At 36.1% G+C, this 72,089-nt stretch overlaps 2 protein-coding genes across 2 annotated transcripts; both read left to right on the top strand.

Moving 5' to 3' along the window:
* The first annotated feature begins 15,082 nt into the window (after positions 1-15,082).
* Positions 15,083-49,982, top strand: LOC137400796 (uncharacterized). Its single transcript, XM_068087133.1, has 5 exons — positions 15,083-15,170; positions 16,471-16,673; positions 16,974-17,247; positions 48,448-49,110; positions 49,267-49,982. The coding sequence occupies exons 1-5, from the start codon at positions 15,083-15,085 to the stop codon at positions 49,398-49,400; spliced, it is 1,362 nt and encodes a 453-aa protein (XP_067943234.1). The 3' UTR covers positions 49,401-49,982.
* A 6,797-nt stretch (positions 49,983-56,779) lies between these two features.
* LOC137400797 (uncharacterized) lies at positions 56,780-57,397 on the top strand. The gene has a single exon (XM_068087135.1). It carries the CDS (start codon positions 56,780-56,782, stop codon positions 57,395-57,397), a length of 618 nt encoding a protein of 205 aa, XP_067943236.1.
* Positions 57,398-72,089: the final 14,692 nt, after the last annotated feature.

Here is a 72,089-nt window from a genome sequence, read left to right on the forward strand (position 1 = left end):
GTGGAGCTCGTGACTTACTCCTGATATCTAGGTCCTCTCAGGCAGAAGATGGCGAATTTTTTATGCGCATAATCATCTAACTCATTTTCAATGTCTTTTTGGTGATTTTCTGGCAGGGTAATTGACTCATTTTTTTATGAGTGATTCCTTTCACTTTTGAAGTTTCCAATTTGCTTCTTTGACGTTTTCTAATAATTGGATCTTTTGATGTCTTGGGCGTCTTGCTGCTTGTACGTATGATATGCTTATCTTGTGGTCTGGTTTCACTTTCTTTTTGTATTTTGTTATAGCGATACTTCCATACATTTCCATAGACATATCAAAATTGGAGCATTTAGATAAAGCAACTGGTAAACTGTTTTCAACAAAGAAGGACCATCGCCTTCACACAGGTTGTTTTGGTAAAATACCTAATGAGATTTAACACTTTGCCAGCACGTTTACATAGTACTTAAACATTATGTAGCCAGTAAAGCTAATATCTTAAGGTAAAGCGGTAGTGCTAGCATAGATTCCAAAGAAAAGTACAATTCATTTGTGATTTCTTCAAAATGGGTTGTTTAAAAAAGTAACGGTTTGCAGGTTTTGGGGGGGGGTCATGTATGAAAATGTAGGTACCCGGCACCTTCACCAAAAATGTTTTCTAGGAGAAATTACATTATAAACACCTAATCCGAATCCACACATTCATCAGTGTTGAATTTACTTTTTCATCTTATTCTATTTTGATTGTTTCATTTGTGTACTTTTACTTAGGTTCTGGCAATGGGTTTCATTATTACTGTTTTTATGCATGAGGGAAGGTGTTAAGCTATTATAAGCAATACTGACATTTACCAGTAAAAGATACTTCTTTATTCCATAAATCAAACAATTAAAATATACAACTAAAAAAATTCTAAAACAATAATAATAATAATGACAAAAGGATAAGAATAGCCTATAAATGTTAGACCTGTACTCAAATGTTCGTCCATTCTTGTTTTCTCAGTCTCCTATGGCTGTGAGTTTCATCAGTTGATTGAAAGTCATGACAGTCCATAGGTAGGAAGGCTCTGAAGTTGAAATAGGAGCATTGGAATTGAATAATAAGAGGCTCCGCAGATGGAATGAAAAGAGGCTGAGTCATTGATGCTGTTCTTTTTCATAGATGTCTTTGTTAGCTAGTGAGAAGGTGTTTAGGTGCTCAGGCTCTGTTCTTTATGTTGCAGAGGGTCAGTAATTAAGTGAGCTTGTCTTAAAGATTGTCTTGCCTCAAAGTTCAAATTACAGTTATTTAGTATCAGATGGTTCACCATGTCTTACTCTGCTGTGTTGTATGTGCAAAATATGCGGAAATGTGATTACAAGCTATCAAAAGCAAGCAGTTTATCACAGCCATCATGAGAATTTCGTAGATTGGAATCCCTTTCTAAAACGGCTCAAATGGGATGTAGTTGAACACGATGGCTTCTGTTTACACTTTCATGCAACGTCATTCGTCGAAACATTTTCATAAATATACTTTTCTCATTCAATGAAACTATGTCTATTTTCCTTATACGTCTATTTTACCATCATTGTAATGCTGTCACTTTGAGCGCTGACATCTCAAAACCTACCATAAAAGTTCAGTTAATTTTTTAACCTTAGCTCGAAGGAGTGCATATCATCCTCCGATAAACATGACAAGCTTGTCGATCACCTGTGATAGCCCATAAATGCTGCAGAAATTGTTTGTGCTTTTTCGCAAGAAGTTTGGGTCATATGATCAGATTACGACTAGATGATTAGACCAGGCTGAATTGAAACTGCAAAGCAGCGAGCATCAATATTTAATACGGGCTCTCTGGTAGAACCCGAAGTGTTTGTCATGAACTAATGTTACGAGAGGTATTATACTGAGTCTTTTATTGGCCTTTATTTTCACGTTATACTATCACGTGTCAAAGCAATAACCACGTTGTTTGAGTACGTCATCGAAATAAAGAAATTCCAAACTACAGCGTTTTTGTTAAGGGATGCGATTAACTGTTAGCTTTTAAGAGCTTGTAATCACATTTCCAACTATTTTGCACTTACAACACAGCAAAGTAGAACATGGTAAACCTTTTGATACCAAATAACTGTAATGTGGACTTTGTTGCAAGTAAACCATTACGTACGTCATGGAAAAATATGACTAACTCCCGTTATTTTGGTCATGTTTTTTAGAGGTCTAACTTCTTTTGGTGGTTTTTATGGAAAGCTAATTAACTCCTCTTTTTTAGTGATTTACTTCCACGGAATGTTTCTAATCTGTTTAGGGATGGGTGTAAGATGATCATTTTCCTCGGTGGTCCTCTGATGCACCAGGGGTCAATTTCATTGCAATATTACTTATATCTTTAGTGGATTAGACGCTGCTTCTTTCTGGCATTTGTATTGGCTAATATCTCTATACAAAAGGGGATCCTAGTTGCTATATTTTTACTATGCAATTATGTTAGTTCTGCTATAAATGTAGGGCAAACCCTGTCCAATTGTTATCTGCTAGTATAACATTAACCTGGGAGTACTTTATTAGGTGCAGAGCATCAAAAAATGGCTGATTTCAAATTGACTGAGGATTACAGATGTGGATATTGTTACCAACAGTTCAATTCTATGACTGACCCTAAAGAACTCCCGTGTAACCATGTCTTTTGTAAAACATGTTTAGAAGATGACTACTCTGAACATAGTAATATCATATGTAAATCATGTCTGTAAGTAAAATATTATCTTATATTCTTAAGCCTAGTTGATTCTTTTATCTCTTTACTTCACTGAGCTTATTTTTTAGATATTACTTTGGTTTTACGATAGAAAAATTGAGCAGAAATGGTTGTTATCTACTCTAGAGCAATATTGTTTTAACTGACCAGAAATTACTAAGCAATTGATCAGCGAGCCGCAGCTCCTTAAACCATAACTGTCACGAACAACTTTTATCGTATTTACTAGGTAAATCAGACACGCTGATTCCGGTTTTGTACTCAAAATAAAGATTAGTCCACTAACCTTCAAAGTCATTTAGGCTTTTTTAAAGCGTTTCAATGTCCGTTTCGAAAACAACACAATCAGCATTACAAGCTCCGCCCATAAATATGTGACGAAACCTAGCTTTTTCAGAAACGGAAGTTCGGAATGTTTAGTCCGATTTAGAATAATAGAGATGGGTGTCTTAAAACCCATTATTATCTAAATCCAGCCTGTAAAATAATTTCAGTTTTTTATGAAAGGGATATAAACTATTTAAAATTGCTCACAGCTTGCTACATGACGTTTAAATGGGCTGGACGCCGAGAAAAATGAGCTTAAAAAGCGCGGTTTTATCACAAGCTAGCGTTGTTATCGCGCTTTTTAAATATGCAATGCTAAATAGCTTATCTACCTTTCTGAAAAGACTGATATTATTTTAAAGGCTGAATTTAGATATTAATGAATTTTAAAACACTCATCTCTATTATTCTAAATCGGTCTAAACCTACCTTCATAACTTCTGTTCCTAAAAAGCTAGGTTACGTCATGTATTTATGGGCGGAGCTTGTTATGCCGATCTTGCTGTTTTCGAGACCGATATTAAAACGCTATAAAAAATCCTTCATTACTCTGAAAGTTAGTGGCCTAATCTTTATTTTGATTACAAAATCAGAATCAGCGTGTCTGATTTACCTAGTAAATACGATATAAAAGTTGTTCGTGACAGTTATGGTTTAAATAGCCATTACCATAAACCATGGTATCTGTTGACACACTTGCATTGTCACTATATTAGCCAATAATTTTAAGTTGTTTTATTTTGGTTGTCTGAAGCTGTTACATTTATTAAATATGTGCTCAAATCTAATTTATTATACAAATTTTCCAACATATGATGAGAACCAAAGCAAATATCTGTCTTTCCACCTAAAATAACTTCCATTGATTGAAAAGCATTGCAATTATAATAAAGGAAAGTAGAATTAAAAATGAAAATTGTTCATGGAGTAGAATAAACAATTAATTTGATAACAACTTCTCCCTTTGATCATATGCATGGCTGAATCTGTTCCAAGATTCATGTGTCGCTAATGTAAATTATAAGTAACAATAAGCTTTTATTAATTAACATTATTGCACTTTGGTTTGTTATATATAACTAGATGCAATGTTCATTGCATGTAATCGAGTTGCTCTGGTAATAAAGTAATTACCCAATGAATTTGAGTAACTTAGCTAGCAACATATAATAACGGCTGTGAAACCAGCTTGACATTACGGCGAGCCATGACCTTACAGCGCGTCATGACATTATGGCGCATCATGACATTACGACATGTCATGACGTTACGATGTGTTACGACGTGCGATGGTGTTCCGGCACATCATGATATTACGGCATGTCATGGCGCAACATGACGTTATGGCGGGTCATGACGTTACAACGCGTGCTGACATTGCGGCGCGTCATGACGTTACAGCGCATTATGATGTCATGGCGCGTCATGACGCGTCATGACGCGTCGCGACGTTGCGGTGCATCATTTTGTTACACATCAGTGAGGCTAGTATTTTGCAATTGTTGCATAAATTTGCCCAATTATTCCTTAGTCAAGACAAATGGACATGTAGTGCAGTGGGTAATACACCCATCTGGAGAATCTGAGTTCAAATCCTCTGTCAAGAACATATTTAGTTCCTAAAGCATAATCGCTATAACTGGACATCCGGATGACAAACATGATTAATATATATCCAGTATATATAGATTTATCTCTCCATAGTGTTTTGTATCGTGTTAAATAACCCAACAATCTCTTCACTACATAATTTTGGCTACTAAAAACTTTATTAAAAACCTTGATGTTGCGCATAATCACAAGATTTGAACTCATCCATGCATCATATAAGCACGTTAAAAATAGAAGGGCAAATAGAATAATATATTTTAAAACCGGAAGATCCTTGCAATGAAAATACATTAAATATTGTTGAATTAAAATAGGAAACACTAAAATCATAACTGATACTTAGCACCTTACTGATGATAGTGACTAATATTTCTGCTGTCTGTATGGTGAGATAATCCAGTCGAGAGAACTTGTGTCTTCATATTCTATTATAGAGCTGAGTATGATTTGGATACATTTGATGAGTTGCCCTCAGCACAACTGACTACTAAAGATGATACATCACCTGCATCACTTGTCTGTGACTGTCACAACTGTGATGCACAAGTTGCTGTGTGTTACTGTATTGAATGTGCGCGGAAGATGTGTGACACCCATAAACAGGTGGGTGTGCTGATTTTAAAAAAAAGTTTAAGCATTATGAAGCATAGCTTTGAAGGCTTTGCTTGTAGAATCTAAATGTTTTATAGACAAGTCCCTATTGGCTTGCACATGCTAGGTAATATCTAGTCTACATATATGTTGCAGCTGTCACAGTAGAAGTAGCTGTTGGTGTTTCAAGTCATGTAGTGGCACACAAACACCTAACATTTCACAAATTATTTAACCACAATGCAACAATTGTTTGATTTGAATAACAACTGTCAGACACATCAGCCTTTTCAATAATGATTTATTACTTGTAGGCTCACAGCTCCTTTTTTGGTAGTCAGCATCAAATCATATCAATCTCTACATATCAGTTGCATCCTGGGACATACAAAAAGGTCCTGTGTCAGCAGCATGGTAGAGATGTGTTAGAAGTCTGTGATAAATGCAACCACACAGCCTGTATTAGATGTGACAGAAACGAGGGAAGATGTCAGGGTAGGCAACTTTTATCTCTATTGTGGTAATTCTAGTTTTAATAAACATTTGTAGATGGACAAATGTTTGTCTGCATTGCTTCTGTATAGACAGGAGCGATTGGTGACATACTTGGTGACATGAACAAACCTTTTTTGCTCCTTTTGTACTGAAATCTTAGAGTTTGTCTGACAACTTTTTCCCACTATCAAACTGATTAAAAGCATTTTAAGATTTGTTTCAAGACTGGTGTGCAGATTATTTTAGCAAAAAATTCCATCCTACCTACATGTAGATGAGTGAGTACATCCAAACTTTGTCTAAACTTTATTTTCAGACTACTGCTTCAAGAAGGCTGGTTTCTTAAATTAATTTGGGATCAATTTCATGAAGGAATATTTTGGACAAAACCCGAATGGTGAAAAACATGAAAATCTTGCATAAAAAATCTTGAGCATGTTTGATAATTGCATTTTGTGGATATAGGGCTTTTGTAAATATTGCTGGGTACTTCTGTGTAACTATCTATAACTGCTATATTCCCTAACAAATATATTATTATGTTACACCCTACATTAATTTATTTTTGCACAATTTCTTTTCGTTATTTTGCTAACATTCTAAATTTTGTATTTTCCCGGAAACTTGTGTAATTTTAAATGGATGGATTATAAATAAACGGTTAAATGGATAACCTGCTAATAATCTTACACTCATATAGAGACTAAAGACAGTAATGATAATTTTTATGAGTGCTTATATTGGTTATTCTAAAACCTTTAATTGAACGCTGTGGCACTCTACTTTTTAACCTATCTTCTTAGTCGCAATCAATTGGAGGTGGTGTTCACGTAGAGGTTGACGTTATATTTTTTATGGCTCATCAGGATTTTGGGAAGATAAATTCAACACTTTTTCGGGTGAAGCGAATGTTGCCTATATTTTGCCCTCTTCTTCCGGTGGAGCGGTATTAAACTTTTTGAATGCAATAAATCTGCTAACGTGCCTGTAACTTGACGTTGCTGAAAATATCTAAATAAAACATGATTTGGGACATACTAATGAATTATGCATTGGGAAGCCAGGAAATGTCTCTGCCAGTTATCTATTGCTTGCAATTAATCTGTGATGATATTATAGCCTGTGCCTTGCAATTTGTTAGAGCTTTGAACTTTTTGTTTCGTTCTAAATTTGAAGGCATATTTTTATTTTATATCTCCATTTACCAATATTTAATAAAAGCTCATTGCACTCGTTGATATGTTTCCTACAGCCGCGACCAAAACTAGCTTTTCCTGTGCAAGAGAAGAAGAGTTATGATTGTCGATCCATTGTAAGCCGTGTTATATGATGCTATTTAATAATATGCTATAAGTCTGCAAATTTATAAGTTATATAATGATAATGGATCAAATACTACAAATTTAAATATTTTGTAACAAGATACATAAACGAACCATACGTATCTTATATGCAGAAACAAAAATTAACGATTTTAAAACAAAGCTATTTACTTTGTTTGCTCAGATAGCTTTGTTCTGATTGTGTCTTTTGATGGAACGAGCTTTTTCTGATTTTCCAATACCTTCCACAATGTCTTCTGACCTCAATTTGTTTTCTGAACTAGTCGATATTAGCGTCTAAACAACTTTTTAGCAGAACAATACTATTACGCGTTGCAGTCAGCACAAATGCAACACGGAAAGGCTTTGCTCGCTAAACGCAACCCTTACAGTAAAACTAGTCGTTCATCTACCATCGTAAATTTAAACCGTTTTTTATGTACATTTACTTTGACGTATCAAGACCGCATTAAACAAGGCACTACTATTAGCCTGAGACAGTTATTAATTATTTCTGTGGTTTTGCTTTCAAAAATTAAAAACGAAAAAAACAAAAAGTACTGGAATTGAACAATGAGACAATTAATTGTTATTGATGTAAATGATCCATTATTAATACGATTTTGTGGACACTTTTTTTAATCATCCCTTAATATTATGGGTTAATAAGGATCAAAGAAAGTCAAAGTCACAGTCAAATGGAGGAGGCATTCAAATAGAGGGTGGCGCTATATTTTTCAACCATTCTCTTTTGTTCTCAAGAAAGAAGGGTTGAAAATACAGCGCATAATATATAACCTATAATATCAATTGATATTATGGGTTCATAAAGATCAAATTTCAAAATGGTGGTCTCATAGAAGTGGCATGCTATAAGAGATTGGTGCTCAATTTTTCAACCTTTCTCTATGGGTGGTGGTCAACTAGAGGTGGCGCTCAATTTCAGGTTTTACGGTACAGTGCACCCTCAGATAAGATTTGAATCCGTTCCAGGGTTGGCAGCGTATGGTGAAAATGTTGTATGGAGGAGTGCAGAAACCATAGTAATTATATAATGCAAACATGCCCTGGTAAAAATCATCAAAATTGTATGCAAGTACTGTACATATTTAAAATTAGTAACAATATAGAATGTTAACCTTAGTAACTATAGGGATATCATGGCCACAAACTCCACTACAAAACGTCTTTCCCTGGTTACCGTGTTTCTAACATCCCAGATTAAACAGTGAGGTTTTCTACTACCTCTTTGTAATGGCTCGTTGGCTTGAATGGCTCACTGAAACGATACTGCTTTCACAATGAACTGGAATTTTGTGAGCAGGTTAACAGAAGTTTGACCACTGACTTTTGTTTAAAGAGATCACAGCTCCAAGTTTGCCACTTGTTATGTAAGGGAAAATATCTTCGATGTACACTCGAAAAATGCTGAACTGAAAAAATCAGTCATTGTGTCTCTTTCAGGTGTTGCGAAAATGTTTTCGGCGAACAGATTTTTGGTGCTTTGGTTATTTTGACGTAGGTAATAAGCACACCGACTGCCAAATTTGAACTCGGGCACAAATTTTGATAAATTCTTTTGGTGAAATAAGTTTTGTTTGGTGACATGAAAAAAATCATTATGTTCCACTTCGTAAGGTCAAAAAATTGTATGTCGGAGTAATCGTGTTCTGAAAGTGCATTGCATTTTAAAACTGCTAAAAAATACATTACTGAATAAAAAAGATTGTTTTTGCTGAATGCACAGATAATAAGTTTTACAGAAAACAGTTTTGCAAAATTATGCGAACAATCTACTATATAAACGGCAATCGTTGTCTATCTGTGTATCCACCTTATAGAGTGGTCTTTCCTTTTTTCATCATACGAATTTCGGTCGTACGAAGCCAACTGAATTAATATGAGTAGTAAATACCGTACTTTCGGACTATTAGCCGCTAATTTTTATATAAAGGCTTATATAAAGGTGCAGCGATTCTGTGGTTTTTTCTCACCACTAGGGCGCATTAACCAAAATCTCCGGTTAGTACACCTCTTTTAAACAGCAAAGTTGCTGCCGTGTTAAAAAGCCCCATCCTGAGTTCTGCGGCCTACACAAAGGGGCCTATACAGCTATACAAATGCATTACTCACTAAATAAAATAAATTAATTAGTAGTAATCTACATGTAATTTATATTTACTGCTAACATGTACCGAGAAGATCATGTGAACGTTTGTTTCTTGGGGCCACTGGAAACTACACTGTTCTCACCTACTAAATTTATACATCAAAAAGGTGAGTACTTCTCATTCAATGTTGTATTGTCTATGAGTTGCCACGCCTCCACTACATAACCTTTTCACTTGCGTCCATGTACAAATTTGGCTATCCGCCTACTGCCAGCCATTTTGCCGATATTGCCGATGTATACGATATTTTTTCAATTTCAAACTCCATCTAGAACGTTTGTTTTGGTTATATATTTTATTTTGCCAACATGTTAACAAGCACTGCTATACAAAAAATTCGTTGTATTTATACTTTGTGCATTGATAAAGCGATGTGAAACTACAAGGCAAAACGACCCTCTACAATGTTCCTTATTCTTACAAAACCATTACTTTCACCACCATCAGAATCAGTGCTGCTTTTGCTATTTTAATTATCTGTGTAATCACAAAAATCTGAATTAGCTAAAATGTCATCAACAAAAATAGCTATTTGTTTTCTAACTCAAACACGTTTGATGAAATTACACAAAAATATTCGTTTTCAAGTTGGAAATCCCCAAACAAAGATTAAAATATTAAACTTTAGGCTGATTTCATAGAGAAATCTTAGGAAAACACTGTCACTACCATAAAATTCCTAAAGACCGTTGGTTATGTTATCAATGAACAATAAAATTCAGTTACTAGCAATTGCTGGTAAAGTCGCAAAAATGTGTCTATGTGGTCGACCATTAAAAACATAAATGAGTCTACTTCAGTGAAAGGGTTAAAAACGTTGGATTTGCCACTGTTTGTAATAGTAAACATGTTCATTTCCTTTTGCAGCCGAGTTACTTTTACTTTTTTCCGGCTACGAGTATACCGAACTACAGCTACTACAGAACTTGCACGGGTACAGCTACTGCGTTTTACCTACTGAATTTCTACTTCAAAAAGGTAAGTACTTCTCATTCAATGATGTTGTGCATTGTATATGAATTGCCACACCTCAAATACTTAATAACGTTGGATTTGCCACTGTTCGTGATAGTAGGACAAGCTTATTTCCTTCAGCGGCTGAGTTACTAATTTTTTTTTCAGCTATGAGTAGGCCTACTGTAATTTACTACTACAGAACTTGCACGAGTACTCCGAGAGTTGCAACAGGCGATGATGGAAAGAGAGAGAGCAGCTGGTATCGACTTATTGTCACCCTGCTTTAGCCATGACCAGCTGTACGTCACCTGCTCAAAAGTAGGCACAAGCCGAAAACTGTTTGTTCATACATGCGACAGAAAAACAAAAAATGTTGTCTATCTGCAAGTGTTGCGTTGAACTAACATTGTGGTATTGTTATGTCATGCTATGATATTCATGTTCTACTATACCACATGCAGCATTTTCTAATATATTTTTCAGTATATATATATTTTCATGCATTCGTTTTCCTTATTGTATCTCATAAAAAGGCCATCATGTTGGCGTTATGTTTTGTTATTATAAGGTGCTAATTCTGTATCTGCCTTGACATCATACTGTCTGTGCTGTTATACATATAAATTTTATCGACACAACCTCATTACTGTTTGTATATACTATGTCAAAACACAGGTTATAGACAAAAAAAACTGGTGAGCCATGATTAGTGTTTTAAGCATGTAGAAGTCTCCATTTAATTAATGCTGGCGATAACAAAATATTTTGTAAAATTTTTAAGATGCAAAACTTTTCAATACTGCCAGTTTGAAGAACTTCAGTCTGCATAGCAATGTCAATTTCATTATCAGTTCTCTGCACACAAATAGGACAACACCGATTTGAGTGGTTTGAGACTGATGCATTGTAGATTAGCTGTAAAATGTATTGCAAATTTTAATTGTTCTCCCCAACATTATTGACATATATGACTGCATATGTGTATGCATAGCGTGATCAGGGCAAAAAATTTCAGTGAACTGCATATTCGGAGTTGTTTTACAGTATAAAAGACAACTCTCAATAAACGTTTTGCTGTTCATGAATCTGTTCCCATGGATGAGTAATGCAGCTAGCAGTTTGGGGCCGTGGCGTCACTCGGGGATGTGCGGGAGACGTCTTTTTGCCCTGAGTGCAGCAAGAGTATCCAGGCGCGACTTTCCAGATGAGTGAGTTGGCGAGTGCGAGGCGATTGATTGCCAAGCAATTGAGTGCTAGGTGATTGATTGCGAGGTGATTGATTGTGAGTGCGAGGCTATTGGTTGCGAGGCGATTGGTTGCTAGTGCGAGGTGATTGATTGCCAAGCGATTGAGTGCTAGGCGATTGATTGTGAGGTGATTGATTGTGAGTGCGAGGCTATTGGTTGCGAAACGATTGGTTGCGAGTGCGAGGCGATTGATTGCAGGGTGAGTGCAAGGTAATTGATTGCGAGGCGAGTGCAAGGCGACTGATTGCGAGGCGACGTATTGCGAGGTGATTAATTGCGAGGTGATTAATTGCAAGGCGATTGATTGCGAGGCGATTTATTGCAAGGCGATTGATTGCGAGGCGATTGATTGTGAGGCGAGTGCAAGGCGATTGATTGCGAGGCGGGTGTGGGCTAATTGATTGCAAGTTCGAAGGGATTGATTGCGAGGCGAGTGCAAGAGCGCTATTGTCAAATGCTCGGCGGGTAAAGACTGGTCAGCCAAGGCGGGGGCTCGGCGACAGAAGTGCGCAATCATCAACTGCAAATATAGGCGGGTATGAATGAATGCATGAATCTAGACACATTAATCTAGAATATTTACTAGATTTTACACGCATCTAGCTGTAAAAACATTGCAGATTTCCATTTTTCTCTCCAACACTATTGACATGTATATGTGTATGCATATTCAGGGCAACATTTTCAGTAGACAGTTAACATAATAATACATCAGAGCAACAATTTCAGTAGACTGCATATTTGGAGTTGTCATACAGTATAAAAGACAATACTCAATAAACCTTATGCTGTACGTGAATCTGTTCCTGTAGGCGAGTAATGCAACTAGTGTAACCCTAAAAGAGCTTACGTGCAAGCCAGGCTCCAAAATAAATTAGCCCAAATCAGCTGGGAAGAGGTAGCTTTTCCTTTCATTTGTGGTGCTTGTTTCGGTACAAAATTATTTTTTGACACAAATATATTTATGTTTGAGTTAGCTCCTCTAAATACTGAAGTATAAATGAGGCTTCTAGATTATACAATACAATAAAGAGTGTGTGAGTGTGTGAGGAAAAGAAGAAGAGAATGAGAAAAAATGAGAGAGTGAGAGAAAATGAGAGAGTGAGGGCTAATGAGAAAGAGTGAGAAAGAAGAAAAGGCCAGCATGGCAAAGAAAGTGTTGTGCATCACACTGAACAATCCCTGTCTGCCACAGCTTTTGCTGGCAGTGCCGACCCCCATGTGGATTAGCGTGGTACGAGCTATCCTGAGTTCCTCCAGATGGTGGAATGCCAGATGGTGACTGTTAGGTTCATGGATGGAGAGTTGACTTTACTGGCAGCGAAGGTACATGGCGAATCCGTTTGATAATTTTCACTTTCTGTTCAACAGCTAACGAAGCAGCTTCAGCAGCTGCTGGCTGAGCACTGCAGCTCTAAATAAGTGGTTTTGGCCACAACCTTTCTGCCCTAAAACCTCGAGGGCCAAAGGTACATCCGATGGGACTGGCAGAGTAAGAAGCACCCAAACAGGAGAAACGATGTGTAAGCCGCAACTGTCATGCCCACTGCTGGTTTCACAAAGGCCGTCACTATTTTAACCCCTACAAAAAGAACACCAGTCGACTAACCAAACCAAAAAAGGTAATGTAGACTCATACCCAGATGAAATAAAGAATAAAGTATGGTGTATGAAGGAAGAAAAGAACTTGCCGTGGCTACTCACAACTTTTATGAAGCTCTTGAAAAGCGTGTGTCTAACTTCCTTGAGGTAACAACGACTGGAAGGGAGGTGAACCAGCTAAGCACACCATTATTTCAGACACAGTGCTCAAAAAGATATCGAATCAACAGAGCCAAGGGAAAGTGAACCAGCAGCCGACCATAGGCCTTATTTTAAAGCAGCAGGACAAGTTCTGACTGCCTAAGGTCTACCGACCAATTTGGAAAACCAGACACCTGCCTTTAATGTGGAAAGCTTGATAGCGACTGGGCTGCACCCTTATTGCTTTCACAAATTGAGACAGCCCAGAGCCACTTAAGGCACTGGCGTTGGAATAGCCCTACTTGAAAATCCAATTATTCCCAGAAAAGTTAGAAGGGACATACATCTAGCTTTTAATCGACACCGGGTGCACGAAGAACCTGCTAAGCATGCATGTGTTCAACTGGTGAAAGTTGGGCATGGTCAAATAGAGAATAATGATATCTACGGTCTTTGGCTGTTGGAGCTCAGGTAACGTTTTATACAGTATCAGGCTGCCAGTACTGTTGCATGATGTAAAATAAAAATTGAGGAGATTTTTGTTGTGAGTCACATCAGCAGGATGCCATACTTCAGTTGTATTGGTGGTAGCTCACTAGTGCTCAAGGGAATTTCAGCAGCCCTGGTTTTTATGGAAGTAAGGCAGCTGACATGCACTGATAGACACAGGCACTCGCTGTTGAGCAATGTGTAAGTGGTGAAAGACCTGAGAGATGGTTTTTCTATGCCAGGTTACCACACGAAACCACTGCCGAATTGTGCTGATAGGCAGGGCTGTACCGATAACTTCTTTGACTACTAGCTTGAGCCAGTTTGGACCAATAGGAAGGTAGTCTCTTGGTGCCTAAACTTTACTGAGTAGCCCCTGGCCATACGAGTAGGGACTTACAATGGAGTGGGGACCACCAGGTAATTGAAGAACCACCCCTCACTTGGCCGGACCAAATGGCTCAAAGTACGAGAGCGTGAAACTCTAAGGTGCCAATCCACCTAAAGTACTTATTCCAGACAGTTGAAAAGAGCTGCCAGGAGTCCGGTCAAGCCAAGAGGCTTGCTCAATCCTTTCCAAACCAGTTTTAGCACCTAGAAAGAAGTGTGGTCGGCCTTTTGAGGCAGAACATTTCATTCATTCCAAGTCCAACCGGCTAGGACCTGAGAAAAAAACTGAGGCAGAGCGCAAGGGGAGAAAGCTGGAGACGACAAGCATGGGCTCACAGAGGAGTTCACCACCTTTGCCTGGAGAAGCCCTTTAGCGTCATAGGAGCTGGCTATTTTGCCGGCTTCCTGTATGCATGATGGGGCGCCGGCTCATAGACCAGATACAGTAATAACTCACAGCTTTGCGCTCACATTTGGCAGTTTTTGGTGCTTGTTGAAAAAGTTGAAAATAAAAAAAACTTAATTTAAAAATACATTACAAAAATTAAAATACATAAACATGCACACATAAAATAAATAAAAATCGTCAATTACAAACATGTGACTTCCTTCTCACAATAAACCCAATTAATCACAAGTACCAATATTCAAACTAGATGGAGTCAATCTACGCTCCTTTTTTATGCGTTATCTGGCTTAATATACTGAGACTAAAGTTGGAACATAAACTGAAAGGCTGTCAAAGTAACTTTAACTCACTTATTTTACAGGAAATAAGTACAATATGTTTAAAAGCAGTTTAAGTGTTATGATGTTAAAATTTTGACATTTAAATTTCATATAATTTAAGTTATTTTTGATTTTGCTGGTTTTCACTTATCACCTGTTCGACGGCTCCCATTCACTTGGGAAATTCAAGGACTCCTGTACTCCAAGACCTCCGACATAAGAGGGCCAGCCAATTGCTGATGAACAGCAACCTTTAAGCAGGCGCGGCCACAGTTATGGCCGATGTTGTATCTGACCCGAAGTTGAGTCAAAAGGAGATAGAGATCCTACAACAAGAGATACATCACCTGGAATATGAGCCCTGTCAGTACTGCCTTTGGGCCCAGTTGGTTGCATATTCAAGCTATATATTCAAATGGCCTCTATTAGGTGAGGGTGTAAAAGAACTCAGCCGACCGCTATTTCCGCCAATCATTTGGCCGCCCGGCATGCCACAGCCATAACCAGCTGGCAAGAAGATGGCTCGAGAGGGAGACAGCTTAGCCCTATCAGGCCAAACGAATAGAGGACTGGCCCACCAAGAATAGTGGCTGGCTAGCACCAGAAAGACCGCCCGGCTTTTTAGACAAAAACAGATGAAATCATACGGGATCATAACATAAGAAGCCTCAAACCAGAAGAGTTGTTTTGTTATTCCGTACGCTGCAGAAATATATTTATCAAAATATATCATCTTATAACTGGACCAAATGAGTGGGCTTAAGTGTAAATGTAAAGGGTCACTGCATATCCTTTGCAATACTATTTACAAGTTTACTTGTAACTATGACAAAATTCAATATCTATATATCTATATATCTATATATATATATATATATATATATATATATATATATATATATATATATATATATATATATATATATATATATATATATATATATATATATATATATATATATATATATATATATATATATATATATATATATATATATAAACACATATACATGTATATATATTTATACATAACTACATATATATATATATATATATATATATATATTTATATATAAATACATATATATGTGGGTATTAGTAATATAGTATACATGTTTACTTACGACAAGTTGTTATCTTACCAGTTGATGTCAAGGTAGCACAGTACTGTACAACAACAGTAACATTGACACTGTTACTGTGGTTGCTCTATGGTCAAAGTTGCTCTGTATTTGTGTGATTCCTAGTCATGAGATGGAAAGGATGAGAGAGCAAGAATTCTCTACACAGACTTTGGGTAATTAAGTAGACAAATAGGTTAGACATATCAGACTGTCTGATTAATCAGAATTGTATTAGGAGAGCATCACTTAGTCAGCATTGATTTAGGAGAGATTAGTAGAAGTATTTAAACATAAGAATAGCGAAGTAAAATATTTGTTTTTATTTATTAGTGTGAAAAAGAAAGCACAAATCTACAGTCATTTTTTAGGTACTGCCAAGGGTTGAGCCTCGTCCTACCCACTTGTTGGAACATCTAATGTAATGCTTTGACTAACCAAGCTTGTGGCCCTTTAGGTTGTTTGCTTATGGATTGCCCTTTCATTTATTGGTTGTCACTTTAGATTATAAACATGTTTTACTGTTTATGGTCTGTGTACAGATGCTGTGACTGATCACAGATTCAGTTCTTTGAACACATTGAAAGAGGATATAACTGCTCATTTCAACAACCTTCTCCTCTCTGCTAGTGCAAAGTTAACAGAGATTTGTATGGCTGATAAACAGATATGGAAAGTTCTAGATGAGGAGGAGGTTGAGTGTGCTAAGAGAATACAAATGATAGAAAGAGTTCGAGATGAGCAGGTACATGTAGTTCAATATGGTGCATTTTCAACTGGTGTTACATAATTCATTTTCATTACTGAAGTAGTATATTATCAGTGTCTGGAACTTATACTTATAACAAACTTGTTGTGGAGTGATTGTAAATCAAATTGTTATTGAACAAGTCTGGCTAAGCAGTCTAGATTATTATGTAATACTTATATTAAAAGCGCAACTTTACCATTATTGCAAATAAATTGGCTATAATATACGGAAGTTATTAAAGATTCCATAAGTGCAGCGTTGCCCAGAATCTTCTAGATTATGACTTGGTTTCAGATTGAAATGATCAGAGAGGAAAGTGACAAACTAAAAGAGCAGATCTATGAGTACCAGAGAGAGCTGACAGATCAAGTAGAGTCATACAACACAAAGTTGATGGCTAAGAAAGAGAGACTAGAAGAGTCATGTTCAGAAGTAAGGAAGTGGTTGAGAGAGAGTCATGTGACTCAGAAGGTGGAGCAGAGGCAGCAGATGACAGATGAGCTGGTGAATAACACAGATGTAAATATTGACTGTCTTATTACAAGGACTCCAGCCCTTATACAAACCAGTGAGTATATTTAGTTACTATTTGCTGTTTAGTTACTTGCTGATAAGAAAAATGAAGTTAAACCAATACACAAGAGTACAGTGGACCCTCGCCATATGATTTCAATTTGTTCCAATGTTTGCACTGTAAAGCAAAAATGTTGTATAGAAGGTTTAGCAACCCATTCTACTGATCTAATACAAACACTCCTTGTATCACGTGTCAAAACAATAACCAACTGTCGGAGTACGTCAGCCGAATAAAAAGCTTCCAAACTACGGCGTTTTTGTGATGGATGCGATTAACTGTTAGTTTTTGAGCTTTTAAGAGCTTGTAATCACATTTCCACACATTTCGCATTTACAACACAACAGAGTAAGTGAACCTTCTGATACCAAATACTTGTAATGTGAATTTTGTTGCAAGTAAACCTTTAACACTTTCACGGTTACCTGGCTATTAAAAAACGCATCTCAGTCAGCTAGGCGCTTTGCTCTACTTTGCATTGCCAGCACCATCATCTTTCTTGTTTCTACTACTATGTTATACATGTATATATCATTTGAATGCCAAAAGCTTCCTCATTCCATTGGTACCAAAAGTTATACTTTTGACACAGAAGTCTAATGCACACAATCTGTATAACTCAAGTCCCATTTTGCACATGAAACTAATGCGTATTTTGTATGTTAGCAGAATGAATTCAGTATGAATTTAGCTGTCTACTTTATTATATACACTGTAGAACACAAACTATAGTTAATGCCATAATTACCGCCTTTAGCCAAAGTGCTGACACAATTGACAAAAACATGGAAGACTAGAATACAAGAATAACACAGATGGTAGAGACAGATCATAGAAGATGAAAATATTATTTGGTAAAACAGCTGTTAGGGTGATGGCATGAATGGAAGCAAGCTACACACAGAGCCACTGAACATTTTTTACATAACCAAGAGGTTACTTTTTGGCTTCTTGTCACCAGGATCTATTTTAGATGAGCAGTGTGCACAACAATGCGTAGGAAATTGATTATGTTCTGTAAGCGGTATGCGGATAGAAAGTGATCACCAGGTCTGTTCTTCACTGGTAGCTGAGTCGCTGATGGTGTTGTCATTTGTTCAACCTGTGTAGACAACTCATTGGCAAGAGAACACAGGTAGTTAGAAAAAGCTAACTTACACACAAGGATTAGAAATCCAGTGCATTTTGTAGCGGTTGATCAGGCCCATTTCAAATAGCCAGAAAAACAGCTTTTCCCACCATTTCATCTCCCTGCTTCTGTAAGGATAATAAGATGTCATATGATCGTGCTTGTCTACACCTGCCTTGTTCTTGTTATATGTGACTACTGATGCTGGCTTCAACGTCTCATGATTGCTATACCGAGGCTTTTGAGTGCTAGTATTGATCATGGCATCTTCATCTACAGTTGACAATGTGAATACATCTCGAACATCTTCCCACATAGTAGCCAGTATGCATCCACACCGCTTGGCAACGCGTTCACCCTTTTTGAACTATTTATTTTTTAACTCAATTGGAAGATGTTTACGATTTTTGTTTACTATATCAACATAAAAAACCATCTCTCGTAACTTCTTGAATATTACAGGTGAACTGTAGTGCCTATCCATCAACATCTTATGTCTCTTGTTAGCAAATGGACTCAAGACACGTGTCAGCAGCGCTTCTACCGTGTTATCACCAGTAGCTGTGTACACCTCCTGTTGCAGACTGCCGATAGTGGATTCACATACATACTCTACTCTCAAGCCATACTTGTTAGGCTTATTTTTTATATAAGCTTTGAAATGCACCCTACAACAAAAAAAGACAAACACCTTCATCAACAGTGATGTTTGCACCAAACTTGTACAAATAACTTAACTTGAATATCAAGTGGTCATAGAACGGTTTGACTTTATACAAAGGGTCATCGTTAGGATCACCACATCTGGCATAATTTGGCCAATAGCATTTGGAATTGTGGAATGCATGACATCGTTAGCGCTGAAGTAATCATCTATGGCAGGTTTGTGACCTAAGCACATGTGGATCACCATAGCAAAGAATTGGTACAGGTCATGAAAAGTGATAGGCTTCCATATCTTTCTGTCAGTGTCAGAAATAAATTGATTGACATAATGGGTTGGTCTCACTTTTTACTAGCTGGAAGTATGTGCGGTCATATATTGCACAAAAAGAATCCATTATTGAGCAGCCATCAGCTAGCTCTGAAGTGTCCAGACCTGAGGTGAAACCGTCAAACCTGTCCAACTGCTTTGGGTGAAGATCTATCCAAAGAAACTCAGATGATGCACCATCAGCATGCTTTCTAGTGCTCCTGACACAACGTCCTGCATTACTTCTGGTACTATGACTTCTACCATGAGCATGAAAACTTCTGCCTCTTCCTCTACTAGTACTTACTGGACTCACACCTAACAGAAAACACATAATTTATTGAAAGTCTGTGCATAGATGAGTCATGTAGATTGACATCAAGCATTTGCACAAGCAATAATTTTTCTCAACAAAGGAATCATGCAGGATCATAAATTTTACAATGAAAGCACAGTTGTGCTAACATACCATCACCAGTAGCAGATACAGTAGGAGTAACAGGGTCAGCATTGTCATCAGATTCTGATCGCGCACCATCAAAATTATTCTCACTATTCTGATTAAGTCTGACATCTCCAACTATATACTCTATATATGGGTATGCATATTGAGCAATCAACACAAAGCAGCCCACACGGGTCTTCCAGTCTAATATATCACGCTCATTCTAAGAGAAGCAAATATAAGGTAGTCAACAATGCAAACACAGAGCAATATAATTTGCTGACAGTTCCATTCACATTTGCATTCATGTATAATCTGTACAGGGATTTTGTTTGATTATGATGACTAAAATAAGGTTCTAAAGCATAAATGACAGGTAAAAATATTCACCTCCATCACTGTCACTATCTGGCTCGACTTCACTCCCACTATCATTGATTATTTCCTGAAACACGTTCTCCATAGACCTACGCGATGTTCGTTGAGCAGCAGCCATTTTGAAAAAAAAACGAGTGTTACAATACTGGAATTTCCAGAAAGCAGTATGATTGTAGGAATTGATGTACTGAAAGGAGACAGTTACCGGACGAAGACTCAATGCTTCTAGTTTATGATTGGGCTAGTTAAAATCTTATAGCAAATCCGTTTCGTAGGAAAACTATCATGTGACTCGATTGCAAGTATACTCGTTGCTAGGCAACGACAATGTAATGGATCGGTCTAGTGTGCTCGTCACTACCCTTCTAAGCATTAACCTTAGTTGCTATATATCTGGCAGTGACTTAGTGTAATTAGGGGTTGTGATCTTCAACAAAATGTAACATTACAATGTAGGTGCAGTACAGAAAGATAGCTCTTGCCTGCAAGACAGGCATATAGTATGAACTTTGACTTACCAAACCACACTAAGTTATAGTATATACATGTATCTATATTTCTCAAAGTATGTCGTATGTCTGTAATTCTGGCTATAGCTATTAAATATTGATATTAAAATTCCGCGCTTTGACGGACTAGAACTCACAACGAATGCATCAACAAGTTTCTTATCCAGACGCTCTACCACTGAGCTAGAACGACACAATAATCTAAGACGTCTTCATATACCAAATAACCTATGCGCATTCTAATTATTTTAGCCTTTCGCCCATGTGTTACTGTGCCTCTGTTAAAAAATATTTTAGGACCTATGTTTATGCGACGCGATGCTTCTTCGTTTTTTTTCGTCTGGGCTAATTTATTCTGCTTCACGATATCGACAATAACTTATCTCGAACTTAAAATTTGGCGATTTTTGTACTGATTATATGATCAGATAATAAAAGATATATGTCGCTGAACCTGCCATGGCACGTTATCTGTATCTGTTATACGGTCTATCCGGTATCCGCAATAGTAGTATAGTGAGAGCAGATCTACACACACTAGGCGGAGCTTAGGGAGCAGGAAGTGACATCACATCAGGATCTGTTTGATTGACAGTTGGGGGGCGGAGCTAGGCGGTGTTGAGTCATGGTGTGAGTCATGGCGATCTGTGTGATTCGTGGTGCGAGTAATGGTGTGAGTTGGTTGGTGACGTCGCGGTGGTGGTGTCGGTGGCCGAGTGGTGAGTCGGGCCGCGAGACGATTCGCGGTTGTATTTGGGATTATCGGATTTCGTTGGCGTCCGGTAGAGGTCGCTCTTCCGTGCCGTTTCGGGGATTGACGGAGAGCTCGGTGGCGACGGGTTGACGGACGGTGGCGGATGGATTTCGAGATCGTCGGAGCTTGTATGTATTTTCTTTTTTCCGATCCCGAATGAGAATGATGTGTCTGCGAACGAATATTCATTTTGATTGTAAACTTCATAAATTCTGAAATTATCTATCGCCTCTAAGTCTTCATCAGGATTAAAACTTTTCAGAATTGACGGAGCATGCAATCTGAAGGAATTCAGAGAGAAATTAAAACAAAGATTATAAACTCTGTATATCAAGACAGTAATGAGTTAAGGAAATGATATTATGATTAAATTTTATATAGTTTATTTGATGATATATCATAGGGATTTAAACTTACTATCAATGGATATGTTATTGAATAAAAGTTTTGTATATAAAAATGCTAAAACATAATATAAAAAAGACTATTGAATTTCATTCAATCCCAATTTTCTTCTTCTTCTTTCATTGTCGAATGAGAATGAACTGTCTACAATCAAAACATACATTATTTTTAGTGAGATATAGTAAAAGTAAGACATACAATCAGATTAGATCATTCATTCAAACTAAAAATCAAATATAATGTAATACTTACTGAAGAAGAAGAAGATCCATCCTTTTTCTGAATGGAATCTTCCTGTTGAGATACGGGAGCCTGCAATTGCAATGATTACAGTCAGGATGGTTTACTATATCCTTGCTGAGATAGTAGACTCTACATTCACAATGGACTCCAACTTAAATTGTAAATTTCAATTGCATTAGTCATCGAATCATAGAATGATATGCAAGATGTAATGCAGACAGAATAGGATATGCAATCAGCTAGAGTAGGACATACAGACAATAAGAAAAACAAATATGTTACATCACATAGTCAGACTAGGACACACAGACAGAGGAGGATATTCAGTTAAAATAATCTGTTTTAATCTGAGTAGAGATATAACATACACTTTGCTAAGATATTGGAGTTTGCAATTGCAATGAATACAATCAGCCTAGAACACATAGTTACTACTCAGAAGAGAAGATTCATTGTATCATTCCTACATAACATCTAGATTGAATTTGTAGTACTTACTGTAAACCGTAATCTTTCGTTGAGATCTTGATAGAACTTTTCACGTAAGAGAAATCGACAAGCTTTTCGCTTCCGAACGCTTATTTCCATTCCATGAGAGCAGTAACCCCATCGCTTCACACATTTATCTACACATTGTAATCGTTCTTGAAATTTCTTTTTTCTGTTGTCTCTGGTACTCATTGTGAAGTTATGAACTGAATTGAAAAGGCATATTCGCTCGAAGGATTTATAACAAGTAGAAGTGTTGTCGCGGTTCAATAATTTTGTGATCTAATGATATATATAAACAGTTTTCGCGAAATTCACTTTCGCGAAATTCAATTTCGCGAAAGTTGACTATATAATATATATGTGTAATTTCGCGAAATCCAATTTCGCGAAATCCAATTTCGCGAAATTCACTTTCGCGAAATTCACTTTCGCGAAAGTTGACTATATAATATATATAATGTGTAATTTCGCGAAATTCAATTTCGCGAAATTCACTTTCGCGAAATTCAATTTCGCGAAAATCTGTTTACTATTTTCGCTTCATTAATTCCTTTGGACACACCCATCATTCTTCAATTCACTATATAAGCGTTGCATAATCTGATGGAATATTCTGCCTCATTAACCATCTCTTGATACCTACTTATATTTGAGAATTTGGGTCGATCGAGTGTTGATACCATAAGGCTTGTATGCTTCAGCTAGAATTCTGTTAGCCGGCTACTCGCGATTAAGTTCGTTGAGTGTCGCTGTTTTCAGGGGCTGTTGTGTGGACAAGCGCCTTGGCATTCGACTTGATTGTTTTCCTAGGTTTACCTATGGAATTCTCCTGTTTGGTTTGGCTTAACCATTCCATAACAGTTTCTCGACCAGTAAATAGATGAAGATGATGAACTAGTAAAGGGGCATACATGGATTAATATGTGGATTATTTTGAGGATAGCTCCAACTCAGTGTGAGTATATCAATATATAAAACTTATATCAAAAAGTAAATAATATTCGGTTGTATTTGTTACCAACTTTATTTCGATATAAAGTATATATGTATATTCAATTGTAAAATATAGAAAAAAAAATTTATGTCAGATCTTCTAGTAATTTAACAATTTGGGAAGTTCCTTGAATATGTACATTGTCAACACCTTCATTTTCTTCGTTATTAAGACTTTTACTAATTTTTTTTTCATTCCAATCATATCTATCTAGTATAGTTTTTCGAACTACATGATCTCGTGTATCTGTTTCAGAAATTTTTAGCATAACTGTTAGAAAATCTTCTATTGAACATCCTCTGCTCCAAAATATTGCAAAGAGAAGACAGTAATCTCCACATGTTGTTGAAAGAATTGTTTCCAATGAAACAACCTTGTTGCCAATGACGTGCAACTAAATTTTTGGTTCAACAATTCCATTTCTAATTATTTTTTCAAAAAACGGTAAAACCAGACCGTTATCGTCATGACAATAAGAAACACACCGAGTTTGTTCAACGCAAAGAAAAGCGTCAGGAATTTTGTGAGAGTAAGAGTTGCTAAACAATTTTACACCTATCTTGTGGAGAATTTTGTTCTGAATAAGATACATTTAAAAGTAAAACGATATATGTTTTCATTTTTTTGAGATATCGCTTAAATACTAACGGTATATCGGATTTTTTAGAAAATCCGTTTGAATTAACTTGGGCAGAATAATCGTTTGGTCAACAATTAACGTGGTAGCGAAAGAGTTAATATACAAGTGAGCAGTGATTATAAATGTATATATAATAATAAAATGTGAGTAAGATAAAAGCTACTGAAGATACAATAAACAAAGCTAGGATTGTGCTAGTCCATGTTGATATACAAGGGAGCAGTGATTATAAATATATATATATATATAATAAATCGTGAGTAAGATAAAAGCTACTGAAGATACAATAATCAAAGCAGGATTGTACTAGTCTATGTTGATGTACAAGTGGGCAATGATTATAAATGTATATATAATAATAAAATGAGAGTAAGATAAAAGCTACTGAAGATACAATAAACAAAGCTAGGACTGTGCTAGTCCATGTTAATATACAAGTGAGCAGTGATTATAAATATATATATAATAATAAAATGAGAGTAAGTAATGTGAGTATATATAATAATACATTTTATTATTATATATATTTATAATCACTGCTCACTTGTATATTAACATGGACTAGCACAGTCCTAGCTTTGTTTATTGTATCTTCAGTAGCTTTTATCTTACTCACATTTTATTATTATATATACATTTATAATCATTGCTCACTTGTACACCAACATAGACTAGTACAATCCTAGTTTTTGTTTATTGTATCTTCAGTAGCTTTTATCTTACTCACATTTTATTATTATATATATTTATAATCACTGCTCCCTTGTATATCATCATGGACTAGTACAATCCTAGCTTTGATTGTATCTTCAGTAGCTTTTATCTTACTCACATTTTATTATTATATATACATTTATAATCATTGCTCACTTGTATATCAGCATGGCCTAGCACAATCCTAGTTTTGCTTATTGTATCTTTAGTAGATTTTATCTTACTCACATTTTATTATTATATATACATTTATAATCACTGCTCACTTGTATATTAACATGGCCTAGCACAATCCTAACTTTGTTTATTGTATCTTCAGTAGCTTTTATCTTACTCACATTTTATTATATATACATTTATAATCATTGCTCACTTGTACATCAACAGGGTCTAGCACAATCCTAGCTTTGTTTATTGTATCTTCAGTATCTTTTATCTTACTCACGTTTTATTATTATATATTCATTTATATTCGCTGCTCACTTGTATATTAACTAATTAAAGATCAGGAGTGTTAATAAAGTACAGAGAATAAGTATATGTACAATTATTATAAAGTGCTGTAAGAGATCATCAAGAGTGTTAATAAAGTACTGAGAATAAGTATATGTACAATTATTATAAAGTGCTGTAAGAGATCATCAGGTGTGGTAAAAAAGTACAGAGAATAAGTATGTGTACAATTATTATAAAGTGTAGTAAAAGACCATCAAGAGTGTTAATAAAATACAGAGAATAAGTATGTGTACAATTATTATAAAGTGTAGTAAGAGATCATCAAGAGTGTTAATAAAGTACATAGAATAAGTATGTGTACAATTATTCTAAAGTGCTGTAAAAGATCATCAAGAGTGTTAATAAAGTACAGAGAATAAGTATATGTACAATTATTATAAAGTGCTGTCAGAGATCATCAGGATTGTTAATAAAGTACAGAGAATAAGTATATGTACAATTATTATAAAGTGTAGTAAGAGATCATCAGGAGTGTTATCAAAGTACAGATAATAAGTATATGTACAATTATTATAAAGTGCTGTAAGAGATCATCAAGAGTGTTAATAAAGTACTGAGAATAAGTATATGTACAATTATTATAAAGTGCTGTAAGAGATCATCAGGTGTGGTAAAAAAGTACAGATAATAAGTATGTGTACAATTATTATAAAGTGTAGTAAAAGACCATCAAGAGTGTTAATAAAATACAGAGAATAAGTATGTGTACAATTATTATAAAGTGTAGTAAGAGATCATCAAGAGTGTTAATAAAGTACTGAGAATAAGTATATGTACAATTATTATAAAGTGCTGTAAGAGATCATCAGGTGTGGTAAAAAAGTACAGAGAATAAGTATGTGTACAATTATTATAAAGTGTAGTAAAAGTCCATCAAGAGTGTTAATAAAATACAGAGAATAAGTATGTGTACAATTATTATAAAGTGTAGTAAGAGATCATCAAGAGTGTTAATAAAGTACAGAGAATAAGTATGTGTACAATTATTCTAAAGTGCTGTAAAAGATCATCAGGAGTGTTAATAAAGTACTGAGAATAAGTATGTGTACAATTATTATAAAGTGCTGTAAGAGATCATCAGGAGTATTAATAAAGTACAGAGAATAAGTATATGTACAATTATTATAAAGTGCTGTAAAAGATCATCAAGAGTGTTAATAAAGTACAGATATTAAGTATATGTACAATTATTATAAAGTGCTGTCAGAGATCATCAGGAGTGTTAATAAAGTACAGAGAATAAGTATATGTACAATTATTATAAAGTGTAGTAAGAGATCATCAGGAGTGTTATTAAAGTACAGATAATAAGTATATGTACATCTAATCTGATTGTATGTCTTACTTTTACTATATCTCACTAAAAATAATGTATGTTTTGATTGTAGACAGTTCATTCTCATTCGACAATGAAAGAAGAAGAAGAAAATTGGGATTGAATGAAATTCAATAGTCTTTTTTATATTATGTTTTAGCATTTTTATATACAAAACTTTTATTCAATAACATATCCATTGATAGTAAGTTTAAATCCCTATGATATATCATCAAATAAACTATATAAAATTTAATCATAATATCATTTCCTTAACTCATTACTGTCTTGATATACAGAGTTTATAATCTTTGTTTAATTTCTCTCTGAATTCCTTCAGATTGCATGCTCCGTCAATTCTGAAAAGTTTTAATCCTGATGAAGACTTAGAGTTCATGTAAATCTCACTTCGATCCAATATCATGAGAGCTGGTGTCAACCATTGAAATGATGAGGGAATGTTATACTTTTGAGGATCGATGATCGAACATAATACCACACGCTCTCCCTTACGTTCAACGAAGAATTGCAACGCAATCTCACAATTGTCATTTTCTTCAGACTTATTTGCTTGTATTACTTCTAACGAAGCTGGAATATCCAAAACTTTTAGATCAATCCATTTCCATGGTTCTTGCATTTCTTCGGTTTTAAAAACTGTTGCAATAGGTGACGTAATTTTCTCATCTCCTTCCATATAATTTTCCTTGGATTCGAATATCCGCTTTACTACCGAACTTTTTCTTGATGATCTTCGTAATGACGTAGTTCTGTTCAATCTAGACTTGGTTGGTCTTCTATACTCTCTTTGTTTCATATTCAATTGGGAAGTTCTTTCAGAAATAATGTCGATATTCATACTATTGGAAGTTGACTCCTCAGAAGCTCCAGTAACAATCAACACTAACTAATAATACTTCATCAATTTATACATTATCTTTAAAAAAGTAGTGGAACCATAACAGCGATGGATAATTTCAGAATTTATGAAGTTTACAATCAAAATGAATATTCGTTCGCAGACACATCATTCTCATTCGGGATCGGAAAAAAGAAAATACATACAAGCTCCGACGATCTCGAATTCCATCCGCCACCGTCCGTCAACCCGTCGCCACCGAGCTCTCCGTCAATCCCCGAAACGGCACGGAAGAGCGACCTCTACCGGACGCCAACGAAATCCGATAATCCCAAATACAACCGCGAATCGTCTCGCGGCCCGACTCACCACTCGGCCACCGACACCACCACCGCGACGTCACCAACCAACTCACACCATTACTCGCACCACGAATCACACAGATCGCCATGACTCATACCATGACTCAACACCGCCTAGCTCCGCCCCCCAACTGTCAATCAAACAGATCCTGATGTGATGTCACTTCCTGCTCCCTAAGCTCCGCCTAGTGTGTGTAGATCTGCTCTCACTATACTACTCGCAATAATGAAAGCGTATTGCAATAATAAAATTAAAGTTTTAAGTTTACTAAAATACATACTAAAACTTCTTTCAAGTATGGGTTTAGTAAACTAAATTCATTTAATTTACATTCAGAGTTTATGTTACTTGTCTGTCTTGAAAGTAAAAACTTTCCACGCAGCACATTGTAATGTTGTATTATTTTGTGCCCGCAGATCATAACCTTAAAATGCACTAAAGTCATTGTAGGTACCTATAGTTACTAAGGTTAATAATATTTTGAAACTATTTTTATTGATGATGACTTTCACCAGGAGGTGATTGCATTAGATAATGACTATGGGTTTCTATACCACTATATGTATGTCTATAGCTTACGATATCAGCCTACAAGCCAATTTTTTCATGACAATACGGAACTGAGTTGAAATCATATAATTGCATATCTAATAGTTTTTTATTGTAATCATAGCGAAATGGACTATATTTATCCATTACTTGCTAATAATTTCACTATTAAATTTAAACACCTGTACATTTTAATTTTTTTTAAAATTTATTTAAACAAAACACTTTCAAGTTATGAAATTTTAAATTTATATTTGTTTAAAAACCTGTACAGTTGCTTTGTTTATTTTTATACTAGTCCTGCACAAAACTTTTTCCACATGATATGAAGTTTGAAAGTTACAACTGTTTTACAAAGTTTGATAACATTTACAGTTGTTAGTATTTTCTCTTTTAATTTATTTCAATTACGCGAACCACATGATATGTAGTTTTCTCATGATATTTAATTTGAAAGTTAGAATGGCCAATGTTGTTATACATTAAATCCAAATAAATTTTCTGTCAAAAGATTTTATTATTATCCGGACAACACAGGGTAGCAAAGCTAGTCTACATCTATTTCTCAAAGTTTGTCATTTGTCTGTTTTCTGCTTTCGGCTTGTCTAGCTATAGCTATTAAAATTTTGGTATTAAAATTTTGCTTTTTGATGGATTTGAACTGATTAAGAATGCTTTGGCAAGTTTCTTATCCAGATGCTCTAGCACTGAGCTAGAAGGGCATATCAGTCACAGACATACTCATATACCGTATACCCCATGCGCATGGTAATTATTTTAGCCTGGCGCCCAGGCGTTACGATGCCCCTGTTCAGAAATGTTTTGGGGCCTAAGTATATGCAACATGATGCTTCTTTGTCTTTTTTTTTCGTTAGGGCAAATTGGTTCGGCCCACGAAATCAACAATAAGTTATTTTGAACTTTAAATTTGGCTATTAGTGTACCAATTATATACGTTATTAAAAATACACGTCACTGAACTCGCCATGGCGAGTTATTTGTATCCGTTATTTGGTATTTTTGGTATCCATTATAATAAACACAATTCGCTAAGGTAAATGATAAAATCTTAGTTAAAAGTTTGAAGTTTACTAAAATATATACTAAAACTTCCTTCAAGTATGTGTTTAGTAAATTAAATTCAGCGTTTATGTTGCACGTCTGTTTCGAAGGTAAGAAATATCTGCGTAGTGCATTCTAATGTTCTATCTTGCAGATCATAACAACAAAATGCACTGAAGTCATTGTAGGTACCTATAGTTACTAAGATTAACATAGTATTTTAGTACTATTTTTAATGATGATGATTTTTACCAGGAGGTGATTGCATCAGATAATGACTGTGGGTTTCTATACCACTCCATGTACGTCTATTGTAGTTTACGATATTTTCGCATGCCAATTGTCGCATGCCAACATTGAAACGAACTAAAATCATATAATCGTATACCAAACAAATTTTGAATTTATCATAGCGAAATGGACTATATTTAGCCATTATTCTATAACGAGTTCACATTTACATTCAAACACCTTTACATTTTTATTTTGCTTCTAATTTATTTCAACGAAACCCTTCTTTCAAGTTATGAAATTTTAAACTTACAGTTGTTGGAAAACCTTTACAGTTGTTTCATTTATTTTTAATTTAGTTGTTTTGCACAAAACCTTTTTCTCATGATATGAAGTTTGAAAGTTACAGTTGTTTGACAAAGTTTGAAAACCTTTACAGTTGTTTTTGTTTTCTCTCTTAATTTTTATCAACTACACAAAACATTTCTCTCATGATATGCAGTTTGACAGTTAGAATGGCAACTATTGTTATATGTTGAATACAAATAAACTTTCTGTCCAAAGATTTTTTTATTTTTCATTGGTTATACAGCTAGTATCTATAAAAATAAAATTTTCACAATCCGTTGTTTGGTCTGTCGGCGTTAGCTATTACAATCTAAGAATTAAATATCCTTTTTCTGCTGGACTTGATTTCGGAAGTTCCCGTTCACCAGGCGTTAACTTGACCAATTAAACTGCTAGAGATGCGATGGATTTATTGGGCAATATGAGTTGTTATCTCGGTTGAAATACGCATAGCACTGCAGTATGCAACTTCACTAAAGCTTGCTCACACGGCTCTTATTGGGAAGTTTACGAATAAGTTTACTAACTAGCTTACTCAAATTAGTCATTGACAACGTGCCAAGCTAAAGACAAGTAGCAAGCAACTACATTACCTACCCCTATTTAAGGTTGTTTTACCCATGCAATGCTATGCATTTGATTGGTATTTTATAAAAATTTAATTTTGCCATCATCCATAATTTCATCACCATGGTCCAATTTCGTTTTGCTATAACTTAAAAGAAATCAAGCTGAACTGAAAGAAAGTGACCATAATATCTCTTTCAGGCATTATGAGAGGATTTCGGTGAATATCGTATTGACATCTTTGTTATTCCGGTGTATTCAGCGCAGCGACTGCCAAATTTGAATTTTGGGATCATTTTTTGTTGATATGATATGGCGAGAAAATGCTGTGGGATTAGAACGAAAAAAACCTTGTGTTCTACATCGTAAGGCAAAAAATTGTATAAAATGGACATTGTAACTTAGGCGCACTGCATCGTATCTCGCCCAGGTTACAATGGCCCTGTTATACATTGTATTGCACACTGCATTGTGTTCATGCTAAACATACCGTAAGTCCTCATTCTCAAGCCGCGCGGCATGTGCTCGCAAACAGATGACTCACGCAGTAAAAAATAATCCTCCAACAAGCCGTCTGTGGTATCTAGTCGCTCTTACCAACAAGCTGCATATGCCCACAGACCACGGCTAACAACAAAGGTTTTGTCGTCCTTGACCCCTTTGGGAGCGAAAGTGTCGAGACGGGTTTCGCTATACACCGTCCTCTTGAATAAGAAAACAGGCTACATCAGTATATGTGAAAAGAATTTTCTTTTACTTCCAAGATCGAATTAAAATTCCTGACCCTTGCATCAAGAACTTGTATCAGCCATGTCTCAGCTAGATTTTTATTGCACTGTTAGAGGGGTTATAGGCTACACTGTAGGTTTTTCGTGAAGGTTTAGCACTAGTGGACATGGTTGTATCAAGTTAAGGAGTTCAGTCTTGCTGCTGCTAACGATGTGAAATAACTGAACGCCTGTGGCTTGCTGCAATTTGTTTGATGTAGTGAGTTTTGCACTCAGTTTGGTCCATAGTTTCTGCTTCGATGTCAGCGGGTATTAGCACGCTTCCAACTACTTGTCTCTCACTCGTGTGTCACGAATTCATCTCGACTTAGAGCGATAAGTTCTTCTTTAGTCTAAAGTATTCCATAAACATGACCTTGAAAATAAACAAGTAGGTCGCCAAGACCCCCGTACATAAAAGTGTATCATGAATGCGATTATAAGGTTATAGCAGAGACCACATTTATCGAAAAGGCGCCCTGAGCCCCACGTAAGGTTTAAAAGTTTGGCCTTTAGCCACGGTTTATGACCTTGAACCAGAAGCCGCGCCCAACGACAAGCCGCGCGGCTTGAGCATGAAGACTTACGGTATACCTATTTATATCCATATATGTATGTATGTATACATAGATCTGTACATTTTGAATGCATATTTATATATATGTATATCTATAGTATATTACATATAACCTATAAATAGTCCCACGAACAAACGAGCGGAAGCAAAGTATGGGAGTTTTTATGATAAATGCATGTGCACACAACTTACGAAAATTATTCATCAACAATGAGACGAACCCTTGTCTCGAAATTTCATCAACAAATTTAACCATCGTTTTGTAGATTAGTTAAAGTATAATAACGATACAAAACACATATAAGCCTATTTAAATATGTTACCAAGTTTTTGTAAATTATCAAAATTCTCTTAAAACTTACCCATCTGATCGGATTATACAGCAATAGACAGATTTATTAGGACGAAAATCGTCACAAAACGCTTGAAAAGCTTGGTTTAATAAAAGTTAAGACCAGAAATTGAAATGCTGGGCGACAGAGAATATAACGATTAAGACGAGCGCATTTCGCGAAAAAATAACGTGCACATTTCACCAGTCTATGGCATTGTCGACGGTTTCTGTAATTAACGTAGGAGGACCGAAATCGTTTCATTTTTGCCGATTTTAAACTGACATTTTAGACACTTGAGTACTTAGGTATTCTAACTGATGTCCAACGCAGTGTAAGTAAAGGAAATTACGATATTTTTTCTAACGATTCTTATGAGATTATTACGATATTTAATTATAAGTTTGGATGACCACAGAACAATGACTACATAGTACAGATTTTCTAAAAATCTATATAAATATCACAACTTCTTGGTATCGCTAACTATGACGGTTTTAAATGTAAACAAAATTGTGCATTGGTTTTATATTATTACTATATTAATAATGTTGATTATTTTAATAATATCAGTGCATTTTACTTCTAATATTGGCCAATATTGCATTTTTCCTATTGCAGGGGGAGAGATATAAACATATAATCTTTTCTTTCATTATTGCTGTTTGTTGTACATAATAACACCCAGTACATTACAGCTACCGTTGCAGTTATCCTATTGCACTGCAGTGCCATTTGACTGCTAATATTGCATTTCTCAACCATCAGTACCCTTTCTTTTTTCCAATGTCACTTAGGTCGTGGGCTGTATGACAGTGGAATTTCTAGTAATTACATTATAATTTAATTGTATAATATTGTAATATATAATTATATATCATATATATGATATGAATATATCCTACATGAATATATATAAATAAATGTATATATAACTTATATAACATATATATATATATATATATATATATATATATATATATATATATATATATATATATATATATATATATATATATATATATATATACAGTAGATGCAGTATGAACAGTCTCTTGCATGAAAGTGCTCAATATTAAAATAGAGCGATGTAAAATTGAGTAAAAATGAAAGTTAAAGTTAAGTTTAAAACAACTTTATTACTAATAGTTTCATATTGCCATGCAATAATCATCAGATAAAATTGTTAGCACTGAAAACGACTTATATATAGATGGAAATAAAAGCGTAGGTCTTAAAATACCCAAATACACCACTGATACGTAGGATTAAAATTAGCAAGCAACATGATTTAAAGCCTCAACAATGCAGAAGTTTAAAAGTTAAGTCTTAAAATTGCTTAAAAGGAATTTGCCAGCATGTCTACATGTTGAAACTAGTTCGCAGCGTTTGTTTAAGGTAGCAATGTTAGGATTGTATATAATATAAAATTTCTCATACAGACATAGGTTGCATCTGCCTGTGGTCTTGTTGTATGATGTAGCTCTTTTGACTATGCTCCACTTGATGTTATATTCTATGCCTTGGTCTTTTAAGGTCCATATGTGCTTACTGAGCTCGGTGCTTGATCTTTTCTCTACATTTCTAAAGGTTGTCATATGATTGTAATAGCGTTGTTTGAATGTGGTGTCAGTCAATCCTATGTAATGTTCGTCCGCAGATTGATCATTGGTGGTGACTGTCGCCTTATATATAATTGACCTGCTCAGGCACTTTCCTTGTAGTGGGCAGCCATTCTTATGTCGGCAGTTGCATTCTCTTGGTTCTGTAGTTATAGGGGTCTCATTGTGATGCTGCAGCAATCTGGTATTATGAGCGCTAATGATACTGCTCACATTGTTCATACAGCTGTAGCTTAATTTCACAAAGTTTCTATTGAAGATCTTACGAAGAGCGTGTGATTTAGGGAACTCTGTGTCCAGGATATTAAAGAAAATCTTACCGATGTTATTAGCTACATTTTTGCTGAATGGCGGGTTGTACCATAGTATCGGTCTTCGTCTGGTATTCTTGTCTCTGTTTTGCGCATTGTTTGTCGGGGCAGGCTGAAACACAAGCTTGTGTTTGTGTCCGCTTAGATTGAGTGCCTGCTGGTATATGTCAGTTTCGGTGGTAAATGTGGAGTTGTCTGATGACAGGCTGCTCAGTCTCCTATTTATACCTAGTGGTATATTGTTTATTACTCCAAGTGGATGATTGGACTTGGCGTGTACATACTGTGGATGTGTATTTGGCTTGTGGTAAATTCTGTGTATACCGGTCGTCAGGTTTAGGTTTACATCTAAGAAGTTGGCCACCTTTTTGTTCGCCGATACAGTTATGCGTAGTCCGTTCTTGTGGAAGATAGAGCAGAGTTTTTTCTTGATTTTCTCAGCTTCTCTTGGGGTCTTGTTGGTTATTCCTAGGCCGTCATCTCGATATAAACCGAAAGTGTTGCCTATCTCATCTTGGATCTGCTTGAGTATATAGGCTCCAACCAGCTCACAGCATTCCGCCCCATCATAGCTTCCCATAGTAATGTCAAATAACTCATTGCAGGTTTTCTTTTGCCATGGTGTATTTTGGCTGAACAGCAATGAGTTTTTGGCGTGCATAATAGTGTTTATCTCATCTTCTGATATTTGCGTAACGGAGGATGCAAAATTTAGTGCGTCATTCATCAGTTGTTGTGTGATTGAAGGATAAAATTCAACCACGTCAAACTCTATAAATGTGTAATTGTTCTTGTTCTGGATTTTGTTGAACCAGTTCAACACAGCTGTAGTATTCCTCCATTGGTGAATTTCGAGTTTGTGATTAATGTCTTTGTTGATTCGTTGCAGGATGATCTTACTAACTTTGCCAATCTCTGACTTGGTCGGATTAATCAGACGGCATGTTGGATTATTTTCGAAGTTAGCCTTATGATCTTTCAAAGTGATATAAGCTTCCCTCTCTGCAATAGTGTTGATTCTGTTACTTAAATCTAATTCGTCTGTAATGGTCTTGGCTTCGCTATTGATACCTGTGATAGTGTCTTTGTCTGCTTTCCTGTAATTAGTTGTTATGTTGTTCTTAAGCAGGGCTTTGTAGTTGTCCACCTCCAGTTTGTAATAGTTGTTGGATTTATCAGCTGGTACAATTAGTTTGTCACAGTTGGTGATGTTATCACGAATATCACTGGATAGTTTACTCTGAAATTGACATCTAACTTTTCTAAATTTGATGTTTCGTATCATGCACATTAGCTTGGTTTCAAAAGTAGACAGGTCTGGAATATGTGGTGGTGATTTACGAGATCTAAAACCGTATGTGTTTTTCTTGCTTGTGTTTGCTTCTGGGTGTAAATAGAAGAAGGCCTTCCATCGCATTCGCTTGCAGAAGTCCTCAGTTCTTTCTATCAGTTTCTTGATGTACTGTTGATCTGATGCAATAGGTATATTCTTGGTCGAATAACTAAACTTGGTAGCTTCCATAACAGCAAGATCTGAGAAAGTGCTCAACGATAGGAGCTCGTGTATACAGTAGATGCAGTATGAACAGTCTCTTGCATGAAAGTGCTCAATATTAAAATAGAGCGATATAAAATAAAAGCGTAGGTATTTTAAGACCTACGCTTTTATTTCCATCTATATATAAGTCGTTTTCAGTGCTAACAATTTTATCTGATGATTATTGCATGGCAATATGAAACTATTAGTAATAAAGTTGTTTTAAACTTAACTTTAACTTTCATTTTTACTCAATTTTATATATATATATATATATATATATATACCCAAATATATATATATATAGCTATATATATATAGCTATATATATATAGCTATATATATATATATATATATATATATATATATATATATATATATATATATATATATATATATATATATATATATATATATATATATATATATATATATATATATATATATATATATAGCTATAGCTATATATATATATATATATATATATATATATATATATATATATATAAGCATATATATATATATATATATATGCATAATCCCCAAGTACAAGTACTTGGGGATTATGCAAAGCAACATCAACCACGAAGCCGAGGTACGTCACAAAGCCATTTCCGAATACAAGAAACGCCTTCGGCAGGTCTTACGGAGCCAGCTCAATGCCAAGAACCAAATCATGGCAATAAATACCTACGCACTGCCAGTAATAAGATATCCAGCAGGCATAATAAAGTGGACTGAGGAAGCCATCAAAGAAACAGATATAGCAACTCGTAAACTGCTGACCATGCATGGAGCACTCCACCCAAAATCTGATACTATTAGATTGTATCTTGATAGGAAAGATGGCGGTAGGGGACTCAAAAGTGTACAGCAGACAGTGAAAGAGGAGGAGCGAAGCATCAAAGCATATGCAGCCTCCATGGCCATCTCAGATAAGTTGCTAGCTGAATTTCAATCGGCTGCTCTCACAACGGACCTATGCCCTGATGATGAGGAAATTGACTGGCATACGAAACCTCTTCATGGTGCTTACCACCAACAAATATCTAAAGTTGGCGATCTTCACCAGACATATATGTGGCTGAACAAAGGAAACCTAACGGCCAATACAGAGTCGCTAATCATGGCAGCCCAGGAGCAAGTGCTCCCAACAAGGCAACTCCAAACGAAAATCTATCACACTAGAGACGATCCTAGATGCAGACTGTGCAAAGATGCACCTGAGACCATCCAACACATCATCAGTGGATGCAGACAGCTAGCAGGGAACGCATACACTGAGCGGCATAATCATGTCGCAGGTATTGTGTATAGAAGTCTATGTGACGAGTATGGCCTTAATAAACCACAACACTGGTGGGAAGCTCCTGGTAAGGTCAATGAAAATGACCGCGCTAAGATCCTCTGGGACTTCTACATCCAAACTGACAAGCATGTCCTAGCAAACCAACCAGATATAGTGGTGGTAGACAAGGAGAACAAGAGGGCTACTATAATAGATATAGCAGTACCCAATGACTACAATATAGCCAGCAAAGAAAAAGAAAAGGTAGAAAAATATCTCCCTCTTGGAGAAGAAATTGAAAAATGCTGGAATGTAAGAACAACCGTAATCCCAGTAGTGATTGGGGCACTGGGCGCAATAACACCGGCGCATAAAATGTGGCTTGCCCAAATACCAACAACAATCAACTCAGGTGAGTTGCAGAAAAGTGCGCTATTGGGAACAGCTAAGATCTTGAGACGAGTGCTCAAACTCCCAGGTCTCTGGTAGGAGACCCGAGTTAGAGCAGAATTTACCACCCATACGGGGTATCCGGGGTGAGGAAACAAAATATATATATATATATATATATATATATATATATATATATATATATATATATATACTCATGTATATTCATATCATATATATGGTATATAATTATATATTACAATATTATACAATTAAATTATAGTTTAATTACTATTAATAGGTTATATGTAATATACTATAGATATACATAAATATATATATAGTATATATAACATATATATATATATATATAACACATATATATACAGTCAAACATGGATAACTCGAACTTCACGGGACCGAGCGAAAGTGTTCGAATTATCAGAGCGTTCAAGTTATCAGAGCACTGTCACAAGTCCATGTATTTACTTATTTATTAGTAGATACATGTACATATACAATCTATAATATAAATCAAAAGCACAAATGGTTTGTTTCAAATTAAATGCTTCTAATGTAAAGTTTAAAACATTTCTATCAAAAAGTATAGAGATTTTTCTATCACTTGAGATTGGTTTGTTGTTTGAGGTGATGTTATTGCCAGGACATTTTTTAGATTGACATTGGCAAAACTTGATCGTTGTTGAAATGCTCAAAAGAAAATACATCTTTTTCTTTTGAGCGTTTTACCCACGATCAATTTTGCCGATTTTTCTTGAAGTTTATGCAAAGATTACAGTACCTCACTTTACCTTGCTTCCGAAGGGCGATCGCTAAGCGGATGTTTGGTATAAATCAAATTTCACCAAACCTTTAGAAAAGTCGTTGACAAAAATATTTTGCCGATGGTGGTAATAATGACGCTTATGAATTACGAAAAGGCGAGGTTTACCTCTATGGCTTGGAATAAAGTGATTTTCTAAAGCGATAACAACCGTTTCGGTAGCCGTTTGGAAAAAACAGTTCGAGTTAACAGTGTTGAGTTCCAGTTATCTATAGCAATTTATTATTACGTGGGAACGGACAAAAAAACCCGTTCGAGTTAACCATGTGTTCGAGCTATCCGTGGGCGAGTTATCCATGTTTGACTGTATATATACATAAATATATATATAATATATATAACATATATAAATATATATATCTATACATATATCTATATATATATATATATATCTATATATATATATATATATATATATATATATATATATATATATATATATTAGCTGAATGCGCCCGGGTAATGAGAAGCCTTTGCCTCAAAAAACGAATATTTTCAACATAGAACAACAGTTACCGTTCTAACTTTAAAACTTCATTCCTGAGAAAAGTTTTTTGTGCAGTTCAAATAATTTAGAGAAAAAAAACAACCATATAGGTGTTTAAATGTAAATGGGAAATAATTAGCAAGTGATGGCTAAACATTGTCTGTTTGGTTACGATTACAATAAAAAATTATTTGATATACAAATTATTATATGATTTTAATTCGTTTCATGGTTGGTATAGTAAGGCGAAAATGTTGTATCAAAAGGTATAGAAACCTATATTAATTATCTAATGCAAACACCCCATGATAAAAGTCATCAAAATTTTGTATGCTCATTGTACATAATAAAAGGTAGTAACAAAAAATATGTAAACGTTAGTAACTATAGTTACCTACAGTAACCTCAGTGTATTTAGTCGGTATGATCAGCAATAAAATGTAACATTATTATGCACCACAAGCAGTACGTACCGTGGGGAATATGTACCTTCAAGATAGATGTATAACATCAACAATTCATTTAACTTCAATAATTTTTGCTGACTAAATACACACTTAAAGCTATGTTTTGGTATGTATTTTACCAAACTAAACTTCAGCATTATCATGGGCTAAAATTTATCACTTATCTGGTTTCCAATTCAATATTACTATAACTTATAATGAGTAACGCTGAACTGAAATAGCGAGCATCCTATATTTCTTTGAAGCGTTGTGAAAGGGTTTTTGGCAAATAGCTTATCAGCATTTTTGTTATTTTGTCGTAATCAATATAACTACTGCCAAATTCTAATTTTTAGAGAAATTTTTGTTGATATCGAATGGCAGAAGAAAAAATTCTCATATGGCGAGGACAAAAAGACATAGTTCTTCATATGTAGTGAGGCGAGGAAATCTTATAACATTGGCATTGTAACCTGAGTGCTCACTGTATTAATTAATAATTCATTGCGTGCAACCGTAAAAATGTTATACAGTATTATGGTAAAAGCAATAAAAACTATAAGAACGGCTCATCCTTGTGGTTGCCCGCTTGTTAGTAGACTTGGGATTGGAATATTGAGAGTTGAAATTCACTACGAAGGTAGTTTTTTATTGCTAAAACCTATTGCTTTAACTGGACTTATGGACGACCGGCGGTTATTTACAAACTCTGAAATTTATAAATATAGATAAAAGAAAAAGTTATTGAAGCAAAAGTGCTTTTTAAATGTAATGAGAATAGCAGATGTTGTTTAAAATTCATTACTAATTAGTAAAAATCAGCAGATCGTAAGCACTAAATACGCTAAAGTTACCGTAAGTAACTGTAGTTACCAAGTGGTTAACATAGCGTTTTGCTACTCATTTTTAATATGTACAGTGTGTATATAAAAATTTGATGATTGTTTTCATTCTCAACAGCATTGTTCCTGTTTGCATTAGATTATTATTCTTATTCTATACCACTTGATGCGATATTTTCACTTTTCGATGCCAAAACTGTAATGAACAAAATCATATAACTGTACACCAAATCATTTTTCAATGTAATCGTAGCCAGACAGACTTTATTTAGCCATTACATTAGACGCTCCTATAACGTTTATCTCCTAAAACGTAGACTTCCTATAACATAGACGCTCCTATAACGTATACCTCCTATGACATATACCTCGTATAATGTGAACTCCAGACAACATGAAAATTTCATATGACGTAAAGTGTCAAGTCGGGCAAGTTTTCAAAATCGATTTGAATGTTAGTTAATCTCGCCAAACTTGTGGAAGAAAAAATGAGGGGTTTATAGCTTTATATTTATTATACATGTGCAGTATATTACTTTCGCGACATTTGAGTTCGACAGGTGTCGACAAAAAGGCGAATAGGTTAGCTGCGCAATTGTTCTTAAATACAAAGGTGATCGATTGATGCAGGTGTTAATGTTACTAGCTTTAATGTCACAAGTTGAAGTATCGTCAAAAAATGTCTTTATCCTAGCCTTGACCCCCTGGATAGTGATAGACAACGGACACATAAAACCGCTTTTTATAGTGAAAAAATTTGTTGTTTCGCCTTTTTGTAGATGAACAAAATATTTGTTAGTAGTTTTACTTTGTAGAGTAGACTTGGCTGTTTAAAAAACAAGCTAATTTTTCAAAAAGAACATCAAAAATGCGTTGTTTCTCATCAACTTGTTGTAAAAGTACTGCAATCATGGTTTATACAACCAGTGAGATTGATCGTAAAAAAGAGAAAAGTTGTCGGTGCAAATCAATAATACTGCAGTTACGGTATAGCCCACAAATTAAAAGAGTCAAGGTACTAACAGATGAAAGTTTATGAGTTTTGCCAAGTTTTTTTTTGCATGTTCAAAGGGGTGAGTTTGGAAAAAGCTTGGAATGGATTAGGCAATTTAGCAGATATTTCACTGTTCTTATAATGTAAGTTCTTATAACGTAAACATTTCTGGAATTTATTATTTACATTAAAGAAGTGCTTACTGTGCTAGCTAATTATTTCACATTTACATTCAAACACCTTTACAGTTGTTTTATTTGTTTCTGTAATGTATCTGAACCGCACTAAGCACTTTTCTTGTGATATGAAATTTTATTTGAAAATTAGAATGGTATCTGTTGTTATGTGTTGAACAATATAAATCTTTCGTGTGAAGAATTTTTTTAGAGTTGCTCCAATTTTGGTATCGGAATAGGAATCAGTGCCGATATGGGTGTTAAGTATCTGAATCGGTATCGGCCGATCTTTTCTTGAAAAATCTGAAAATTCCGATACTGTTTACAGATCAACTATTTAGCAGAAAACCGTATTTTAGCCTGCTTAACTAACAAAAAGTCATCAGCTGCAAGCTCCTTATTTTTACCTCATGAAATTTAGATCTGCCACACAATTTATTTCATGGCTATAGCCTGATCAACACAGCTGACGAACCTTTTTGCATTAGTTAAGACGTAATCACAAAGTGTGGTATTTCCCAATCACAGCGATAGGATTTATTGCAGCCAATCACGAACAAGATAATAAAGATGGGAGACAAGAACGCAGTGAAATATTTCTGTTTACTAGCATTACGAAAGTATTTAAACAGTCGATGCATAAAGTTATCTATCACTCTCTTGATCCTGATGATACAATGTATCGTTTATAACGTACAAAAAAAAGGCTTTAATACCGCTCCGTCATCTGTGGAAGTGAGTCCTTCCTTCAGTATGACTGGCTACATTGATAGTGATAGAAGAAAGAGACTTCTTACTGAGATAATTTAATCACTAATGGTAATTAAAAGAAATTTTGATTTGCTCTAAACTTGTACAGGCGCAGCAGTTCATCCAGCAATAGAAGAGAGACTTTGTTATAACCGAGAAAACTGTGCCACTAACAGTAATTACCTTTATTTGCAAATTACAATAACCATGGACTGTTTTATTACTACATGCACGTTATGTCAGTATGTGAATATGTATATATATTTTTTTCATAAATACAAACAAATAAATACATTAATATTTATATTTTCTTTGCATTATGTTTATATTTGCATAAAAGATGAACAACTTATATCTATGCAACACAAAATATCTGAATCAGATTTTTTTTCAATAATAATCGGTATATCGGATCGGTATCTGAATCGGCTGGTGAATTTAGAATTGGGCATCTCTACTTTTTTTTACCTAGCACCTTCAGCTGATACATATACTAGTGGAGTGCTTGGTGTTGCATGGGTATTAAAATCAGCTTAGAAACAGTGAAAGATAATGTAGTTGCCTGCCACTTGCCAGTAACCTAGCGCATTGCCAATGGCTAATGTGATTAAGCTAGTTATCTAATACTAGTTACTAATAAGACCCGAGAGAGTAAGCATAGAATGAAGTTGCGCCATAACAGAAAGCGGCAGTGTATGTCTACCCACATAGTTACATAGATCAGCCAATGAAACCATCAATCCAGCGAAGCTCAATTGGTAAAGTATTTGCCTGGCGAATGGGAGGCTCCAATCTGAAATCCTGCAAGATGTGAGCTTTTAATTACAAGATTTTAATAGCTATAGCCGGACAAGCCGAAGGACATACAAAGTTTGAGATATATTGTATATATATATTATATATCTATTAGCTAAATGTGTTGGGTAAAAACAGTGCTAGATTTGCTGGGTATATATATAAACATATACTTTAAAAAAAAACATAAGGTATATGATTCGTTTGAAATATTTATGTTAGCTTAATAAATACAAAACAATCTAGCATATTCTTAAAAAACCTGATTTTACGTCTTAACTGGTCTTTAAAAAACTGATTTTAATACTTGGGCATTGCCTGGGTATTGAATTAGCTAGCGTAGCAAGTTTGCTCCCATATAGCAACATATAGCGACATATCTCACATAGCCAATGTATCAAGTTTGTGTGGCTGAATTGGTAGGGCGTTGAATTGGTGAATGGGAGGGTCCGAGATCAAATCTTATGCGATATAGATTCTTTATTCAAAGAATTTAATAGCTATAGCTGGACTTATACAACGACGACAAACTTTGAGAAAGAAATATCTTTTATATTATATATCAAAGTTTGTCGTTGTCTATTTACAAGTCTGTCTATCCAGTTAAAGCTATTAAAATCTTCGATATAAAATTAAGCTCTTTGCTAAATTTAAACTCGCGAAGATTGCAACCGTAATTTTCTATACTCGCATCTAACCACAAAGCTACGGAATTCTTATAATTTCAAGTGTTTAACACTTAATAAACTTGCTCTTATCATATTCCGTGTAGCCTTTTCTTACATGTTCACGCGCTAAATCACATATTAGTTGATACATTGTGCCAGGGGTTACGATGCCCCTAAAACTATAAAATATTTTTTGCCTAACTCTATGAAACAAGATGCTTTTCTGAATAGAGCGAGTTTGTTTTCCCGCCATGCTATATAAACAAAAATTTTTTCGAAAAAGTTTGGCAATTGTAATGATTACGATGAAATAACAAAAACGTTGATATGCTATTTGCCGAAATATTCCCACAGCGCCGGATATAGATATATGTTGCTCGCTATCTCAGTATTATCCGTTGTAGTAAAAACTGATTCGCTAACAAATAATCGATAAAATTTCAGTAAAAAATTTCAAGTTTACTAAAATATATACTAAAACTTTCTTTAAGTAAGCTAAATTAATATAAGTTAGATTCAGCATTTATGTTACACATCTATTTCAAAGGTAAGAACTCTTCACCTTACGTACTGCATGTAGTACATTGTAACATTACATTTTCTTGCAGACCATAACCACTAAATATACTAAAGTTAGTGTGGGTAACTATATATAGTTACTAAGGTTACCATATTGTTTTGTTACTATTTTTTATTGATGATGATTTTGATGATTATTAACTAGGTGGTGTTTTCATTAGATAATTACTTTGGGTTCCTATACCAATCTACATGATATTTTTGCCTTATGATGCAGCACTGAAACGAACTAAATTTCCATAACTGTATAAAAATAATTTTTCATTGTAATCATAGCAAATTTGACTATATTAAGCCATTATTTGCTAATGATTTTTCATTTACAATTAAACGCCTTTACAGTTATTCTTTTCCTCCCAATTTATTTCAACAAAATACTTCTTTCATGATTGGAAATTTAAAAGTTACAGTTGTTTGAAATCCTTCACAGTTGTTCTATTTTGTCTCTTACTTCAATTGAATGCACAAAAAATACTCTTCTCATGATATGAAGTTTAAACGTTTGTTATGTTTCTGCACAGAAGCAATTAAATAGAGTATTAAATTAGAGAAATGGTTTATTGCGCACTCCAGAGACAACTGATTTGATAACAGAAAACCCAAGTATTTATATGTTTGGTCATAGAAAAGCTTTGTAAAAAGCTACAAGCATTATTAATAGCTATAATGAGACAGTACTATATAATATTAGCTTGTATAAAGCTTTAGCTAAAAAGCATAATGTTTGTTGGCAAAGTACCAATAATACTTGGCACTTGCATGACACCTCCTCACTAAGCTAAAGGTTCTTTCTGGTTCTCTTAGACCTTCGGGGTTTGTCTCTGCTATACTCATCTCCATCAGGTAGACGAGGGTTGCATGGTCTTCTTTTAGACACAGGCACCTTCTTTTGTACTGCATCTGCCTTCTTTCCTTTAGTGATTCCCTTTGAAGTGAGTTTGTGTCCCAGATACTCTACTGTAGGTTGAGCAAAACAGCACTTGTCTTTTCTACATCTGAGCCCTCTTTCTTCTAATCTTTGAAGAAGTCGACGTAAGTTTTGTAGATGGCTCTCTGCATTAGCTCCACTCACTAGTATATCATCTAGGTATACTGCTACTCCTGGGAGGTCTTGTGTCAGTTGCTCCATGATTTCTTGAAAATACCCTGGTGCTGAGCTTATGCCAAAGGGCAACCTCTTCTGTAGTAGTACTCCTCGGTGTGTTGATAGTGCTAGTCGTCGTTGACTTTCTGGTGCCAACAATATTTGATTGTAGGCATCTGCTAAATCAATCTTTGTGTAGCAATAGCCTCCACCTAGTTTTCTGATTAGATCTTCTGGTAGTGGGATAGGTTTCCTATGTGTTTCTAGCTGATTATTGATAGTCTTGGAGTAGTCTCCACATACTCTGATCTTCCCTGCAGCTTGACCTGTTGTAGATTTGCGTACAGGTACAACTGGTGTTCCATACTGGTTGAATTGAGTTGGTTCCCATATGCCTTTAGCTACACCTGCTTCGTATGCTTGGTTGAGCTCTTCTGTCAAGGCAATAGGAACTGGTCTGGGTCGGCAGAAGACTGGCTTTGTTGAAGGTTTGAAGTTTATCTCTAGTTCAAAGTTCTTGAGACATCCTAGCTCGTCTTTGAATATTTCTGGAAATTCTTTGCACATCTCCTTACACTTGATTTGTAACCTCCCATCTGGCTGGTTCTCTTTGATTGTTGATACAAGGTTCTGTTGTAGCTTGTCATCAATAGAGATGCCTAGTTGCTGTATAGCAGTTCTTCCTAGTAGGTTGAGATCTTGTACAGCACTAATCACAAATGGTAGTCTGACTTCTTTCTGTGCATCCAATTGGGCAGTTAGCTCACATCTGCCAAGCGTCTCTATGAGATGTCCTGAGGCTGATTTGTAGTTAACTGTAGTAGGTTTTAGGATTGGCTTTCCTAGCTTCTCCCATATTGATTTACAGATGAAGTTGTCACATGCTCCAGTGTCCAGTTCAAGTGTGAAGTTGTCTCCCTCCAGTTTGATGTTTTCAGCAAGTTTCACCATCTTGGTTGATGTGCATTCTATCATCTTTACTGGTTTTTCTGCTGCAGATGATTTCTTTTTCTTGCATGCTCTTTCTATGTGACCTTGTTTAGAACAAAAGTTGCAGGTGGCTGCTTTGAATCTGCAGTCATCCGCTGTATGGTTAGTTCGGTCACATCTGTAGCATAGCTTTCCTTCCTTCTGCTTGTCAGGTGTAGAGTTGTTTTTCTGGATTGGTTTGTATCTTGATTTCTGTTGAGCAACCTTGTTGACTTTAGACGAGTTTCCATAAACTGTCTCTTTGGCAACTTTAGCTGCTTCTTCTGTTTCCTGTGCTACCTGTATAGCTTTGTTGAAGTTGAGTTCATTGTCCTTGACCTTGAAGAGAGATTTGAGAACTGCTTCATTGTTTACAGAGCAGATGAATCTTGTTCTGAGAGCCTCATCTAATGGATCTGTAATGTCTATGAAGGCACATGTAGTTGCATCCTGACGAATTCTGGCAGCTAACTCTTGAATAGTTTCTCCAGGTTTCCTCTGCATGTCACTCCAATACTTGTAACGCTCTCTAACAATGAAGCGCTTAGGGTCATACTGGTCTTTGAGAAATTCCAGTATTTCATCCATGTTGAGGTCGTTGATCTGCTTGGGTGTTGAAAGCTGAGCTGCCATATTACTAAGCTGCTTGTAGAGTGTAGGCTGTTGGTTGGTGAGAAAAGTGCCAGCAATCTTGTCTTGATGAATAGAATTTGCTGCAATGAATGTGTTGAATCTGTCTATGTAATCTGTTAGTAGCTCTGCTGTTGGGTCAAAACCTGGGAAGGCTGGAACAGCGGTTGCAGCTGTTTCTTGTTTCGGTTGTAGGTTTTGTAGTAGTAGCTCCATCAGTTTCTTATTCTCCTCCACTCTTTCATCTTGCTGACGTCTGTATTCCTCTTGTTGCTGCTTGAACTCCTCATGCTGCTGTTGTCTATGCTCTTCTTGCTGCTTTCTCTGCTCCTCTTGCTGCTGTCTCTGGTCCTCCTGCTGCTTCTGCATTAGCTTGATCGGGTCTGCTACTTCTGCCATTGTAGTGGTGCAATTTTGAACAGTTACTCTTGTAATAAACTAGAACTCTTTGTATCGATTTTATCAATGATAAAATCTGAACAAAACTCTTTGTAACTGTTCAAAAGAGAAATCCTTGTCGCCAATTAGCTTCTGTTATGTTTCTGCACAGAAGCAATTAAATAGAGTATTAAATTAGAGAAATGGTTTATTGCGCACTCCAGAGACAACTGATTTGATAACAGAAAACCCAAGTATTTATATGTTTGGTCATAGAAAAGCTTTGTAAAAAGCTACAAGCATTATTAATAGCTATAATGAGACAGTACTATATAATATTAGCTTGTATAAAGCTTTAGCTAAAAAGCATAATGTTTGTTGGCAAAGTACCAATAATACTTGGCACTTGCATGAAAACGTTGGATTGGTAAATGTTGTATAAATTAAATAAAAATAAATTTTCCGTCTGAATACTTTTTTGTTACCCAGGCAACGCCGGGCGTTTAGTTAATTATTTTCTTTATGTTTATCTTCGTCTTAATTTTTTATTGAATGTTTTTGGCTAAGTGTTTTGTGCCTTGCTTTTTTATAACTTTTAGCCGAACTTTATAAAACCTTCTCCAAACTGAATCAATGAGAAAGAGTGAGCGATGTTACTCTCAAAAATGACCTCTTGCATACTTAGCCATTTAATGACCATCCAGAACCGGCTCGCATTCTCAGGTTTCGAAGGTTTTTGTAATAATACAATATTACTTCCCATCACGAATAGTGATGAAATATAGTTAGATTCCTTAGTAGAAAAACTAAGTAAAAGTTTACCTATATTTTTAATAATACAAAACAGGTGTGCATAAAATTACTTCAGTCAGTTGTGGACCAATAGTAACCATAATCATTTACCAGTTAATGATCATATTATGGTATATGAGTAAACCATTCCGACTTTTATTGTTTTTGAAACCTTTGTTGATTTTACATCTTTGTATATTACATGTTTTGGTTTAAATAATAAAAATATAATTTTACATAATAGGGCTTACAATATTTAAGGCAGCTTCGGCTTGAATCAAAATATGTTGTATAAAATTTGCGATTTTGCATTTAACATTAGAGGTTCAATGGTTTGCTTATGTAAACCACAAACCTTTATTTATGTATCCTTGTGAGTTTAAGGAGCTGAGAAGTATTTTTATATACTTGTAACTGTGTTACATTACATTTCATCACTGACTTTTATAGACAAGCAACCATTCCAGCTTCCAAAGTTAGCTCCAACCCCCACATCACTAACTTTCCTGTCTGAACACAGCACTAGTAAAGGGTGTTACTCAGCTGCTTATAAGGGAAGCAATGAACTTTATTTAGGATGCCTTGATGGGATCAGAGTTCTGAATAGGGAATCTACAGAGATTATTAAGTCTTCCATCACTTTTATGGGTACATCTGTTCAGGTCTGTAATAACAGTACTTATGTCGTGGGTGAAAATCGGGATACGAAAACTGTTTACCAGTGTCTGTCTGATATGAGCCAGAAAGAGGCGTTGTTTTCTTTCAAATATTCAGGTAATATAGCTTTATTCATTGCTGTCAGTAGAGACTACATCGCTGCCTCTGAACCCGTTAAAGGGAAGTTAATACTCTACAACTTCTCCACCAGGAGTACAACACTTCTGACTCCTGCCGTGCCACCATTTGACCTGCACTTTCTATCAGGAAATCAGCTAATAATAATGAGCAGAAGCCAAGATGCGCTTATCAGATGTAGAATAGAGAATGACCAGTTGATCACCATCTGGACTTGTGGAGGATTCGAGGGAGTCCTAAGAGTCACCTCAGACGTTGATGGGTTCATTTATGTCACTACTAAGAAAAAAAGAGTCATCTACATCATCTCTTCTCAAGGTTAGCTTCTTATAGAATATACACATTACATATAATGTCTGCACACCAGTACACATCGTTGTAGACAATGATTAGGTCTCTCACATGTCTAACCCACCATAACTCTAAGGTGTTATGTCTACACTATATGCTTATCAACGGAGTATTTGTTTACAGGTGAGATACTGAAGGAGATTAAAAATGATTATCTACCATACATGATGGGACAAATAAGTATTAGAGGAAAAGATGAGCTGGCAGTACCTACATGGGAAGGCAACTCCATACGCCTGTTTAAGATTAACCATTGATAGCTCACCCCAATGTTGGAAGATTATAACAGGAATTTAGTGTTATACTGATCAAAAAATATTAATGCAAGTGATTTAAAAGTGTGAATATTCAACTTCATGTTCTGTTTATTCATTTAGTGAATGTGTGGCTCTTTGATACGAAACTGGTTTATTGTCAGAGTTAGTGAATCCTATTGGGTGAGATAAGTATATCTTTACATCAATTAATCAACAGAAAGGATACCCATTCGCAAGTCAAATCTGCATGACTGTAGTTTAAACATACATTAATTATTTTTAAGTCAGTTTTCACAAACATATAAGTTTACTTTGAAATGTATAATAATATTGCTCTAGAGTTTTGGTTTGTTACTAACTATTTCATTTGTGGCCAGCCAGGTATATGTAGGCATAACATATCAGCACTAATGTAGCATTCTGTGTAAGCCAAGGATGTCTGTAGTCTATCTATGTGCCTGAAGCAAAATTAGTTTTATTACCTATTTACCTTTTTTATTTTGTGTTTGGCTCATGTTACGCATACATTTATTTGTGCAAGCCAAAATCTTGTATGAAAATGAAGGTCCTCCTTAGGTGAGCATGCTCACTAATGCAATCGTAATATACATACTTGTAAAGTGATATATTATATTAAATAGACTGTATTAATTGAACACCATCTCATCTTGTGTTAAATAGCTGCAAATTTTGCGTTGAAATACTAATTCTACATGAAATGGCTTTCAAAATCCCATTAAATATAGCGTTGCTAAACAGGTTGGTTTGTTATCACAATTGTGCTTTTTATCTTGAAGGTTGTGTAAAACGTCTGCAGAGACCCTTTGCTTCTCCGCTTGTTCAAATAGTATGAGAATGGATTTGTAACAAGATATTTTATATCGTAGAGCATAAAATGCAGACAAAAATCTGAATCTGATACTTTTTGTGCTGTGGCTTTCTTGGGCTTGTCCTTCATCATTTGTACCACAGGCCCGCCTAGATCATCTCAAGCAACAGGCAGTCTGAACTAGCCGGCGAGATGAACAGCCCTGTTCATCTCTTGGGCTAACGAGCAGGTGTCTTATTTGGCTTGTTGCACTTCCCTCTGGGCAGGAACAAGCGGCCATGCTGGCTTCTTGCTAGTTGCTCAAAGGTTTGCTATGAGTTGGTCAGATGACTCCACATCCAACAGCAGCAAGTTTTGCCTGCCTAGAAAAAGTGAGTTGGCTTAGTTGTTCATATTCAGCTCAAAGTGTCGCCCCTTGAATGTTACGATGTATGCCGATTTGAGCTGGCTGGAGCTATGTTGGCTAGAAGTGGCTCAACAGGAATATTTCCTGCTTTTTAAAAAGCAGAAAAATCTATGTCTTCAGAGGCAATGTAGTCAAAACATTTTGCAACTCCGGTCTCCATCTTATTTTGTTAAGCCCTACTTTCATAGTCCTAGCTGGAACCATGCTCTTAAAACAAAACACCAGGCTGCTCGTCTTAGGAGAACCGTAAGTGATTTCTCTTCTACTGCTGCTAGTAGTTTCACCTAGCTCAACATATCATGATATCAACATATCTTGGCTCAATAAGAACCATTTAGCTTACCATAATGTAAATCTTTATCATGAAAACTAGTAGATAGCTGTGTATAGCAAAATATCTTACATAGAACTGGCTTAGTAGTCATAGTCCGAAATGGAGATGAATTCCCGAAACATGGTCGTTTGTGTTGGCACTCTTCTGTATTGTGTGGTGGCAAAACACCGAGACCAAGGTCGACTGCCCAGTTGATCCTGCAATCGACACCATGGCTACCACGGCACTGAGTTTTGTTACAGCAGAAGACTTGGTTATAGGTGAGCTAGTTTGGCCAACTGAGCTGGCTAAACAAGGGACCGATAAGCTGAGATTTACAAAGGGAGCGTCGCCTAATGCATGAGTTGGCCTATATAAGGAGTCCAAACGATTTATCAGCACAATGAAAAACTTATAAGAAAGAGAATTACCAAGTCCACTACCACTTTCTGTCATGGTTGGCCAGTGGACAGTCTCTGCATCCTTCTGGCTGTTCTTGTCCCACTGTGATTTGTAGCTTGGCACACTGCGCAACACCTGACCAGCTTCCTCATGGTTACCATCAGACTTATAGCTGATACCAGTTAAGACAGATGACTGGTGGTTCTGCCTACCACAGATTAGACCAAAGTGTGTGTTTGACACATGGCGATTTTTAAATGAATGACGCATCATTTGGTTAGATCCTAGGGCTATATTCGAGCTTTCAGCACTTTATCTGGCCATATCCTAAAGGATTGCAGGATCTCGGGGAGCTTACGGAACTTTTGCTTCTACGTTCTATTTCTTCCCAGCACAGTTCCTTGTGATTCATCAATGCCTGGTACATGGTAGCCACTGATCTCTGACCATATGCCTGTGGCTCTCCTAGCTCCCTTCTTTTAGCATCTTGAGACCTCACCTGAGACTTGTCAAAAGATTCCAGGATGGTCCCAAGCAACCCTGTTCAGCGACCACTTTCAAGGCAACGGTTAGCCCAACAGCCAACTGCCTCAAGTGCAGATCTCATCACCCCTGACATGGTTTTCAAGCTTTTCTCCGAGTCTGCGCCGTAAGGACTGATCTTCCTTGGCTAGTGCCTTCTTGGTGGGTTCAAATGTTTTCAGCTTGTTGAGCTCATTCTTGTTGTAGGCTTCACAGGTCTGCCAGCCAAGCCAATTGAAATTGCTGTGGCGTATTCTCACCCAGTATTCCAGGATGTACTTGCATTTTTCAGAATCTTCTGCCACCGGACAACTTGGTTGGACAGCTCCTTCCTTCTGCACAAGCAATCAAGAGAAGCAGGGTCTGTTCTAAACAAGATCTGTCACCCAAATAGGTACAACCAAAAGTGTTTGACAGCTATGACTACTAGATGGCGCAATAAGTTATTTTTTTGCAGATGCCATTTTTGCTAAATAAGCAATCACCTTTTTAGCTCTGCCCTGTTTTTTGAGACAATAATTCCCCCATCCGGCAGCTACTGGCACCCGCATCCAGCATGTACATTTGACTTTGATCGAGATATGCCAGAACATGTACAGAAAAAATGCTGTGCTTCAGACCTTCAGAAGCATCCTACTCCAAGTCTTTCCACTTCTACGCGTATGTCTTTCATTTGTTCATCAGCTTGTGTAGGGGTTGTGATAGCAGAGCTCAGAATGTACTGATGGTATTACCCTACAGATCCAGGAAGCCTCGCAGCTACCAGAGCCCCTAAGGAGAGGCCAATGTTGGACTGCCTATGCCTTTCCTTGGTCAGTAAAAAGCCTTTCTAAACAAATCATGTAAATATGCTACCAGACTTGGATAGCAGACCATAATCTGCCGGACTTTGCACTTGGCTGGCCCAAACTCATTTTAGTTGTTGAAGCACCTCTGCCAGTCTGTACAGGTAAGTGTTGAAGTGTGGTGACAGTGATGCCGTCTAGGCAGAGCTATTGCATTTACTCGTGAATTTTTGGTGCAAAAGTCAGCTCGAATGGCAGAACATTTTACTGGCAATGACTAAAACAGGTTTCACAGCCAATTTTTTTTGTGCATAAATATCCAGAGCCACCTGCCAGGCCTGCTGACCAGGTCTAGCATGTAAAAGAAACTGCTGTCTGCTACATATTAGCTGTGCAGTCACGCTTTCTTTTAGCTGTGCTATCATCACATGATTGTCTAATACCCCATAGCTATGGGCTTGCTAACTAAGCCAGTTCCTTTATGTGCTTCATACCTGTTAGCTGTGTTTTCTGTGATACAATACTTCTCGTGATAATACAATACAACAACTGGTGTCAGGAACAAACATTGTAGACCCACAGCCAGCATTTTTCTATTGTCTTGCTATGGATCCTAACATAAAAGCTTTGATCGATGCTATGCAGAAACAGCAACAACAGTTCCAGCAACAAAACGCTGATCTACAGAAGCAGTTTATTTCCTTGTTTGAAGCTACTAAGATTGATAGTGCTACATCAATACCAGTAGCTGTAGCCATACCCAAGTTTGAAGCATACGACAGGGGTAAAGAAAAATGGAACCAGTACCTTCAACATTTTAATCAGCACTTCAATGTGTATCGGGTGGTAGATGACAGTCAGAAACGAGCAAGGTATCTTGGAGCAGTTTCTACCCAAGATACCTTCCTATCTTGGGTAGGAACTGAGACATACGACTTGTTGTCAAACTTATTTGGCGCAGAAGATATTACAAGCAAGTCATTTACTGAGTTGTCGGAGAAACTTAATGAACACTGCAGATACCATACATGTTCAGGCAGCAAGATTTGAATTTTCTCAATGTAAGATGAAGACTGGTCAGTCCTATGTTGATTGGGCTGCAGAACCTCGTGGACTCACACGTCACTGTGCTTTCACGTGCAAAAGCACAGGCTGTGGCACTAGTTATGTTGATGAACAAATTCGTGACATAATCATTAAAGAGACGCCACATGCTGATGTACGTTGCCAGAGTCTACTTGATGCTGATCCCTCTCTTAATGATGTTCTTAAGAAAGCTGCAGCATTCATCAAAACAACAGAGACCAATACAGTTCTCAAGGGGGAGACAACTTCTTCAGCTATTGAAGACACAGTAAACAAAATGTCAGGTCAGTACAAAAAAGATCACGCCGAGGTAAACAAACCAACGGAAAGCAACAAGCTAATGCACAGAACACAACTTTGTTGAAGTCTTGCCCTAACTGTTACATTAAACATGACAGAAAAAATTGTCCCTGCAGAGCATTTGTCTGCAGGAAATGTGAAGTCAAAGGTCACATTGAGGCCGTCTGTATGGCTAAAACAGCAGCACAAAGTCAGACAGAACAGTCTGCTAGGACAGTTGAAAACTTTGTGTTAAGTATGCTCACTGATGCAAGTGAACCTCATCATTCCAGTACATGCAGTTTCAGATAATCTTTTCCAACGAGTCAATAGAAAGGTTGGGGTCCAAACCGTTGTCAACGGTCATGATTCAATGTTTCAATGGGACACAGGGGCTACTTGCTCTATAGTTGATTTGCATAGCTACCAAAGTTTTTGATCACCCCCCCCTCTTACCTGTCAGTACCCATCTTAAAGCGTATGGGCAGAATGAGTTACAGATTAAAAGACAATGTTCAGTTAGTGTGAAGGTAGGAGATGTGGAAAAACAAAATCTCAAACTTCTTGTTGTAAACACAACACAAGGTTCAAACCTTTTTGGTCTAGATTAGAGTGACAAATTCGGTCTCTCACAGCAAGGACTAGCTATATTGACACAGGGTAGTTGTGATGTTACCTATACCGTCACAGGAAGTAACCCTATTGGATTAAGGGACAAAATCGCTGCACTCTCCTCTAAGTACTCTGATGTCTTTAAGGCAGGTCTTGGTCGATGTAAAAAGCTACAAGTACCAGTACGCTTGAAACCAGGAAGCACACCAAGCTTTTCTAAACCTCGTGTAGTGCCATTCCCTAGACGCCAAGCTGTAAAAAAAAAACTAGATCGATTAGTTAAAGCTGGTGTTCTGGAAAATGTTGACTTTAGTGATTATGCTGCTCCAATAGTAGCAGTTTCCAAACCAAATAGAAGAGTGCGTATATGTGGTGATTTCAAGATGTTGAACCAACAAATATCAATTGATCAACACCCATTACCAAGCCTTGAAGAGTTGCTAGAGAAGTTGAGAGGCGGGGTACACTTCTCCAAAATAGACTTGGCAGATGCCTACTTGCAACTAAAGTTGGATGATAATGCAAAGAAGTTGTGTGTCATCAAACTCAATGTGGTTTGTTTCGCTAAAACAGGATGTGTTTTGGATTGGCATCAAGCCCTGCACAGTTTCAGCGATGCATGGACTCAATGATTGCTGACTTACTTGGAGTTGCAGCATACTTGGATGATCTGATTGTCACTGGTAGTAGTGAGAGTGAGCACTTGTCTAATCTCGACAAACTCTTAGCTAGACTACAGGAGTATGGGCTCTGCATACAGAGAGAGAAAAGCGAGTTCTTTAGGAACGCTGTTGAATACCTAGGTCACATAATAAACAAGAACGGCAAGACTCCCTCGACCTCTGCAATAGAGACTATTGAACAGCTTCCAAGACCACAGAACTTACAACAGCTACAGGCGTTTTTGGGCAAAATCAACTACTATGGCTCATACATTGCTGACCTGTCTAGCAAAACAGCCCCCCTCTACAAGTTTCTTCGTGAAAATGTCGAGTTTGACTGGACTGACAGGTGTGACAAGGCCTTCCATGTTCTTAAAGAAAGTGTCATCAAGGCTACCAAACTTACCCATTTTGACCAGAGTAAACCGCTGGTTCTAGCAACAGACGCATCTAACTATGGAATTGGGGCAGCACTCCTACAAAAAGAAAATGGAGCTGAAAGACCACTAGCACATGCATCAAAGACATTGAGCACGCACCAAAAGAATTACTTACAGATAGAGAAAGAAGCGCTTTCTATCATCTATGGAGTGACTAAGTTTAGACAGTATCTATATGGGAGACGTTTTATGCTCATTACTGATCATAAACCCCTGGTTGCCATGTTTTCACCAGAAAAGAATATCCCCGTTTTAACAGCACAGCGACTGCAGAGATGGGCCCTCACACTGGTGGCTTATCAGTATGACATCAGGTACAAACCTACAGCGCAGCACGGCAATGCAGATGGCTTGTTCAGGTTACCTATAGGGGCAAACCCGAAGTTTGACCATGATGAAGAGAAGGAGAGCATTGAGGTCTCACACGCTATACAAGAGGAGCTCGATTATGGTTCTCTTGACGATGAGTCTGTTAAACAAGAAACCATGAAAGACACCTCACTACAGATAGTGAAAGAGTGGATACTGAGTGGCCTTTGACCCAATAAGCTTACAGCTAACTATGAACATTTGCGGCCATATTGGAATATGAGGGAGTCTCTTTTTGTGCACGGGAAGGCTGTGATTTTGCAACGTGATGACACTACCAGAGTTGTCATTCCACAGGCTCTGAGGAGAAAAGTGTTAGACTTGCTGCATACATCACACTGGGGTGTAGAAAGAGTAAAACAGCTTGCTCGTCGATACGCATGGTGGCCTAGCATCAATGCAGACATAGAATAGCTAACCAAAGCTTGTGAACCTTGCCAAATCTGTGCTAATGACCCAGCCAAGACTTACCAAAGTTGGCCGTCCACCCAACTACCATGGGAACGAATTCATTTGGATTATGCAGGACCTTTTAAAGGTCAGATGTGGTTGGTTTGTGTGGATGCACATTCCCGATATCCGTATGTTGCTATGCTATATGTAGGAAAAACTACTTCTAAGCACACAATTGACTGCTACGACAGATCCTTTTACATGAAGGTCTTCCTTGGACTATGGTTACAGATAACGGCCCACAATTCGTGTCAAATGAATTTGACCAGTTCTGCACCATGCATGTCATTAAACATATAACATCACCCGCATTCCATCCTGCATCGAATGGAGAAGCGGAGAGATTTGTCCAGACTCTTAAGCAATCTGTAGAGACAAATTGTGAAAGAGGGGAGAAAGTGAAAACTGCCCTACAACTGTCTTTAACCGCTTACAGATGTTTGCCTCATCCCTCTTTGAACTGGAAATCACTTGCTGAAGTTCTACATGGACGACAGCCAAGAAATACTCTGACCTTGCTAAAACCAATTCAGAACAAGAAAACTCTTTCACCAGGTCAAGCATCTTCTACATCATCATGGTATGAAGTGGACTCTTTGGTTTATGCAAGAAACTATAGTGGTGTATGGAGACGACATGCCAATCAGCTACAAGCTAGACTTCAAGTTAATGATACATCGACCAATGACAATATCATCACAGCTTCAAATGATCTTAACATCCAACCTGCCCAATCTGTACCCGATGAGAGGCCAGTACAAAGTCCCAGATATCCTACTCGTAATAGAAGACGACCTGATTACTTTGACAGTTCTAAGTTCAAGAAAGGTCATGACTAACCATAAACTCAGAATAGTGAGGGAGATGTGCTACATATTACCTGTGCAGTCACGCTTTCTTTTAGCTGTGCTATAATCACATAATTGTCTAATAACCCATAGCTATGGGCTTGCTAACTAAGCCAGTTCCTTTATGTGCCTCATACCTGTTAGCTGTGTTTTCTGTGATACAATACTTCTCGTGATAATACAATACAACACTGTCGAACAAAGCATCAAAGCTGTTGTTGATCAGAGAAAGGATATAAGCATTTTACTCAGTTACCGCCATCAGGCGTCAATAGTTGCTGCAGAACCTTTGATTACCAACTTTCTTTCAAATCGACAATACCCAAAAACTTTGGGTACTTCCATCCACCCCGCCTGGACCTTCTTTTTAGATTCTAGCCGGTAGAAGGGAAGGGGTTGATGTATAGGCCTGCTTATCTCCTTATTGGAATGTTTCACTTTGCCAGTTGGGCCCTTATTTCTATCTTCTATACTGAAATTGGCTTAGTAGCGCGTCATAAGGTTGAGCAGCTGCTCGACTTATCCGGGTTCTTTGCTGTTTTTTGGGCTTTCTAGATTAAGTCTTTCAGATGTATGGACACCTCTAACTCCTGCTTTTTCACAGTCCGGGCTATTCAATTTCATGAAAAAATAAAGTTCCTGATCTACCTGGTGGTCTCCTACTCCAAAATAGGTTTTTACTGTGGTACTGGCTGGGAGTGTCCGGGGCTGCTTGGGGGGAGGGAGGGTTTAGATGAAGAAGTGATTACACTTCTTTTCAGTTCAGGCCTGTTCAAGCTAATAGATAATAGGTTCCTTTCGAACAGCCCGAAATTAGCCCTAACAAGCAGTAGTTTTGTGTAGTATTTCAGCATAAAAGGTCCTTTGTGGTCTGAGCCAACACTGCCAGGTTTCTTACTACTTGTGTCTCGCCCTACAGCAAGTGCTCATGTCTATCCATGCACATCAACTGCCTTCTATTCACAGAAGCTACGGGTTGATGAAACTCTATTGAGCACTTATGGGCCACCAGGAATGACATCCCCAAGATAATATCCTCACTGATGTCACTCACCACAAATATCTCCTTCATCTTTACATTCTGCTACCATACGGGCAGGTGGATCACTTTATGAAACACTAGATGGGTATCAGTAGCTAAAAGACTGACTGTTGGTCTCCTATATTTGACCCTGCATGGCTTTGACAAGCCAGTTAAACACCTGCTTACTTACAAGGTTTGTGGAGCGTGCAGTGTCTATTAGCAATTAGATCGATCAACCCTCTAACTTTCTAAGAAAGAAATAGCTAGTCAAGTCAAGCTGATTCAACACCTACATCCTGATCAGCTCTGTAATGTCTCTTCTCTTAAGGGCAATGAGGTCCGGTCTAGACAAGCGGATAAACTTAAGGTGAGGGTTTGGCTTGCCTGACGGATCAACAGATTGGAAGCCGCTGAAGCTGACTTGGCCACTTTTAATGAAAGCAGCTGATATGCAGCTGATCCAGATTCTATTATAGTTCAATGTCAGTCAAGTATAATCTTAGCCATCATGGTTCAAGTAGTCTGGAGTCTGCCCAGCTGGTCTTTTTCCCTTTAAACTGGATTTGTGTACAGAAGACTAGATTCAAACTTTCTCACAACCCTGAGGTGCTATCATACATGTACATCACTATAATAGGTGTTACCATACATGTACATCACTATAATAGGTGTTACCATACATGGAAATCTCTATAATACGTGTTACCATACTTTTATGTCACTATAATAGTAAGTTTTACCAAATTGTTTGATTTTAAGATTAATGTAACATTTCAGTGTTATTAAAATGCGTCAGTGTGTTATTATCACAATTCAGTGTGTTATTGTAATGCTTCAGGTCGATATTGTCCACTTTAAGTGTGTGGTTGTGACATATTGATGTGTTATGGTGACACTTCAGCATATTAATGTGACTCTTCATTGTGTGGTTGTGACACTTGAATGTGTTATTGTGACACTCCAGCGTGTTATTGTGACATCTCTGCATGATATAACTTTAGGACAGTGGGTGCTATTATAATCACACTATACGTCATTTCAAGCTCACAATGTAAGTTATTGTAACTCCTTTTTGTGTAATTGTTACCTTTTGGTGTTCAAGTGTATTCTTGCCATACGATACAAAAATGCTGAGAATGACAATGGGTTAACTTAAATATCTTTATTATATTTGGCAGTGAGGTGGCTATCGGTTGTCAATCTAATAACTATTACCCAACATGAATTATGAAGTACAGCAAAGCATCATTCAAGTAATCAATTCAAAACTCTGTTCTAAGTGTTATATAGAATAATTTATTACCATTGTTAGGAGAGCTGTCTCTGTTATCAACAAAAAGACAGCAGTGTCTACTAGCAGTCTTAAGAAAGCTGTATCTACTATCAGTCTAAAAACAGCCGTGTCTACTATCAGTCTAAAGACAGCTGTGTCTACCATCAGTCATAAGACAGCTGTGTCTACTAGCAGTCTGAAGACAGCTGTGTCTACTAGCAGTCTAAAGACAGCTTTGTTTACCATCAGTCTTAAGACAGCTGTGTTTACTAGTGGCCATCAAACAACTGTGTTTACTAGTAGTTTTTGTCTAATTGTGATGTCACTCTTTATTGGTCAATATACACTATCTTAACCCAATCCCATCATTTATCATGTAAGTACCCTAACTTGAAAGAACCTTACTACTACTAAACAGACAAAGTATTAGATTTTGAGCTAATTTAGCAACAATCAACAGTACCAGTAAAATATTTTTCCCGAGTAAGATAGTTTCACTTTATTGCATGATGAATGACTCATAGTGCCTATAAGTACTCCCCTCCAAGTTTATGCCTTTTTTACCACACTACAGCTGAATACCTTGTTGTTGCTAAATGTTTCCAAATATTATTTAGTTATTCCATATACTTTTATAAACAAATAATAGATAAATTCAAAGAATAAAAAAAATAAATATCAAGCATTATTGGATGATAATTTCATTTAATTTTCACATTTAAACATCTGTTGCATTTGATAATGCAACATATGTTGATATGATAGTTAAGTTGTTACAGTATATGCTATACTGCATGTACGTGGCTATGTTTCAAACCAACAAAAAATATTTAGAGCATACTTAAGAAATTAAGTTCATGCACGCAAAATATTATAACATGTATTTACAATATAATTATTAAATAAAAATCTTCTCACTGTTTCACCAAACTCTAGTTAGGCTGTTGCCTGTCAGCCAGGAAAGATTGTCAGGTTGGACCATTAGGTTTTATCTTCAAACAGCCTCTAGTTTTCCTCTTCATCTAGGTTTGTTTCTTTCTCTATGAGGTATTCCATGACCAAGCACGTGCGAAGCGAGTGTTTGAGAGCTTTATGATAAATTCATATGTGTACACAAGTCCCGAAAAGTATCCATCGACGGCCATATCTAAAACCTTGTACCGAAATTTTTGTACCATTTTTCTGTGGAGTCGTTTAAGCATAATAATGATACAAAACACATATAAACCTATTTAAATATGTTACCAAGTCTTTGAAAAGTGTCGACAGTATCCTAAAACTTACCCATCTGATCGGATTATACATAACTACACAGATTAATTTGGCCTAAAATCACCATTAAAACCTGACTACTTTTTAATCAAAATTAAGACTGGCCAACAAAACGCCCATGAAGCCGTGCGACAGATGGTAGAGCGATAAAGCTGTGTGCATTTCACGAGAAAAGCGTGCACATTTCACCAGTCTATGGCATTGTCCAATTGCCGAAAGTTTCTGTTATAAAAGTAGACCGTTTGAGGCGTTGACCGATTTACATGTACAAGAATGTGGTACACAGTTTATTAGCCTATATTTTTTGTCCAATTACCGAAGGTTTTATTAAGTTATCTAGAAAGTTAGCCAAATTTCTTTACATCTTATGTACAAGCTAAGGCCAAACTACAATGCCCTTCTATGACAAGAAAACTTCTTTATTTTGCTCCAGTTTGCAGAAAACTTTCAGACGCGTGAATGCTAATGCTTGCTTTTTGTTACAGATCACTGTCAAAACCATTCTACATTCAACACAACCAACTTTCAAACTGTGTATATTACACAGCAACTTGCCATTTTACTTCTAATATTGCATTTCACAGATATAATAAACATATTTCATTATGGCTGTTGTTAGTTAAATTACATACAGTACAGTAGGTTAGGCGTACAGCTTTAATTAATATTTATTTTATTGTTGTTAAACATAGGCTTGAGATAGTGGTGGATTAGATCTGATTTTTCTACAACTTTTTGTTTTGCATAATTGACTTTTTGAATTTCATTTCAAAACAACTTGACAACTACCATAGACATACAAGCTCCCAAAATACCACGTCATCGCAATGGCCATTCACGTGTTTTCTAATTATTACAATGCAATAGGAGGATAAATAGAAGGTCCTCACAGCAACCATCAACATCAAATGCTAATGTTCAACAACACGCTACTCAAAATAATAACAACAACTCATCTGATTCAGAAAATTCTTTAGTAGATGTTGTAGGCAATGTAAATGACATGGAATTGGCAGCCCCTTGGTTTCTAGATCATGATCATGATTTTATGGACATCATTGACCATGAAAATATTGCACCGAATATTGCACAAAACAGTATTGATCATCCCAATGCTGCCCCCTCCATAATCCTCATTTTCAATCTTTAGATTGTCCTGATTTTTGAGAACTGCGTAACAACTTTCTAGGCAGACTTGATAACAGCATATTACAGCTCACATGTACTGGATGTAATGAGAAGCATTTCATTACATACGATGCTCAAATACAACTATGTCATACGTGCCAACAAGTTAGACCTGACGCTGTTAATAAATTCAGCACAGCCAACAATATGAACCCAGGTCTATCTGTTGAATTGTTATCTTCTCTCACACTTATAGAACAATTATTCATTGTTCAGGTTAATCCTACAATGACTATATTCCGTCTTCTGCGTGGTGGCCAATTTAGATTCAGAGGTCATGTCATCAATTTCCCTCAGAACGTAAATGACTTGGTTATAAGTTCACCTCACCAACTACAACAAATTGACATCATTGTTATTTGTCGACGCGTCGACCAACCTGCCTTTCCAGCCAATCTCTTTACAGTTCGTCGTCAAAGAGTTCTTGCCGCTCTCATTTGGCTTAAAGCTAACAACCATTTTTATCGTAACATTAAACATTATTCAGGAAAACATAGATGCTTTGCCACTTGATGACATTGTGGAATTACCTGACCATCATATACTACAAGAGTTAGAGGCTGACCTACCTCCAGCACCTATTTTGGATAATGGTGCCAACAACCCAAATGAAGCAAACAACAATGAACATAACTTGCAGCGTCAACCAAATATTCCAAATGACCATGTCATTCCACATACATTTGCGCCTGCACGAATACCCGCATGAGATGAACATCAAGCTATTCAGGCTGCAATCGATAACAATTTTTCCATTATCACTTTGGTCGTGGGCAGTATAACAGAGGAATTTTTGATTTTTATCCCACGACCAAGCAAGAGCGAAGCGATTGGTTGGGAGATTTATGATACGCGCAAGATTTATGATACATAAATGCACATGTGCACACAAATCCCGAAAATTATTCATCAACAATGAGACAAACCCTTGTATCAAAATTTCATCAACAAATTCAACCATCGTTTTGTAGAGTCGTTAAAGTATAACAAAGATACAAAACACATACAAACCTATTTAAATATGTTACCAAGTCTTTGTAAACCGTCGGCATTATCTTAAAACTTACCCATCTGATCGGATTATACACAAATAGACAGATTTATTTGGCCGAAAATCGCCACAAAACGCTTGAAAAGCTCGGTTTAATAAAAGTTAAGACCGGCCTACAATACGCCAATAATGCCGTGCGACAGATAGAACTATTTAGCAGTGTGCATTTTACGTGAAAACCGTGCTAATTTCACCAGTCTATGGCCTTGTTTACTTGTAATCGAATTTATTCAAATGTTTCTGCAATAAACGTAGACCGTTTGAGGCGTCGACCGACTTACAAGTACAAAATTGTGGTACACAGTTTATCAGCCTACGTCTTTTTTGTCCAATCACCGAAGGTTTCATTGAATTATTTAAAACGTTAGCCGAAATTCTTAACAACTTATGTGCAAGCTAGGGCCAAACTACAATGCCTCTTTATGACGAGGCATTCCTCTCGATCTAGCATGGGGTTTGACAATACACAAGAGTCAAGGTCCTACCATGGCTAAAACTGTCATTGATATAGGCCACCACGAAATGATTGCTGAAATATCGTTTGTGGCTCTTTCTCTCGAGTTCGAAACATCAATGACTTACTTGTTAACAACTTCGCTAGGGAGCGCATCACTCGATTAGCTATTAATGACCAAATCTTACAACGCAAAAGAGAGGAGACTAGACTGCGCGACATTTAACAGATATTGTAATATCAACAATTAACCAATTACTCGTATACCTAGTTTCACCCCAACTTCACCTCCATAATAAATTATTAGTTGCACCTTTCTAGAGTCATGCTCCCTCAAATTTTTTTTATATCATCTCAAACAAGTCTCATTTACACTATACTCTGTCAATTCCTGCTGAGAACTACTTTTTCAACAATCAACAGTACCCTTTCTTTTTTCCATTATCACTTTGGTCGTGGGCTGTATGACAGTGGAATTTCTAGTGTTAATTTTTATTTTATTCTACACTGGCAATGCCAAAGTAGTCCTCAGAAACTATCAAACTCATGAAAAACAGTCCTTTCTACTAGTATGTCTCCATGGGATTCCATTTAATCATGGAATTTCCCTAGGAGCTAGCTTTTAGCAGTATGCAGAGCCTTTAGAAATGAGCTTTAAAGGTTGACTTGCAACAAAATTCACATTACAGTTATTTGGTATCATAAGATTCACCATGTCTTACTATGTTATGTTGTAGGTGCAAAATATATGGAAATGCAATTACAAGCTTTTAAAAGCTCAAAAACAAACAGTTAATCGCAGCCACATGAGACAGCCGTAGTTTGGATTCGCTTCCAAAAACGGCTCAAATGGGGCGTAGTTGTTACAGAATGGTTTCTGTTTATACTTTCATGCGACCTCATTCGTCGAAATATTTTCACAAATATACTTCACGCATTCAATAAAATCAAGTCTATTGTTTTTACGCGTCGGTTTTATCATCATTTTAATGTTGTCACTTTTAGCGATGATATCTAATAACTTACCATAAAAAATCATTAAACTTTTTAACCTTAGCTCGAAGGAGTATATATCATTGTCTGATAATCATGACAAGCCTGTTGGTTACCTGTGATAATCGAAAAGAGCTGCAAAAATTATTTGCGAAGTAATCGGTCACATGATCAGATTACGACTTGACGATTGAATAATGCCGAAAGAAAACTGTAAAGTAGCGAGCATCTATATTTGATACGGGGTCTTCAGTAAAACCCGAAGTGTTTGTCATAAACTAGTGCTACGATAAGTTTTACATTAGGCTTTTTTATTGGCCTTTCAATTCACATGAGAACATACGTGACAAGATGATAACCAAACTGGAATGACTACGTCAGATAAATAAACAGATTCCAATCTACGGCGGCTTTTCGTTTTTGAGCTTTTAAGAGCTGGTAATCACATTTCCACGTATTTGACACCTACAACACAACAGAGTAAGACATGGTGAACCTTTTGATACCAAATAACTGTAATGTGAATTTTATTGCAAGTCAACCTTTAATAATTTTTCACAGCTAATAGAAATTAAAAGAAAATAAAATTTACAATAACCGAAATCTTGAAGCAAATTACAGACTCCAGAGTTTTTCTAAAATTTGAAGCTAAAAACAAAAGAGATAAATATGTAAAGGAATTTGCCAGCCTTTACTTGGCACGATCTAGAGTTCTAGACTAATACATAAAGAAAAGAGAATGCATGTAGTTTCGTTCATTTTTATTACAGAAGGAAATTCCACTAGCCGAGGAGCGTACGGCTATCTGCTCCGCCCAACTGAGTGAGCGCTCTCCTTTATATACAATAAACTCACTGTTCCGTTGATCGCTATCATTTTAACGAGATATACATTGTACATATAATGTATATTGTACTGCAAACTATTTGGACAACTTTTCTTTATTCATTTTATGCCCAGGGGAGGGTAAATATTGCTAAACATGCATTGTATCAAAGTCTGAGATAGGCCAACCTATTATTGTTAATACGACATCAACTATGATATTCAAAACTGCATACAAAATTTATAATTGATGCTTGAGAGAGACTATATACTAGTCATGGAAGTGGTTAACACTCATTCTACAGAGGAACAAATGTTAGTTCTGATTCGAGGCAATACAACTAATAAACTGAGAGCTAAGTATACAAACATTCAGGAGAAGACAACTTGTGTCAAAATTACAACTAGGGTATCTAACAGGTCATACACAAACTCGTAGGATTGAAGTTGACAGTGGAATAACATAGAGAACATTTTATTTGCCTGGCAGGAAGCGCCACTTTTGCAGCTAAAAAAAATTTATTTGTTACGTAATAAATTCAGGGAGGAATGCTACTTTACACCACATTATACAAAACCAAACAAAAACACGATTGCATTTTATAAGTTCCATTTTTGTAAATTTGCAAACTTTATGATGTAATTCAAATAATTCTTAGAATAATTTATATACAGTTGTAATATTTTATTCAAGTAGGCTATAATTTATTATTTTTATTTATTTTTCTCACATGACAGTAGTACCTTTATGAGGTTGGTTAAAAGCTGACAATAAACTTTAGCAGGGACAATTAATTAGCATAAACATTAGAATTTTTAAACAAATATTTATCTACATATAAGTGGCTAGGCTAGTTGCTGCTAGAATAAACATGGTGCAACATAAGTGGCCATTGATACAAGCTGCTCATGCTATACATATTACCAAATACAAATTTCAAACTCGTCAGGAAAGTTTTACATTCATTCATTACTACTATAATAATAACATGTATGTGAGGCTGCTTGTTGTTTTGTACCTTGTTGTGAGCCTGTTCAAGTAGGCATAGAACGTCACAAACAAATATAAATTGTTATTTGAAGAACGGTGAGAAAAGCTCACTATCAAAAAACTATAATTGTAACCAAACTTTTTAAGAGGCTACATGCTTCTACAAAATTATAGTTTGCCAATTAAGTACCCTTTCTCTTTTTAGTCTCAAAAAACTGTTAAGTAGAGATAGTTCTGTGATTTTAAAAACGTTGTTGATTAACAGATGCAGTAAAAACAGAGTTGTGTTCTCATAGCCAGATACGTTACGAAGGCTTACAAACACTATCATGGACAGTTTTCCGCAAAGTTTTTACATAATAGAGCTAATAGTTTTTAATACGTCTATGGAATATAGGTTCCACATTGGTATGTTTTTATAGATTGCTTGTGTATCTTGAGCGACCACCTAAAAATGTATTTGAATTGGTTATGAATTGGCTTGAATTAGTATTTTTTAATGGTAACTGGACTTTTGGGCGACAGTCAATAGGGCGACAGACACTTAGGCGACACTTCGGTTCAAAAAGCGACCACTTCAGACGGAAAGGTGACACGACAGGCCAACTGGCAACAATTCCACACTGAAAGGCGACAAATTGGTTTGCTGTTTGGTCGAAGGCAAGGCAATGTACTGACAAACTATGAGATTGTGTCGTGTGCTTACGTATATTTTTGGAACGTAGCCTTGATAGTGTTATTGTTTTCTTTTTACAGAACTTCTTTATAAATCGAAATAGTAACATGTAATTTTAAACACCATTTGTGGGATTTCTCTGATTATGCTAGCCCAGACATTTAACAAAATATTAAGGTTATTTTTATAAAAATGCATCTATCTTATTCAATTGAAACACCAAAACTTGTTTTTGGATCAGCATGTTTGGTCAAAATGGTTCGGAAAGTCACAATCTTGGCTGAATTGTCGACAATCTTGTTTCTGATAGTTGAAACTTTAGAGTTATCTTACCTCTAGAAGAAACAGTTTTACGGTTTCGATCGTTGAAATTCACAGTAGCTGGGAGAATAGTTTGCTCTTTGTGTGAGTTGAAAAGACAACTCCCTATTATTGTGATTTCTCATTTACTTGTGGAAAGAATGATTTCCTTACCTTTGTTTCTTTACAATTATGATAATAATTCAATGTCATTATAATGCAGACTCAATAGGCTAAATTGCGGTTCACACTGATCTATGTTTGTTGAGATTTTATTTGAGTAAGAAGAATGAAGGCTATTTCTGACATAGGTGTCTAAGATATATCCATAGTTTATTAACTTCTGCAGCTTGTCGAAAAAAGACTAAGCAGCATCACAGAAAGCTTATGGAAAAATGATATATTCCAAAGCATAGAAATTGACAGGTCCTGATGCCATGTTACCCTTAGAGTCACTTAAGATATTTGGCCGAATCACCCTTGTCACAGATCCCGATGGCACCCACAACTTGTAGTTTGAGACAATGAGGAGTGATCAACACCTCAAAGACCTTTGTGATATATACTCAGCTGCTAGTTAATGCTGCCATGTGCCACATCATATACTATATTTTGCAATTTAAAGCGCAAAATGAATCTTTTTTATACACAACTATTTTAACAAAGGACTGACTTCAGAGAAGATGGGAAGATATTACATAGACAGCCATCGGCTTGAACTTTAATGAGAACTTTATTAAATAGTGGTGTAGGGAATTTCCTGCAATTATTTTTGTGTATAATTGGAAGAGCAAGTGCATTCAACTACCTGCGAGTCACTGTGTATAATTATACTTCTGTATCATCAAATTATGCTTGGTCCTGAATTCTCATTAAAACATGACAGATCATGGTTGTTCATGATAATACGCTTTGTCGTCAAATCTTATGGTAATCTGTCACATCAAGATATTTCATGAAGTTAAGCTGGATCATGAATTCTTATTAAAATATGTAAGATCAAGATATTCCATGATAATACGCTTTGTCGTCAAAGCTTACGGTAATCTGTCACTTCAACAAATTTCTATGAAATTTTGCTTGGTCGTGGATTCTTATTAAAATATGTCAAATCATGATATTTCATAATACTACGCTTTGTCATCAAATCTTATGGTAATCTGTCATGTCAAAAAATTTCATGAAATTACGCTTGTTCAAGAATTCTTATTAAAATAGTTAAGATCATGATATCTGTCAAGGGAGAAATTTTGTTATTTATTTAATAAATATTTAAAATTGAATTAATAATTAATATATGAATAGTTTTGTTTTTTGTTATAATAATTGTTGTAATAATTATTTGATACTTGAATGATAATATAAAATGTATTGTTTTTGTGCGTTTCCTTTGAGTGATATACTACAATGGCTCTATGGTTCTATGTGTAATGGCTAGCCTCTGGACCTTGAGTTCAATTTTTCCCAAGACAAATTTTGACCGCAGACAAAGTGGCACTTCTGCCCCACAAAAAATCAGACTGTTGCTATGAAGCAAAATTGAAATAGCAACTCAATCAATGGAGATGAGCGCTGCTATAATTATCCTTGCAAGTTGTTTTGACAATAAGGCGCTGTTGTAATGATGAGCTCAAGTATCAAGTATTATTGAGATTGAGAGGCCTACTCTCTCTTGTAGGCAACTGTCTGCAGGTAATTATCTTATAATTGACAATAGCGCGCCAGTGGTTTGTTTCTAAGTGAACTCTATGTTTCTGTGAACTCTATTTTACTCCAAAGGTCAAAATAACAATTATTCTGTCAAGGCTTACTAGCTCAAGCAAAAATAACAATATGCTTGTATACTTAGCCCTATTTGTTATGGCCTTACTAGGTTCAAGGAGTATGTATCTATTAGGTGTGCAGCGGTAGCTCTTGCTGTCAAGGGGGCTGGATAACCTCTCTTCTCAGAGCTTTATGGCTTCCTGGCTTGCCACCTCTTTGGGTGAATCGTATCTGCTATGTATTTCCTCGGCAAGCTGTTTGCTGCCGGCTCCCTTGCTATCTTGGGCTTCGTTTAATCTGCTCCTGTCTTGGCTCCTTTCTTGTGCCTCCCCTCTGCTGCCTGGCTCGCTCCCAGTTCCTCGCTGCCGGCTCCCCTCTGCTGCCTGGCTCACTGCCGACTTCTCGCTGCTCTCTTGTCAATTTTTGCCCCTCCTTTATACTTGTCCTTGAGTCATTGCCAAAGGTCATTGGTTGGTTGTGTTTTGCTTGTGGTTTTTTGCATTATTTCTTGCATAATTTTTGTTTCAGATTCTCTACGGTGAGCTAAAATTCCTTATTGTTTTTAAAATCCCATGACGACAAGCAAAAAATATTCTAAGTCCGGCAACAAATTGAACAAAACTGGCCATAACTCAAAAACTAATAAGAATAACATTGTGAAATTAATTGTGCAGTAATCCTCATTCTAAGAGGCTACTAGTCAGCTAACTTATATAAAGCAAGAAACATGTTATCATTTTATGCCATTCTTTTCACAGCCATTTCATCAATATTATTGCATAAAAACAAGATTTTAGTTAATGAAAAATTATGCTATATTTTTCTACTGCTATACAATACAACATTTTCTAGACCAACATGATGCTATAAGCTATATCTAAATATAGTAAATGAAATGTTGTAAATAATTGTCTTGTTGATGACTGGTTGCTGATCTGGTGTATGCTGACTGCTACTTCGCTCCAACAAGTCATAAATCTAGCTGGCTCCCGTAATATTGGTGATATACATGTACCTGTCCTCGTGCTTGACACTCTGTAGAGCTGTTTGCTTCACTGAATATTCATTAGTAATTGTGTTAGCCAGTTAGTCTCTTTCATATTAAGTGATGTTGGTGAATGATAATCATGGTTTATATTAGTAGCAATTTTGTGCTATTTTTCATTCATGAGCGTTTCATTATAATGATCAGACAACTCCCAATCTAACTGATGTATCATATATTCCCGTTGCATCAGCTGTGATGGTTGGACAACTCTCATGCTTAATATTTCTAGCCACATAGCAATTGCCCTAGATTTCTATGTCTGCTTGTTGCTGTATCGCAGTGCTTAGTGCAATGTTTTGCAGCAGTTGTGGTGTTCTGTGATGCCACAATTTATTATTTCTTTTGACTTATTGGTCATTTATCGTTTCAAACCCTGACATATCTCATGGAACTAAAAATTGTTGTCAAATCTCATGGTAATCTCTCACGTCAAAAAAATTCATGAAATTACGCTTGGTCATGATTTCTTATTAAAATCATTATGATCATGATATCTAATGATAATACAAATTCTTGTCAAATGTCACGGTAATCTGCCACGTCAAAAGTTTCATGAAATTATACTTTTTCATGAGTTTTTATTAAAATATGTCTGATCATGATATATCAGGATAATTTGTGTTATCGTCAAATCCTATGGTAATCTGTAACGTCAAGAAATTTTATGAAATTATGCCTGGTTTTGACTTAGTATTAAAATAAGGCAGATCATGATATTTTATGATAACACACTTTATCATCCAACTTTATGGTAATTTGTCACGTATAAACATTTCATGAAGTTACGCTTTGTCATGAAACCTTATTAAAACATGTCAGATCATGATATTTCATGATAATTTACAATATTGTCAAATCTTATCGTAATCTATCCTGTCAAGAATTTTCTTGAAAATATGCTTGGTCATGGGTTTTTATTAAAAGATGTCAGATCAAGATATTTCACATCAATTTGCATTGTCGTCAAATCTTATGATAATCTGTCATGTCAAAAAATTTCATAAAATCATGCTTGGTCATGAATTTTTATTGAAGTATGTAAGATCACAATAATTCGTGATAAAAAGCTTTTCGTCAAATTTCATGGTAACATCTCATGTCAAAAAGTTCTATGAATTCTTGTTTGTTCATGAATTCTCATTAATATATGTCGGATCATCATATTTCATGATAATACACTTTGTCATCAAATCTTATGGTAATCTGTCACGTCAAGAATTTTCATGAAGAGATGCTTGGTCATGGATTCTCATTAAAACATGCCAGATCAAGATATTTCATAATAATTTGCATTATTGTCAAATCTTATGATAGTCTGTAACGTCAAGAAATGTCATGAAAGTATGCCTGGTTTTGACTTAATCTCAAAATATCGCAAACCAGGTAATTTCATGATAACACCCTTTATCGTCAAATTTTATGGTAATCTTGTCACATCAAGAATTTCCTTGAAAATATGCTTGGTCATGAAATCTTATTAAAATATGTCAGATCATGATATTTCATGATAATTTGCGTTGTCGTCAAAACTTTTGGTAATCTGTCACGTCAAAAAATTTCATGAAATTATGCTTGGTCACGAATGTTCACGTATACATTAAGGTCAAGGTTAATAGCGTAGGCCTTTGGCAACTAGTTTTATTATTCCAAAATACTGTGCCCTGTAATATTGAATGATTTTAACATTAGACTTTGCACAAAGGTATATCTGTAAAACAATAACAGGGAAAAATTATCAAAAGTATAATAGTACGGAAGTAAACAGGTTAGTATCAAGTTCCACAAACAAATGCAATGTTGCATATTAATTCAAATAAAATCACA

Source organism: Watersipora subatra, chromosome 7 (genome assembly GCF_963576615.1).
Source record: "Watersipora subatra chromosome 7, tzWatSuba1.1, whole genome shotgun sequence".
Taxonomy (NCBI): Eukaryota; Metazoa; Bryozoa; class Gymnolaemata; order Cheilostomatida; family Watersiporidae; genus Watersipora; species Watersipora subatra.

Bases quoted from the DNA above. Each gene is read 5' to 3' on its own strand.
- LOC137400796 (XM_068087133.1), top strand. From the start codon at position 15,083: ATGGCCGATGTTGTATCTGACCCGAAGTTGAGTCAAAAGGAGATAGAG. The intron at 16,674-16,973 runs GTACATGTAGTT...ACTTGGTTTCAG, and splicing joins AAAGAGTTCGAGATGAGCAG to ATTGAAATGATCAGAGAGGA. The intron at 49,111-49,266 runs GTTAGCTTCTTA...ATTTGTTTACAG, and splicing joins CTACATCATCTCTTCTCAAG to GTGAGATACTGAAGGAGATT.
- LOC137400797 (XM_068087135.1), top strand. From the start codon at position 56,780: ATGGTTACAGATAACGGCCCACAATTCGTGTCAAATGAATTTGACCAG.